Source organism: Protomyctophum parallelum, assembly GCF_964188405.1.
Source record: "Protomyctophum parallelum genome assembly, chromosome: 14".
NCBI lineage: Eukaryota > Metazoa > Chordata > Actinopteri > Myctophiformes > Myctophidae > Protomyctophum > Protomyctophum parallelum.
The window spans coordinates 20,200,914-20,272,334 of NC_139709.1; the positions used below are offsets into that span (position 1 = coordinate 20,200,914).

General features: G+C 43.4%; 5 protein-coding genes across 7 annotated transcripts in view; 3 read left to right on the forward strand and 2 right to left on the reverse strand.

The window, feature by feature from the left end:
* gpr158b (G protein-coupled receptor 158b) overlaps positions 1-4,369 on the forward strand; it is a gene marked incomplete at its 5' end in the record, with an annotated part of 87,475 nt that extends 83,106 nt beyond the window's left edge. The window contains 3 exons of the mRNA XM_083781747.1: positions 1,818-2,061; positions 2,459-3,009; positions 3,233-4,369. Coding sequence (XP_083637873.1) covers positions 1,818-2,061; positions 2,459-3,009; positions 3,233-4,195 — 1,758 coding nt within the window. The 3' untranslated portion in view covers positions 4,196-4,369. The remainder of the gene's footprint in view (positions 1-1,817; positions 2,062-2,458; positions 3,010-3,232) is intronic.
* Positions 4,370-7,885: 3,516 nt separating this feature from the next.
* On the forward strand, positions 7,886-17,077 carry LOC310870644 (annexin A13-like). Of its 2 annotated transcripts, none has more exons than XM_083781911.1 (11): positions 7,886-8,071; positions 8,686-8,761; positions 9,197-9,291; positions 10,124-10,291; positions 10,717-10,750; positions 11,268-11,347; positions 12,887-12,955; positions 13,808-13,909; positions 14,757-14,832; positions 15,071-15,183; positions 15,497-17,077. In XM_083781911.1, the coding sequence occupies exons 1-11, from the start codon at positions 8,057-8,059 to the stop codon at positions 15,614-15,616; spliced, it is 948 nt and encodes a 315-aa protein (XP_083638037.1). In that variant the 5' UTR covers positions 7,886-8,056; the 3' UTR covers positions 15,617-17,077. The 2 variants fall into 2 exon arrangements, with proteins under 2 accessions (XP_083638037.1, XP_083638036.1); XM_083781910.1 differs by having other exon boundaries at positions 7,887-8,071; positions 10,121-10,291.
* Positions 17,078-20,271: 3,194 nt separating this feature from the next.
* LOC310870234 (uncharacterized protein) lies at positions 20,272-28,709 on the reverse strand. Its single transcript, XM_083781334.1, has 6 exons — positions 27,665-28,709; positions 27,096-27,301; positions 26,398-26,568; positions 25,167-25,319; positions 22,848-22,914; positions 20,272-22,684 (listed from the first exon to the last, which is right to left on the reverse strand). Exons 1-6 carry the CDS (start codon positions 28,329-28,331, stop codon positions 21,111-21,113), a joined length of 2,838 nt encoding a protein of 945 aa, XP_083637460.1. The 5' UTR covers positions 28,332-28,709; the 3' UTR covers positions 20,272-21,110.
* A 1,354-nt stretch (positions 28,710-30,063) lies between these two features.
* LOC310870870 (amyloid beta A4 precursor protein-binding family B member 1-interacting protein-like) lies at positions 30,064-52,054 on the forward strand. Its single transcript, XM_083782218.1, has 13 exons — positions 30,064-30,156; positions 33,702-33,761; positions 41,443-41,521; positions 41,760-41,923; positions 42,359-42,430; positions 42,748-42,907; positions 45,376-45,497; positions 45,997-46,071; positions 46,197-46,340; positions 47,147-47,257; positions 49,542-49,640; positions 50,158-50,341; positions 51,450-52,054. The coding sequence occupies exons 1-13, from the start codon at positions 30,148-30,150 to the stop codon at positions 51,728-51,730; spliced, it is 1,560 nt and encodes a 519-aa protein (XP_083638344.1). The 5' UTR covers positions 30,064-30,147; the 3' UTR covers positions 51,731-52,054.
* A 3,680-nt stretch (positions 52,055-55,734) lies between these two features.
* LOC310870871 (abl interactor 1-like) overlaps positions 55,735-71,421 on the reverse strand; it is a 42,768-nt gene continuing 27,081 nt past the window's right edge. Inside the window, exons 4-10 of one of the 2 annotated variants that reach the window (XM_083782219.1) lie at positions 71,117-71,238; positions 69,906-70,046; positions 67,314-67,417; positions 66,898-67,128; positions 61,970-62,056; positions 58,804-58,992; positions 55,735-56,041 (exon numbers count right to left, since the gene is read on the reverse strand). In XM_083782219.1, the coding sequence (XP_083638345.1) occupies positions 55,866-56,041; positions 58,804-58,992; positions 61,970-62,056; positions 66,898-67,128; positions 67,314-67,417; positions 69,906-70,046; positions 71,117-71,238 (1,050 nt within the window). In that variant the 3' untranslated portion in view covers positions 55,735-55,865. The remainder of the gene's footprint in view (positions 56,042-58,803; positions 58,993-61,969; positions 62,057-66,897; positions 67,129-67,313; positions 67,418-69,905; positions 70,047-71,116; positions 71,239-71,421) is intronic. The other variant, XM_083782220.1, reaches the window with a different exon arrangement.

Genomic DNA, 71,421 nt, shown 5'->3' on the forward strand with positions numbered 1-71,421 from the left:
CCATGTGTTTTTTGACAAATTAATTTAATTCAAACAGAACCGTGCACGCACGACACATGCACATGCACGCGCGCATGTGTCCTCTTTTTGGTAATTCAGAATATGGTATGCCTATCTAATAGGCACACTGGTGTAAGGGTGATATACAACCAGCAAATACCCTTCTTACAACCATACAATTCTTTCAATGTGTTTGTCCCCGAAGTGCGATTTGGTGTACAGCAAAGCATAACAGTCAGATAAAATGAATCACATAAAACACAGTAAAAAGCACATGGTACACATAGAAACAATAGAGGGTATGCGTGTGACATCATCATCAAACCCGGAATTTGTGCGGGAACGCCTACTGAGTAATACATGGGGGCAATGCTTGTCATGTGCATTGCCCTTTTTACACTCAAGTCTTCCCAAGAGGTAGATCAAAAAATCAATCGCCGTCACTTCACAGTTCAAAAGTTGTTCCAGGAAAAGGTACAATTCATCACAATGATGGATCATGTACACGTACCAAAACAATAGAACAGCTCTGTGACTTGTTTTCGTTCGACAATGGTGTTCTAAAAGACCTCTGGATATGAGTTGGTGTTGGCTAGATGGAACATAATTGTGAGTAATTAATTGTACATGTTGGACTTTTTGTAAGCAATGTTTGAAAGTGTTGGAAAGTACAGCCCATTCTTGAAAAAGTGCTTCCTTTTCACTGCTTGGTTAGATACTAGTTTGTACAGCACAGCAGTGCCGTGGCTGTTACGACAGCACCCTGGCCTGCTCCATTATTAACAGTGTTCAGGGAACTAGTGACAGTTCATGGAGTTCTCTACAAGGTTGTTTTACTGTTATATTGCCATTTCTGGTTCTGCGCTCTGATTATTTTTAGAATTGGCTCAATCTGCATATTGCATTCGTATACATCCTCTGTTTCGAGCAGGCTTCTCTTGACTGACCATATGCCAGCGTATACTTAAGGATCATAGCAGTCTGGAAGTTCATTTTTGTATTTAGCTATTACTAAGGACAATTTGAATGCAACAGTCCGCATAAAATTCGGTTTATATAATGTAAACAAGATTTGTTTCATATTTTTGTTTAATTAATAGTTTTTAATTTCATCCTAACCCTAACGCTAACCCATTATACAGAGATATTTGGACCTACAGTTGACAGCACCTGGCCAAATCAAATCCATTGTGTCTGTCATTAATTTGTAATTGTGTGTAATTCATTGTACTTGGCCAATGAAACTGATATTGATTATCATTCCACGTAATGCTGGCAAACTCTTGTCTAATTTATTTCTTGTTGCACAACGGTGTCGCTTTAAAAAAATATTTCAACCTAACAATTCTCGAAAACCGGTTATTTTAAGCGAACGAATAGAACATCTATGTAACTTGTTTTCGTTCGACAATGGTGTTCTAAAGGTCTTCTGGATATGAGTTGGTGTTGGCTAGATGGAACATAATTATGAGTAATTAATTGTACATGTTGGACTTTTTGTAAGCAATGTTTGAAATGGAAATATAAAAAGTACGGCCCATTCTTGAAAAAGTGCTTCCTTTTCACTGCTTGGTTAGATATTAGTTAGTACAGTACAGCAGTGCCGTGGCTGTTACGACAGTCCCTGGCCTGCTCCATTATTAACAGTGTTTAGGGAACTAGTGACAGTTCATGGAGTTCTCTACAAGGTTGTTTTACTGTACAGAAAATATTTCAACCTAACAACGCAGCACAATTCTCGAAAACCGGTTATTTTCAACAAGCGACACAATAAACTAAGTTTAACAGTCGCCATTTTGTTTCCCCTGTTTTATCAGGATGAGCTGAAGAAATTATACGCCCAGCTGGAGGTCCACAAACGCAAGAAGATGCTGGCCAACAACCCACACCTGCAGAAGAAACGCAGCTCCAGGAAAGGGCTAGGCCGCACGTTGATGAAGCGCATCACAGAGATCCCAGAGTCCATGCACATGCACCGACAGTGCAGCCGCGAGGACGGCAGCGAACACGGCAGCAACCGCAGCACCCTACGGAGGAACCCATTTGACCCTGCGCACCACGGTAACGCCACCATGCTGATGCCATGAGAACCATTTTATCCAATTAATTTGTATTTATGTTTATTTTGTTTATTTTTTACAGCTTTTTTTAAGTCACAGTTGTATGATTTGGCATTGTGATTTACACATAGTAAGAGTAATAGAGTATAGGTCAGAGTGGCTTTTGGCGGTACTGGCTGAGAATGTGTGTGCTAGAGCCACGAGAGATGGCTCAAAAGTTTCACTAATAGTGAAACTTACGCTCCCCTTTTTCGGACCATTGGACTGTTTGAATAATTCGTATTTTAATCACCCATTTTCTTTTTTTTTAAACATATGTTTATTGATTTTCTTTACAAAGAAGTATTTTCAAAACAATTTACATATATTTCCCCCCCCCCCTTTAATCACCCATTTAGGTAAAACACGGGACGACTCCCTGAAGAACAAAGTAGTGGGCCTGAAGAAGTCACACAGCTACGACCATGTCTGTGACCAGGGTGATGAAACTGGGAGCCTTGACGCTTCCACCGTGGTGGACAAAATGACCCCCGTTGGAAACGGCGACGGTTCTCTCCTGGGATCCCTTATTGGCCGCAAACATAGCAAGAAGTCGGCGGAGCCGCCGCCGCCGCCAACTCCACCGAAAATGGAGTCGGCCGAGTCCACAGAGTCCGTTCCACTGTGCTGGAAGTCGGCAAGTGCGCACAACCTGACACATGACAAGAAGCCCGTCCAGCTACGCACATCCATTATGCAGAAGTCTCTGAGCGTGATTGCCAGTGCCAAGGAAAAGATGCCTGGACTCACCAGCAAGACACACAGCGTGGAGGATGCCAGCAAGAAAGGACTGAAGGGGCTCACGCTGTCCGAGGTGGACGAGACACCGGAACACTACCCCAAGATGATTATCAGCCAATCGGTGGAGTACTCCAAGACCCCCATGAAGATGGGCATCATGAAACAACAGGTAGCCTGTCATACTGCAGTCATTCAAAACTGTGGAAATCGTTTATTGAGTGATATTGATTGAATGATGATGGTAGAGATCTCGATCGAATGATCGAATCTGTGCGGCAGTTGGATGGTTATTGATTGATTGTTTAATTGGTGTGTTGGTCAGCTTTCTTTTATCTGATCGTTAAATGGCAGAGTTGAACACAGTTGATTTATTCACTGCTTTGTTAAAACAGGTGAGTGGCAGCCAGCCGTCCATTTGCTCTGAGCTGGGGAGGAACCTGTATGACCTGTCTGAAGTGTGTCCCTGGGACGTAGACGACCCGCCGACTCCCTCTGAAGGGAAAACGCAGAAACACGTCTCCATCGCTCCGGAAGAAACCATCTCAACACCCTGTGTGTCGAGATGCACCAAAAACGTCCGGTCTCAGCAGAAGCAGAGGGCAGGACAGTCCCCTGCAAACAGGCGGCGCTCCAGAGATAAGGGAGGTGAGGAGGGCAGAGAGAGCAGGAAACCTCGCTCTCCCAGGTCGCCTCTCCCTCTCAAGCCAGACGTCTGTCCGTGGGACTTTGACGAGCAGCCTATGCTGGCCGGTGATTGCGATTCCATCTCCCCAGAAAGAATCAGACGCAAGAAGAGTGTCACTCCCACCGATGGGAAGCCCAAGACTCTACACTCTGACCACTCCAAGTCCACAGGAAGCCTCCTGCAGCCTCCCTCCCTGATGTTAGAGATCTGCCCATGGGACTATGACGCACCACCCTCCCCCAAGCAGGAGAAGACGTGCAACAGCCCCACACCGCACTCCAAGAAGAAACGGAAAGGGTCCTGCTCCTCCAATCACAGAGTGGAGAAGGAGAAGGGGCGGGACAGGGAGAAAGGCAAGGAAAGGCGGAGTTCTACCAGCAAGCCCTCGTCAGAGAGGCGGCATGGCAGCCACTCCTCAGAGAGTGGCTGCCCAGTTTCAGGAAGACGAAGGAGCTCATCGAAGGATCCCGAGGTGACGGAGAGTAAGAGGCAGGATGTTTGTCCCTGGGACACCGAGCCCTCACATGACAGCCTTGATCAGACTAAAACAGAAAGAAAGAGACAGGACTCCCAGAGCTCTTGCGACATGCCCCCAGCGATCAGCAGTGCTAAAATGGCTGAGGTTTGTCCTTGGGATTTTGACGACCAAGACTCTGGGAATAAGGCATGATGCCAAGTGTAATCATGGACTTTGTATGTTTTGTATCCACAGATTTGCAACAAAGACGGAAACTAAGAACTCTGACTGTTGGAGTTATTTTACTAAATGTTTAAATTCCAACGTTTGTATTGGTGGGAGAGTATCTTTGTTCAATCATTTTATGAAGAAAGAAAACATGGTCCTATTGTCTAATGATGCATTCCAAACAAAGATATTTGTTTAGTGACAAGATTTGTGTTGTTGGTGCGCTGCAAATTTAAAGTCACTTTATTTGAGGAATATTAAGTCTGCACTTTTGCTTGCACAGTGGATCAATTTGAATTGTCTGTCACATCACAGTGAGAACATCAAATACATTTGATAATGTATTGTACTTGCCAGCATGCCAGGTAAGCCTTTGACCTCAAAGATTATGAACAAAGTCATGGCTAAACCTGATGGGGTACTTGAATTATTAACACGGTGGCCATTTTGTTCTTACGCCATACACCTGATGGTGGGGTTCCCTAGTTACAGTATGCTCTATGACGTCTAGTTGACATAGAGCAAAATGTCTAACGTGTGAACATGTTCAGTGGAATGTTGCTTACAGAATGTCAGGCGGTGTTGCCTCCATCTCCAAAGTATCTTGCCAAATATGTAGGATTGGTGAAGCAAGACTAATAAATGTTTTATTGATCTGTCTGTCATTTTTGAAAATCTAAACAGGATTGCATCAGGCCGCAGTTTGCCAATAAATGTAGGTAAATTGGCCTGTGGATATATTGTTTACAGCTGAAATACAGTGCACTGACTACATAGCTAACAAACTAAATACTTAAAAAAACTATATGGAAGGACATCCTGGTCTCTAAACTGCCTGATGGAGGGGAAAGGAACTGGTCGGAATAACGTGTTCCTTCCACACGCTACGTCACAGCTACTGTTCATTAAAACTGGCATCATTAATGTGGAAAATGACCAAAGCCCTGAGACACACTTATAAATGATAATGCCTTACACTTGATAATAGGTCATTTTTGTCTGTGAAACCTGTGAAAGGGGCCTTGCAACGAGATATAAACTAGCCTTTATCTTGAACCATGAATGGTAATGACAAGATCATTTTGAATAGAAACATGGAGAAGTGAGATGGGTTATAATTTGCTTTGCTAATTCGTTTGCTGTACTGTGGCCTACACTACAGTATATGTTCTGACAAAGGTTGGCCATATGTGTATACATTTCTCATAGGCCAGCATGTGGCAAAATGTCAGACATCCATGAACAATAGTGTATTAACGTAGTACATGATGGTGAAATGTTCAATGTTGTTGCTTATGGTTATCAGAGTTCCTATGTAAAACAATGCTTTTGAAATGGTGTGCATTGGTATCAATAATGTACATGGATTTTTCACAGTAGCTTGCTGTTATGGGAATAATCTAGTGCTGAAATATCTATGATGGTTTCCACCTCTGGTTGACACTCGTACTATATACAGCCTAGGTACTGTACAGCTGACACATCAAACACAAAATGAACGGCATCATGTTGTAGGGCCACAGTACACTTAAGGGCCATGAAAGCCAAATATGAGTTGGGCACAATTAAGGTGTGATAGTACGGTTCTTCCTTTCAGTTGCTCGCCTATTTTCGCCATTCGCTTGAATACACATTTTTTCTGAGAAATGCTAGGTCACCTACATTTTGCAAAGAAATAAATAACTGTCACTGTATTTGCATGTGTGTGTTTTAGCACATGCTAATTGTGTGTGTGTGTGTGTGTGTGTGGCATTGGCAGTGTTTCTTCAGTCTTCACACATGTAATGCATGACCTCATCACTCGCCTGCTGATGAATAAATCAAACAGTTCTCCATTGTCACCAAAAAACCATATGTGTGACCATGACCACAAGTTTAATACACACAAACATGGTGAGTTGAGTTCAGCTTCGTGCACGCTGCAAGTTTTCAACGTGGGTGTCGGCTCCCCAGGAAGTCACCAGAATGTGACCTAAATGATCTTATATCATTTGACATCTCTATCCAATACTTGTGGTCACTATCTGTATTGTATGATTGTTATATGATGTTTCTAGCTGTTGTAGCATCCACACAGGGGTATTTGTACTGTACATTTATATCGTGTTCAGTTGTAATCGCATGTACATACAGTAAATACCCTGTTCTCCAAACCTGCAATAAATATTTCTATAAAAACATGAGTCATGACGGAAGCCGAGTTTCTTAGGACAACGTTTCTGGTGATTACAGATTACTCAATTGTTTTACTTAAGTAGAAGTATCAATACTGCAATGTAGAACTACTCTGTTACATGTAAGTAACTGAAAGTCCAGAATTCAAAATATACTTGAGTAAGTACAAAAATTATTGGCATCAAAATGTACTTAAACTACCAAATGTAGAAAGTACACATTATGCAGAATGTCACAAATAGCATGAAGGAAATGCCAGCACTCAATATGTCCTTTTCACATGATTTATTTACCTCTGACGAGCAGACAAACGTAAAAAAGTTTTAAAATGTACACAAATATTTTGAAATACAGATCTACAAGCTCACAATGTGTCGCAATGTGACTACTGACTATGCTATTTAGTACTGTTTTGAATTGTTTATGTTTCAGTTTACCAGCACTGAAATTCACTTCATTGGGAGCTCGTTGATCTTTAAATAGTCCCTTTAAGGATGTATTATACTGGGAAAAACATGGATTCTTGTTTAAATTGTTTAGGCTACTTAAACCAACTAAAAACGTATCTTAACCAATTAAACCCTAAATTAGCCTACCTCTGTAGTTGCAAGCTTGTTGTGAGCTTGTAGTTATGCTATTAATTTAAGTATTTAACAATGTTGGTTAATAATCTGAAACGTTGAAATACTAGCAGTTCATTCATTGGCATGCTGACATTTCTGCCCATTCTACTTCAGTTCCGTACAACACCGCCATCATGTGGAAATTCTAGATATTACATCGAGACGTCCCAAACTTGACATCGAAGGTGCCTGGGCTGGATTGAATCCAAATCATTTGATTTTGAGTTACCGTATTCAGCTATTTAACTGACACTGACAGGGTAGCAGGATAGGTGGGCACAAGTCCACCACCCATGCCATGGCATCAACAGCAACTTTACATTACAAAGTAGATAATGAGAGGTGACAAATAAATCAGAACTGCTTCAACTGCGGCGTTTGTGAGTGGGCTGCAATGGCCCATGGGGCTCCGTATACATGAATGTTTTTGTTTGTTAAACTGTAAAAATCTCAAACTAAAATAAACTGTTAAATGATGGTGACGTCAGCGATGTCAGTGGACGAGTGGTCTCGTTTCCCCTCCATTGCTTCTCTTTTGGTCTAGCCTCGGTCCCAGGCTTCTGTTGGTCCTGATCAGAGCTCACTCCGTGCCGTCACTGCCGTGGCGCCCCGCCTTGTCTTGCGTGCCTGTCTCGACCACTAAATGTAAATATTGCACATTTGCACAAGGGTGTGGACTCGGAGTCCACATGAGTGTACAAATCCTGGTGGGCAGGCGTTGTAAAAGTATGCGCAGAGGACCCGGGGTCACGTGAGTGCGACCGACGGGAGCGCCACCGCCCACAGGGGCGTCCTCAGGGTAAAAACTAACCCCCCTCCCTCCTAGCCTGGCTAATAAGCCAGACCGAATCAGCCGTTACCTCCCTCCCTCCATCCTGGGGAAAAAAAGTAGTGAGTCTCATACAGAGGCAGAGGCAGACTTCACTGTACAGTCACTGTCCAGCCTGTCAGTGTCCGCACTTTGCTGCTCTCTGTCTGCATCATTCACCCACACCTACGGCGAGAGACATCATCTTTCATCATCACCTTATTCTGAGATTCAAACATAATGGGCAACGTTCAGGTAAAACTGTCTACATTTTAGCGAACTAAAGTGACGCCTTGTTTTCTTCTTTTCGTCATTTGGCAATAATTTAATTAATTAAATGGAACGAGAAATTACGTAACGTTAATTCGTGTAATTGGCAAATACATTATGTTATGTTTTGTTAACGTGAAAGCTCCAAATATTGTGATCAATCTAAATGAAATTGCGCAGTTCCAAGAGATTTTAGGCTACTGTAACTGCAAACCTCTAGGGATTGGCCCAATGTGGCTGCCTCATATCGGAGGAGGAGGCTGCACGCTGCAGTTATGTGGAATGTAGGTCCCTCTGGTCCAGAGCGTAAGTGGAATGTCACAGAAACGCCATCGTTTTACCGACCGTTATCAATAAGGCCGCATTGTATCAGATGCAGAGTGAGGAGGAGGCTCTATCAATGGCCCACGTATAGCTGCCTGTCCCATGATGACTCAGCGAGCCCACCACAGACTTCACTAGAGGCTACACCCCTACTGGAGGAAAATGGGCTGGACTGTTCCAGTGGATTTGGATGTTTTGTTTACTGGTCTACACTTCATAAATGTGTTTGCTTGATTCAGATATTTGACTGTTATCACTGTCATTCTCCTCTGTAGCCAACTATTGTTCCCTATGAGGACTTTGATGTTACTGCTGACATCAAGGAGATTAGAAAAGCTTGCAAAGGCTTTGGTAAGTGGTTTTAATTTTAATTTTAATTTTATTATACTCCTACAGTATATATTTTTAATTCCCAGGCAAAGTGCATTATTTGATCTGCAAGTGACAGGCAATGGTTTGTGTGCACATTTGGGATGAGTACATCTTTACTGTCTGTGTCTGTCTGATAAGACTGCATGCTATCAGTACCATGATACCATGATTTGATATTGACAGATTGATATCACTCTCTGCAACTATGCAGCCGATGTGTCCAGATTTAAACCACTTATTACCATGCATATATTTTGGCCATGCCAAGTTTTTCAAAATCTTTCATCTATAAACTTTTTTATAAATCAATAGATAACCCCCCACCCCCACAATGTATTGATCGGTGGTCTATAGACTGTCTGTATGTTGTCCTGCCTATAGAAACTTGATGGTGATGTTTTCTATTTTTTCCAGGGACCGACGAGAAGACCATTATTGACATCCTGGCCAATCGCTCTGCAGCTCAACGTGTGGAGATCAAACAGGCATACTTTGAAAAGTATGATGATGTAAGTTTCATCCTGATTGTAAACAAGGGTGCAAATCTCAGTACAACTATATTTACTATACTAGTATTTCCCGGAGGGGACATTGATAATATCTCCAACTTCTATCTCTACCAACTCGATGCTATACAGCCAGTGCTCTGTCTATAGTAATCACAAATGCAGCAGCAAATTCTGACAATAAGAGTTAAATTACTGTGTAGCTCCACATCCACTTTAACGATCTGAAATCGGAATTAATCTCCCTCCAATTATTTATTTTTGAATGACTATAACTACAGTACAGTACTACCTACTGTAGTTGTAGCTGTCTCAAATGTTGACCTGTCTATAGATAATAAAGGCTTATTGTGTGACTGATGATGCAGATCAAACAAATCCACAACCAGGCTATTATTGGATGTTTTATGGAGAGTCAATGATGAGAGGTAATTTGAGAATCTTGGAATGATGTAATGGGGGCAAGGGAAACAGGAAAGAATTAAGCCAACAATCCATTGTACCGTCGTACAATGGAGTATAAAGAACTACCGTAACCGTACGTGTCTCTGTCTCTATCTGCACAGCTTCTTTATCAACTAGGCCCAAATTGCTCGTCACTTCGGCTGCAGTATACTCCTGTAGCTAGCTACTGTATAGGGGCTGCAGCCGAAGTGAGGAGCGATTTGGCATACTAGATCGATATTAGCTAGCAAGCTCTAAAAATGGATAAAAAAGAGAGATACAAAGACACACACACACACACACACACACACACACATCTGTCTGTTTGTCTGTCTGTCTGTCTGTCTGTCATCCTCACACTCATCTCTCCCCCTGTCTGGCCCCTGAGGAGTTGGAGGAGGTCCTGAAGAAGGAGTTGACAGGTAGTTTCGAGAAGGCCACCCTGGCCATGTTGGACCCTCCCAATGTATACTTCGCCAAGGAGCTCCGGAGGGCCATGAAGGGCGCGGGCACGGATGAAGCGGTCTTAGTGGAGATCTTGTGCACGGCCACCAACCAGGTGCGTATGTATGTGTGTAATCGATAATCAACTGGATTGTTGTGTGTCTTTTAAGCCCAAACCACACCAAAGGGTCGGGTTGGGACAAGTAGACCATACCAATGCAACTCATTGAGTTGCAATGAGTTGCATTGGTGTAGTCTACCTTAAAAAAACGTTTTGTCCCAACGTAACCCTTTGGTGTGGTTTGGGCTTTAGCCAAGGAGGTCAGGTTATAACAAAATAGTGGGCGCTGTTGTAGCGTAAGTAATGTAATACATGAGTCAGCAGCATTTTAAATAACTATTGTTTACGGACACTGTTGTCCTTTCTTTGGCTTCAGCCTGTGGGTGCCTCTTTGATGCCAGCGTGTGTCTGTATCATTACATTCTGTGGCTGCACTGTGTTATAGGATTACTAAATGTCCTCTGTTGTCTGTTTTGTAGGACATTGTGAGCTACAAGGATACATACGCCCAGGGTAGGTGTTCTTTTACACTGTGATCCAGAGGAACTACCATGAATTAGATGTTCCGTTCACATTGGAAAATGTGGTTGCCCAGCCAGCACATGTAAAACACACTGTAAATAATCCAAAGGGAGTTACGGAATAAGAATGAATCACAGCAAAAATCTTTGAGGTTGAGTCACAAACATGGCTGACATGACTTTATTCTTCCATTAGACTCACAAGTCAGTCTCTAAACACTTCTGTCAACTAGAGACTGAAGACATTCTCCCTGCTTTTGTTGTAAAACTGTCCTATTAGAGATTGAGATTTCTGATATCACAAGACGATTCTTTCATATTCAAGTTTAACTCATTGGACAACTTTAATATATTTTTAAACCATGCATTTTGGTGTACAATGAAAAGATTAACACAATGCATTATATCTCCGTTGAAATGATATGCATAACGCTTAAAGATTTACGTTTTACATTTATGACCGGAGATCCTCATCACAGCTTACTGTATGTATTTACCTCATACTGTAGTCCATGAACGGGACCTCGAGGAAGACATTGAGGGTGACACCAGTGGAGACGTGAAGAACCTGTTGATTGCACTACTACAGGTAAACACAGACTAAAAGTAAATTTAACACCAACAGGTTCATACATGTACAGTATTCATGATTACGCCTGATTTTTAGTGACAAATTGTTGTGAGGCATATCCCTTGACAAAGAATTGTCCAACGGTTGGAGAATCTTAATTGGGTATTAATATAGCAAATTATCATAATATTGGCCTGTGTTACCATTTGGCTGTGACTCATCATCATGGGTTTTTCAACTGTGCTCTGGATCTCATTCAGTCCGTTCAGTGTTTTCCAACAGTGCTACTGGTTTATTTCCACCAATGTGGAGCTGCCATTATCTCAGCAAGAGGAGATTTGGAAAACAGTGTTGTACAGTAGTAGCATCGCTTGAGGGCACAGACATCAGTACGTGAAATCAAGATACAGATGCACACGAGGCGAGAGGCATGAATTAATTGATTAATTAATATGTCTATAGAACCTGTCAGTTTGGACTCCTTGGCAACCTGCCACTACCCTAGCCGTCCATTTTGAAATCCCTGTCTGGCTCTTTGCAGAGAGAGAAGTTTTTTCCAACACACATACAGTCTTCTCCTCACAAAAACATGAGTTTAGAAATGTTAATGGGTATTCTCCCTTTAAGTCCCGCCCGTGGTTGTGCCCCTCTCCGCACCCATTGGTTGCCGTTTCGTGGTTGGACAAAAATCCTTTCTCTCCATCCACTACCATTGAAATAACTTGTTTTCAGTTGCTTCGTAATGATATTCTGTGCATTCAATTCTTATTTTAAACTTTGTGTCAGTAAAAAGGAACATCACAGGTGCATGGTGAGGGCATATCATGTTTGTTTTTAGTTCTTTCCAAAAATTATGTTTTAGCTAATTCAACATAAACAAGGCGGAACCAGGGCGGAATTCATGACTTGACTTGGCTATTGTGAACAATAGCCATTGTGAACAATAGCCAAGTAATGATAATGTATCATTTGCCCAATCATATGGTTCACTGCAGCTCAACAGTCAGTGTGAGGGCTGGACAGGAGAAGTCTATGAACACTGTGTTTAAAGGCTTGAAGGCCATTTTCAGTGATGGAATCAACTACATGCTCTGGTAGGCTGTTCCACACCCTGAACTGAGTGTAGTGTTACACTGCTGCATCTCTACTCGACAGCACTGAGACCCTGTTCACCGGCAGCAATGCTGTGTTTATCACGCTTTGGCGTCCGTGCCCTCTCTAGATCTCTCATTCACTTCCACCCTCACCCATTTCCACTCCTTCCCTTCTCCTGGTCTACTCTGAAGGACAAATACAGTCAAACTCCCATGACTCATATCCTACAACAGTACTTAACCACAGAATGGTGAATATAATCATCCCCAGCTGTTTTACTGTACACTGTGCCAGAGGATTGTTTTTCCGTTTGTTTTTCTATAATCAAAACTCAATGACCCTACTCTCCTCCACTCTCTTACTCTCCCCTCCTCTTCCTGCCACCCCCAAATTCTATACCACCCCTATTATCCACCCCTCCCTCTACATTCCCTGCTCATTCTGTCCATCTCTCCTCCCCAGGCAAACAGGGATGAAGGCTATGAAGTGGATGAGGCTCTGGCAGAAGAAGATGCCACAGCTCTGTTTGAGGTCAGCATTGTCTAACAATGTAATGAAACGCCCTGTATGATCCACTGCAGTCTGAACCCTTCAGACTCCACCCAGAGTTGTGGGGCGGCCATAGCTGAACGGGTAGAGAAACTGCCTGGGAAAGAGAAAGTCCCAGGTTCAATTCCAGGACCTAAATCAATATATCATAGGTGTCCTGTTCTTCAAGAAATAAGAATAACTTTTATTTGGTGATATCATGATGATTAAGGCCTATTGTTCGGTTTCTGGTTCATGTTATGGCACTCGCTACAAGGGCCCGATTTTAGTTTTTATATTTTGTGCATAAGTTCAAGCTTACTTGTAAAACAATATATCCCATTTTGTTCATGTTAGAATGACAAATTAGTGCTGTATAATGTAGGAGGTTAACCAATTTTGACCTGAGATCAGATTCTAAAAATGTCTTCTACATCCTGACAGTTTTCTGAAAAAGCTATGTTTCTATGTCAGTCGTTCTTCGATTTTTCAAAAATAGCAGACCTACAAGCTCATAGCGTGCCACCGAGTGGCGCGCTACGAGCTTGTAGGTCTGCTACGCCAAAAGGGGTTCCCACCTAAAATGGGTTAATAGTGTCAATTAGTAGACTAATAACATCCTATCCTATAATCCTACCGATAACCCCTGAGGCTGGGGGGTTGTCAACACAGACGATTTGTTGACCAGCTCTGTCCCCGGCAGCTTTCACTGCCTAATATATACCTTATTGTTGATGATGTTATTATGTAGCCATTTGATGCATATTGGAGATTTGAGACCATGTTAGACACAGGGCTTTATAAACCTCATGTGAAGCTAAGCTGGGATATTGTTTCACTGTCATGTGTCACCAGGCAGGAGAAGGAAGGTTTGGGACGGACGAGTCAACCTTCAGCGATATCCTGAGTCACAGGAACTACATGCAACTCCAGGCCACCTTCAAGGTCTACGAGTCGGTATGTGACAGTCTCATCTTGTCCTAAAGCTGCTTCTGTGTGACCCTTAGCACAGCTGTCACTGACACTTTTCAACCACAATACTTGATGGTTGAAAAACTGTCAAGAGTCATATAAAGTGTCTGTCTACTCTGTAATGTGCTGTAAAATCCAGTGTGTTAATTTAATCACTTAATACTTCATTGTACTTAGAGATAACCTGACTACGCCAGATGGGGGCGCTATTGATTGACAAGTTCACAACACAGCCACCATCTGGGCTCACTCAGGGGCTTATGATGAACCGAACCGGACTGGGTCGGACCAATCAGTGGCAGCTATGGGCGGGATCTGCCAATTACCTGCCAATTAGCTTGAAAAAAAGGGCCCGCCTTCTTCAGCGATTGGGCTACAGTGATCCCATATGGAAGTAGTTTGTGAAGCGATGGAGTTTTGCAATCCCACTGCCTTCCCAGCATCCACCTGTAGGCTCTGTTTCTAGATCCCCCTTGGGGGTCCCTGTAATTCTATTTGGCATATAACTTAAATTATTGTTCACAGAGTATGAATAGAGACCGAGCCCTGATGCCAAACTATGCTTCATATATCTATGCTCAATAAAAACAAAACAAGACAAAAAAAAAGAAATCGAAATTCAATCAAAACAATTATTTATTTTATGTTCTTATATTAAAATTTTCTATCATTTTTACTACTTGTGTTTTATTGTATTTTATTTTTGTGTCCTGCCCTGTGAGGCACTTTGAGCTGCATTTATGTATGAAAGGTGCTATACAAATAAAGTTTATTATTATTATTATTATTAATCCAAAAGTTTTCTAACTGAAATGGTATTATTTTCCTTCAGCTTTCAGGGACAGATATCTTGGATACCATCGACGCTGAGGCCACAGGAACGCTTAAGGAGTGCTTCATTACTCTGGGTATGTTGGAAAGTGTCAATGATCGTGGTTACAATGAAATGTGTACTGATGCTGTTGCAGTTGCAGGGGAAGTGCTTAATTTGTGTGTGTGTGTGTGTGTGTGTGTGTGTGTGTGTGTGTGTGTGTGTGTGTGTGTGTGTGTGTGTGTGTGTGTGTGTGTGTGTGTGTGTGTGTGTGTGTGTGTGTGTGTGTGTGTGTGTGTGTGTGTGTGTGTGTGTGTGTGTGTGTGTGAACCAAGTGAGGTGTGCTAAGAACCCTCAGCTATACTTTGCTCGACGCCTCAATGCCGGCATGAAGGGATGTGGGACTGACGAGGACACTCTTATTCGCATCATCGTTGGCCGCTCTGAGGCAAGTGTGTGTGCGTGCATGTGTGTGCGAGAGAGGGAGAGGCCCCCCTGAGGGTGGAGGTCTGTTTCAATTGAAACTGGTGAAACATAGGCTATTTCCACTATTTTAAATGAATTTATTACTAATGCACATTAGCCAATGATTAGGTTGCTGAGACCTGTTAAACGGTGAAACGCATTTCTTTTGAGTGGACCCGAATTATTTTATTCATGCAGAGTCGATTACAGTACTTGCGCGTTCTGCTTGCGCAAGTAATAAATGTGAGTCATACAGTACAAAAACAGATTTTCATCTTGATCACTGCGTCCTCTAGATCGACCTGGAGACTGTGAAGGACATGTACCTGGAGAAGTATGACGTTACGCTGAAGGAGGCTCTGGATTGTGACTGTGGAGGAGACTTCAAACGCCTCCTAATGGAGATACTGCATTAGACAACAAAAATATTGTTACTCACACACACACACACACAAACACACACCCCAACCTCATGTAACCCTACCTCCATTCTTCCACTCACTTTTCCAATCATCTCACTCTCATGTCTGTATGGCATCAATTCACTTACCGGTTAAACCCTGATCATATTCTCACACTTAAACAAGTCTTAAACAAAATAGCAGTTCTGCAAGCTCACAACACGTAGTGAAGCGACGGGTTGTGACTTTGTCGATCGACTTTTAAGTACCAGGCTTAAGTGACAGACTGTAGGCCTAATCCCCACAACGCGGACCAAAATCTAATACATACAGTTTCACTGTACAGTGCACAGGGTCAGACCTACAGTCAACTCACAGTGGTAATCTTTAAACAGGCAGCTTTTGGCTGAGACCTGCTAATGCAACATTTTTTTCATGATGTGGCTGTTGCATCCACACACTTGACAGCTTTAAGAAAGCATTATGAAATGATAACAGTCGAGATAGTTATGGTACAGTAGATGGTTCTTAACAGATAACTGTCGGAAGTAGTGATCCGTTCACTATCAGCGACGCTATGCTTAAGCTCGAGCTGCTTCTCTGTTTGTCCCAGTATAACATTTAGCCGTTTAGCTCCAAGTTAATTAAGTATTACTTGAAGCTTACATCTTGAAATAACTAAGTTATGGTTCCAACAGTGGCATTTGAAGTATTATTAAGAATATATTAATGATTCCTTGCTGCTCTCTTTGTGTGTTATTGTTTTTACGTGTATCTTTGTCATGTGCAGAGTGCACTGCAGACAGAGGTGTGATCACTTCTTTCTCCACAGAGAGGCCTTGTATAAAATGCTAGCAATGCAATTTCCTTCATGCTGCGACACCCGCCACATAAGTGCTGACTCCTGAAGAATAGTCACATTTTGAGCTCTGATACCAGATTTTAACAGACATTTACCATAATCATAACGTAATATTAAGAAAAACCAAAAACCTCTTTGTATGGTTTTTATATTTATATTGGTGACCCCACTGTCACGTTTTAATCACAGCCACATAATTGCCTTCTACTGACACTTACACAGCATTGCCAGACAATTACAGTACATTGGTTTTCCTTTTTTCTAATGAAAGTCAATCAACATTTAGAGCCCTTGTGTTAAACTACCCATAACATCATCAGATCAGTGTTTGTTGAGAGACCTGTAGAACTGTAGAACTTGCACTATATAGAAGAGTAGGCTGATTAACTCCCTGAAGCTTTGTGTACAATCCTAGAGAATGGATCTATATATATACTGTAATACTTTCATGTATTCATTAAACTACGTATATTGTCTCCGCTTACTCTGTATTAGAACAAAATTAAGCTGTAGTGTTAAGTTGACACATTAAAACGCCATTTGAGTTTTTGTTAACCCCCTGTACTGACATCAATGTATTTGAGTATAATAAATTATATCTACATTAAAGTCTTGACACTGTACTGTCTATTTTCTTTTTGTCCACTAGATGGTGCTAGTGTAAAACTTAAGTGTTTGGCTTTTTTTTAAAGCATTAAATTAGTATGAATTATTGATTTGATATCCCATTGAATGGGATTTCTATCTAATTTAACTGAGTGTACAAATGGAACCAAATGGACCCTTAAGGGTCTGTAACTAATTCTGACGGGTCCATTTGGTTCCAAATGATCATTTAGCTGGGTCCCCCCTGGAACGAATACGAGACGGCTCGCCCCTTTGCCAACTCGCCCCAAGCGGCGAAAATCGGTCGCCCAAACGGAAATTTCCAGAACAATGGAGGGGGGTGAGCCATTCATTATCCATGCATCATTTTAATTTGACCAACAACAAACTGGTTCTAAATGTTCTCCTTTGACACAACATTGATTCTAAATGTTCTAATATTATGAGAAATAAGGTCAAATAAACATGGGGCGAGATATCAGTGCTTTGGGGCGAGATATCCACGCTGTGGGGCGAGATATCCACGCCCCAAGCCGTGGATATCCACGGATATCCCGAGAAACCTGTACTATATTTTTACCTGTACTTTTAAACAGAGAGAGAGGGGGGGGGGGGGGGGGGGGAGTGTCTAGTTAGTAGCACATAGGGTGGATCTGTTTTTTTTTCATAATATTTAGATGTTTAGTCTTTTGAATAATACGCAGACCAATTCGTCTATTGTCTTCTGGAAAAACCTTGTCTTTTAGTCTTAGTCAACACTGTGTTGAAAGCCCACAGTGATGTAGAGTAGACAGACATGAGAAGAAGAGGAGCTTGAATCCACTCAGGCACTCACAACTGTTTCCAGATGGACGCCTCCCAAAAAGCAACATAGCCTATGTTGTTAAGATTGATGTAAATTACTCTATCATTCCCTTCCATTGTAATTTCCTCTCCATCTCTCCTCTCTGTCCTTTTTGGCTTTGTGTTTTTGTTTTCACAGTATATATTGATTAAAATAGCTCTATGGTCAACCATTGTTTAAAATTTGCATTATAAACATTTGGATTGGATGTATGGTAGGCCTACATAATGTCTATCTCTCTGGAGGTTTGAGATGTAGCGTTTTGGGGGATACTGGGCCTGCCCTGTATGTACTGTATACTGTACTCTCTCTCTCTCTCTCTCTCTCTCTCTCTCTCTCTCTCTCTCTCTCTCTCTCTCTCTCTCTCTCTCTCTCTCTCTCTCTCTCTCTCTCTCTCTCTCTCTCTCTCTCTCTCTCTCTCTCGTCTGTACAGTCTGTGCACCATATGGAGACACACTTCACTTCACCGTACGCGTAGGCCTACGTCATGCTGGCCAGTGGCCACCCGTCTCTTTCTCTATCCATCTCTACAGCGTTTGGCTCCTGTGGGCGCGTCTGCATACAGTGCTGCAAGTCACAAATGAGGCACAGGGTCATTCAGATCGCAGTCACTCTGATGCGTGCAGTTGAATGTAAACTAATGTTAACAACTGAGAGTGTGAAAATGGACACTCGAGCAGTGGTGGAAGAAATACTCAGATTCTTTACTTAGTAGTAACAATGCATATAAAATACATGTTTACAGCACCAAAGTAAAAGTAGGCCTACTAAAATGTTTCAAAATTTCAAACATAATCTAACATTTATATTGTAATAATAATTAAATTATGAGTATATGTACCATTGGTGGAAGTACCATTGATGCAAGTTGGCACACAATCCATTGATCATCATTAAAATAAAAATGCTCTGAGAATGCACACAATTAACCATCTGACCACATGGGACCAGCGATCATTTGACCACTTAACTGCCATAAGTGGTCAGATGATCGGTGTGTGTGTGTGTGTGTGTGTGTGTGTGACTGTGACTGTGTGTGTGTGTGTGTGTGTGTGTGTGTGTGTGTGTGTGTGTGTGTGTGTGTGTGTGTGTGTGTGTGTGTGTGTGTGTGTGTGTGTGTGTGTGTGTGTGTGTGTGTGTGACGTGTGTGTGACGTGTGTGTGTGTGTGTGTGTGTGTGTGTGTGTGTGACTGGGGGAGAGACTTTCTCGTCGGGGAGAGACTCTCTCGTCTCTCCCCCATCTGTGTTCTATTATAGGGTGCTAATAGGTGCTAGGCCATCTAAAGGCTGATGTAAGTTCAGTTCTGGGTATCGGGAGACTCTGACCCTCCCAAGTACTCCCATTATGTTTATTATCCACAGGCCACCATAACTCACCCAGAATTGTGCATCAGTCTGGGAGTGATTTCAATTTGCACCATGACATGCACTCTCTCTGTGTATGTTGGCTTAAGTGAGTCTGTTTTAGTTCATTTGTCCTCTGTGTAGACACTAGAGTAGGTCAGTCACTGATTAGGATACCGGTACTGTATGTTACTATTCTGAGCATTCTGTATTGGTGACATTTGAGAATTTGAGCTTTTGAGAGCAGCCTTAATTTTCTTTAACCACATGAACCCTACAGTAGCGACTCTATTCTGTTGGATATTTTTATTTATTTATTTATTGTAGCCCATGGGAATAATTATGGTCAATCAATTATAGGGCCCATGGGAATATGATGAGTCTATAAGTGCACGGTTAAAAGTCACGATTTATGGAATGGCCTGTGGAGTACGGTACCTCTAGGCCGTCGCTTCAAAGACCTATGTGGCATGCACTCATCTACAGCCTTTTCAATATTCACCTATGCCCACTAACGTTTCCGCACTGTGTTTTAATCTTCTGCCAAGGCTGTTAAGCGATTACCACCAGTCTAATATAATGTTGACTGTCTGAATTCACGGTAAATGACCTCTGCCGTTTGATGTGTAATAGGAAACAGCAGAGTACTGCTGGTGGCACCTGTGTTTAATTTGAACCATGTAAATGTAGCTGACTTTGAGCCATAACGAATATGCCTACTGTAGCTGACCTCCACATTACAAAGAGTACAGTAGCCTGCTGCACGCAGATCACACGCCAACAAATGCTGGTCGGAAGGAAGCGGTTGGCAAGTTTTGATGACTGCCTTTTTTTACAATAATTTAGGGCTTTAAGTTTAATACAGAATGTTATTTCAGTTGCAAATGCTCCAGATCTTCCAGCAGACTGATAGCTGTAGCTTAATAGGCAGTTTAAATGACAGGGGCCAACTTGTTAAAATAACAAGCACTCTGTAATGCAGTGAAACTTTCCACAGCAGCAGTCAGTCACATCTGGCACAAAACAAACACAATTTTATTGGGTTCAGTATAAAACAAACGAAATATACACTTAATTACAGTTCAGTCAAAGTAAGAAGTAACACGCATCATGCTCATATTTTTGAATAACCAGCTTCTTTCGATGAAGGTTTTGTGTCAGTAACACTTTAGTAAAACATAGGGGGTCTTTACTGAAGTTCATAATTTGCAGAGCACATTAAAGAAGGCATGCTCGCTCGTATTTAGAAAATGGCGGATAACATGAAACACATGCTCCTGAAAAAAAACACATACTTAAGAGTAAAACCAGTACTGGAAAACCACTCATAGTGAAAGCTGAACATCCTAGAGTCACAACAATATTGTCTAAAAATCCTGTGGTGTCCACAGAGTAAACTCAATTACATAAATATAGGACAAAGAATGTACACACACAGCATTTCAAAATATGAATAAAGACAGGTTCAGGCACTAGTCTGAATAGAACCCTCACCAGAATTTAATATTTTTGTTGTTTGATGACAATATGATGTCACCTTAGACATACAGTACAATACTAAAATATCTAGACATTTCATTGTACATACTGTATACTGTATAATGCTGTTACTATATAATGCTGAAACAGTTAATATGTGAATGTAACAAGTATGAAAATATATAGTAGCTATAGTGTAACGAAAAGAAGCTGCTACAAATTTGAAATAGGCCTGTCAAGAAAATAACAAAACACGAAGAGCTGCACTTAATAATTCCAGAAAAACAACAACAGAATACTGTTAAATGTTTACCCAACACGCTAGCTTATTGAGGTATTGTTTCTATATGGTACTCTTTTCTTTGCTTAGGTTCCTATGCAGCTACCCAGAGTATTGACACTCCACTTCCTGCCTGGTGGCTGATTTGATTGACCCGTCCACGAACGCAGTCCAGAGTGAAGAACACTGCTGTTCCGTTATTCACCTGGAAGGATGCCCGCAGTGCCACACTGGCCCACTGGCTGCCCTCAGGCATCTGGCCTCCCACTTGCTGGGCCAGGGGGATTGGCCTACCGGCTTCCCTGTCCCCCTCCCCTGACCTCTCTGCGTCACTCCTCTTCTGGAGGGTCACCTTGACCAGGTTGCAGGAGTGGATGAGCTTGAGGTCCAGAGCCAGGCTGGCGGTCCCGCTCTCCCTGAAGACGAAGTCTCGCCTCTGGTCCGCGGGTCCCTTCCCGTGCAACGCCACCTGGGAGACGTGGGGGCTCGTTTGGCGGAAGAACAGCGGCTTGTTGCGGACGGCCCCTGAGGGGAGGCCAGTGTGTGCCACGGAGGCGGAGAGGGCGGAGGAGATTGCGGCTGGCACCCAGACCAGGCTGAGGGTGCTGATGCCCGTCTCGTCGCCAAAGTAGCGCACGTTGCACTGGGCAGGGGAGAGGATCTCGAAGGCCAGCGTGTCCCCAGGGCCCACTCTAGCTGCCCCAGACAGGGAGATGGACGTGTCCCGGTAGTGAACGCCTGGTTTGAAGGCGCGGGCCAGCTCCATGCCGGAGCCGTTGCGGTTGAGGTAGGCTAGCAGATTGAAGCCGTCGCTCACGCACGCCTGGCCCATGGAGTACAGGGCCTGTTGGAAGACAAAACGGACCGTGCCGCTCTCCGCAAAGCGCACCCCGCGACCGTCGTGGGTGAGCCCAACCACGTAGGGGTCCGAGGTGGAGGTGGTGCGGAACGTGGGACGGTAGTTGTTGTGGTATTGCGCGGACGCCACAGCCTGCGCCGTGGTGGCGACGGCGCCGGTATCGTGCGACAGCCAGAAGAGGCTGAGCGTGGCGGCCGACGTGTCGTACAGGTGCAGTCCGTCGCTGCTGTAGTTGCAGTGGTGGCTGGCGCTCCGCAGCATCACCGAGACGGCGTGGCCCGGGGCCACCTCGGCCACGCCGCTGATGCTCACGCTCTGCAGCGACTTGGACTCCCGCTGCTCCACCCGGACGCCGCTGAGGTCGCGGCCCTCCGAGGCCTCGGTGTTGTTCACGCGCAGGCAGACCTGGATGAAGCTGCGGCAGCCGTGGCTCAGGGAGAGGTTCTCGTCGAGCCACACCAGGCCGTGCTGCCGGAACACCAGGCGCCCGTCCTCCGCGCTCACCAGCCCTCCGTCGCCTCTGCCCTCCAGATGAAGCTGCACGCTGGGGAAGGCGTGACCTGGTGGGGCGTGGCCCTGCACCGAAGGTAGACTGGAGTCTCCAGCCCAGGAGAGAGAGAAGGCGCCGTCGCGGCCAGAAGGGACGGAGCAGACCGTGTCCGCTGTGAAGATGCAAGGTGAGGCCACGGGGTTGCCGTCACACTCCGAACACGCCTGGCACTCTGCCATCTCGGTGTTGTAGAAGTAGGCGTGACCGCACGAGCCTGAGTGACCGTCTCGCTCCGACATGCCTTGGCACCGGAAACCACCTGAGTGTGGCACAGAGAGGAGGGAGATTCAGTTACTTCTGACACAGAATAGAAATAATTATATTGATAGAAGAGATTATCTTTGTTTGGGGATGTAGACATCATTCAAGCCTTCTCAGCATACATTTACCTACTGTACAATTTTGGACATATCTCTCTTTACCTGGAGTGTTGAGACATTTCTTTTGATTTCCGCAAAGGTTTGGTATTTCAAGGCATTCATCTCTGTCCTGTGAAAAAACATTGGGAGAGATTCATCAATTGTTGGCACGTAACTTTGTCCACTGACCATGTAGCTGTCCCTGACATGGGTATTTTGTAATATCTTATTTAATTGCTAACCTTTTATGGGTATTATTGTATTTTTATTTGTATTTGTATGGTGTATAGTGCCATCTACAGTTCTGTGCTTTGTGGTCTGTTGTACGGGCAGTTGGATTTGGGCACGTTTGCTCAGAACAAACAGGGTACAGAGAGGAAAGGAGCTCTCAGCTCTTCATGTCTCTACAAAATAAAAAATACAAGTTGCACTACACACAGTATGTTACCTGTTATTTTGTTTGTGCAGTTTTTGTCATTTCATCATGAATTTGTTTGTGACATATGGACAATTCAAGGACAGCTTGACGGTCGACAAGGACTTTTATAAACAAAATGTGTTGTGTTAAACAAATATTTGTTTTGTGTTGCAGTTTTTTACCTCATGGGTATAAATAAATTAGCCCTCATGATATCAGTTGGAGCATATACTATGGTCTTATTCTGCCTCAGGTGAAGGTGGTTCAGGAGTGGTTAGTGTTACAGACTCATTATCATAACCACATGTTGTATCATTTTATACTTTAGCTATTCAAAAATAGCAGTTCTACAAGCTTGTATCACGTCACGAGATAAGCTATTATTTTAAAGCTGTCGCGCCCTAGCCTGGGTAAACCCACTCCCCCTGCTGGACAACATTTCATTCTGCCAGGAGGGGTGAGTCTGGCTAAATGGTAATACAAAGTCCTTAAGATTGTATCAGCTTTGGTACGAGCCAATCCGCGACCGAGCTCAGGGCTCTGTGATTGACAGCGCACGTTGGCCAATCAGGAACGATTTGAGCAGTTGATGACGTGTGAACTCCTCGGCTCATTCACAACAACAAACATGGGAATGAGGAAGTAGGAACGGAACGCGTTTAGATGACGCCTCTTGTTTTGATATACGCTGATTGGCTGAAGGGGTTGTCCGTCAACGCTACTCTCCCGCCCCACGGCTAAACAGCCACACAGGCGATTATGCCAGACTCACCCCTCCTGGCAGAATGAAATGTTGTCCAGCAGGGGGAGTGGGTTTACCCAGGCTAGTCGCGCCCCACTCCTCTGCTTTTGTATTTGAGCCGTGACTATGGCTCCAAACCCTGAACTCTAATTATGGCGTGACCATTTATGACTTGATCATTTTGTGTTTAGTTCATGTTCTGTAATGCCTTGAATGTATTGCCTTGAATGTTAAAGAAAGCATTTGTCATGACTCATGTGTGTCGCCTTTGAACACTTATGACAGTCCTAAATCCTAATTAGGTTTTGGACTTATTCTGTATGTTCTGTATTTTGCCTTGTGGTGTTTGGTTTTGGTTTACTGTTACTCTGTTGTTGTTGTTTTGGTTGTGTCTTGTTTTGTAGTTTTGTTCTGTGCTTTCCTGACTCCTCTTGTTGGTGTTTCCTGTTCTGTCTTACCTACCTGATTATTGTATCCTAGTCACCTGTGTTCTGTTTAGCCTGTTAGCCTATCCTGTGTTTGATTGTATTTTGAGTTCACCTGTGTCCTGTTACCCCTGTCTATTTAAGCCCTTGTTTGTCCGTAGACCTATGTTGAGTGAGTTTTGTGTCTGATGTTTACCTTTTGGATTACCCCTGATTTCTAGTCAATTAAACACTTTGAAGTTAATCTACTCTAAATGGTAAATGGTGCATTTATATAGCGCCTTTATCCAAGGTGCTTTACAGAGATCGTGCATTACATTCACCCATTCACACACACATTCATACACCAATGGCAGCGGAAACCACGCAAGGCACCAACTAGCACATCGGGAGCAATTAGGGGTTCAGTGTCTTGCTCAAGGACACTTCGACAGTAACTCTGGGGGAGCCCGGGTTCGAACTGGCAACCTTGCGGTTGCCATCCAGGCACTCTACCCCTGAGCCACCGCCTAATTCTACTCTGCATCTGGTTGCCTGCTTTTGGGTCCTACTCTGTAACTCATTCCAGACAAAAGCAAACATTTTTAACTCAAATATTTGCTTCTGGGGATCCCTGGAACAAGATATTTTGAGATGGGGGTCGATGGCCAAATACATGAAAAGGTTTGAGAACTTTTAGGATTTAGAAGACATTTGAGGCCTCAGGTCTTAATGGGTTCATAGTTTTTTACTAAAAGACCCTTTAATGCCAACCTGCTTGCTTGTTTTCAAGCTGCTCAAATGAAGAGCCTGCTCACCTGACAGATCCTGTCTGCGTGGACGGAACACTGAGACACCAGGAAGAAGCCAGCGGGACAGACGGTGCATCTCTCACAGCGAGGACGCCCCCCGCTGAAACCACAGTACTCCTCTGGACCACAGCTCCCACACGCCAACAGGGAGCTCCCCACCTGCAAACACAAGACACATGGATGTGTTTGTACTCAGTAAGTACATTAGGATCAGGGCATTGTGTTCGATGTAAATGCAGTGTGCCAAATGCCAATATGTCTTTAGGAATACAGGGTGATATTCCTAAAACTTTCATGTGGTTGAGTCAATCTCCCTCACACAGAATATATGGTATTTTCATTTCTATTGCTGGCTTTTAGGAAAATGTCTTACATGTTCATGTCAAATCAAATCATTGTGGTCAAAAAACAAATAATAATGATATCTTGCTCTAACCTTTTATCCCACGATTAATTTTTTCACCCAGTGTCAATTATCTAATGTAATCCTACTCTCCCTCTGCCAACGTGGGGAGAGCAACGTTCTAACCTCATAGTTCCTTCAATGCATGAGGAGTCCAAGCCGCTTCTTTTCACCTGACGGGGGGGAGTTTCAGACAAACAGCTCCTTTCCCATCCATCAGGCGCCCCGGGGAGGCATAATCAAAGATATCTGATAACCCGATCTCTCAAGACAAGATTCAGAGCTCCGCAACTGAGGGACATGTTGATGTATTTAATATTCTCTGTCTATCATTAACCACTTAAACCCACTATTCTTAGTGGAACGGATCTTTTCTATACATTTTATCAGATGATTTTGCCTACGCTGTAATCCTGGGCGCTACTCTCCCTCTGCCAAACTGGGGAGAGCCTCAAACTAGACTCATACTTCTTTCAATGCATGAGGAGTGAGAAGGCTGCTTCGTATCATCCGACAGGGGAGAGTTTTCCCCGGTAGGACGTAGCGTGTGGAAGGAACACATAATTCCAACAACCAGTTCCTTTCCCCTCCATCAGGCGCCCCGGCTGACCAGGGGGAGGCAGTATAGAGACCAGGATTACCGCATGTTTTTGTGAGGGTTCCTACCCTAGGGGACAACGCCACAGAAGTGGAACGGATCTGAGATACGACTGCAATTGGACCGCTCTTTTTTTTAATCTCTACTCCAATTGTCGTTCTGCAAATGGTCCCCTCAGAATATGGATGTCGGGGGTTCCGGTGGTTAAACCTGTTTTAGCCTTTTACTGCGGTCACCTCCATGACGCTGGCCTCCATGTCCACCTTGTGCACGGCGAAGGCCTGCTGCGTGTGGTGGGCCCTGACCTGGTCCCTCAGGGTCACCATGTGACTGCCCAGGTCCCCCTGGAGGTCCTGGAACGACATCTGCTTCACGCCCTCCAGCAGCGTGTTGTACTGCTCCTTCACCTGCAGCCAAACATCACACAATGTATCATCCAGTGACGTCGTTTTTCAGACGGCATACCATAATTATTCCCTGTGCGACATCCGCACCTATAGGCTATACGCTCGTGCGTGGCCAATGGATAAAATGATTAGCAGACGGTATGCATTTTTTCCCCCAAAAAATACTTTGGCACAGCATACTACATATATAGGCATAGCGTATAACGGTAGACTTCCTTACACCACTGGTATCATCATCATCATCATCATCATCCCTAATGGCCTATTATCATCATTGGGCTACATCAATTATGCAAGGAAAGAACAGCTAGTACTATTTCTGACTTTTGAAAGCCTGCAGTAGACAATTTGACAAAGGCCTACTGTATTTGTGACTTGAAGATGAATACAACCACAGAATGATAACAACAATAATCATACACCACTGTCTGAACCCCACACTCCTCTCCATCTCTGTGGTGAGTGACACTGATCCATTTCTTTATTAGTTATATCTGACCATGTGACCCTGTTGTTGTTCATCTTACCTGGTCCATCTGTTCAGACATCCTCCTCTGCTGCTCCAGTATTTCTTTCTGTTGGCTGACCAGCGCCCCCTGCTGTTGGCTGAGGAGCCGCTGCAGCTCCCTGACCTCTTCCTGTTGGCCCCTCAGAGCCTCCACCAGGCTCTCCTGGCCTTTGGACAACCTCAGCTGAAGCACGAGGGCGTCCTCTGAGGGCACCTCGTTGGAACCTGTGAGCAATAAGTTAAAGGTAGGTGAAGAAAGATACAGTACCCCCCACCCCCTCTCTATTCTGATGAATTATAAATGGAGGAGGCCTGATGTAAACAAGACAAGTCTTAATCAATCTCTCTCTCTCTCTGGCTTTTTCTCTCTCTCTCTCTCTCTCTCTCTCTCTCTCTCTCTCTCTCTCTCTCTGTCTTTCTCCCTACTTTCATCCCCACCCCCCCAACATTCAAAGCCTGCTGAGGGAAACCATTTGGCTTTTGGTTAGGCTACTGGTCTCCAGACCATGCAGTAGCCAGTTTGTGGGTCAGCTAGCCCCCAGACCATGCAGTAGCCTAACCAAACGTCACAGTACAGACAATACTTACCTGGTTTCATATCACATGTCAACTGTATCCCCAGCGGCGACGCGCCACGCTCTGACCCCAAATCCGAAAAATCTCCTAGAAATTGCGCGGCTCTGTCGGTCACATGAACGGGTGAGTTGGCCCTGCGGTCCTCTGCTGCTGCGGCGCAGCCGTCCCCGACGCACGGCTTCACGGGCTTCTGGCGCATCCGGAGAGGCAGCTTGCATTCGATCCCTTTGCAGTCGCGTGAAGCTGAAGCACCAGCAGCACCCTCGTTGTTGTTGGGATGTGACGAGGAAGCGACACCGATCTGACAGTTTCCTCCCGCACAGTCTGGATGAAACACCTCTGCGGTGACGGTTCTCGGATTAGAGCGCCGAGTGCTATCCGCACCGGTAGCCACCTGTGGCTGAGGACGGTGTAGTGGTTGGACGATAGTGTACGGTGCCTGGGGCGCGTTTTGAGGACGTTGGTAACCGGTGTAGACCTGCCCTTGCCTGGCTTGTGTCGAGGGATGAAACTGCCGTCGGGACCCCGTCGCCTCCGCGCGCCGCGCGCAATGGTCTCCGACGCACGGCTTGCCCCAGTCCTGGGCAGGGAAGCAGTGTGTTCCTTGGCAGATCTCAGATACACTCTCGGTTGTGCTCAGAAACAATGTGAATACAAATAGCGCGGTGATAATTGCCATATTGGTGTTCTTGAAATAAATAGGCCCCCTCCCAACGATTTATGCTGAATCCTATTCCTGCAGCCTCCCGTCACTGTTTGTTACTCATCCTTCAGTATGACCTCTTAGTTGTGCATGGATCTCAGTTTTGTATATCCTATATTTTAGGAATTTCCTTTGAGGAAAAGTCACAATTCACCTAAAAAATAATTTCCAATTAAAAAAATGTGCAGTTGAACTTGAATGAACAGTCAGTCTTTCCTCTCCATCGCGCAGCACGGTCTCCTGCGATCCCTTTAGCACCCCTAAACTTGTGTAGATTGCTGCTACGTCAAGCCCACATGTGGCGTTCCCGGCTCCTAATTGGCAACAGGTTTCTCCCGTAGTCTTAAATTAACCCATAGCTTTCCCGGACATACCACTCTGTCGAGTCACTCCACTTTCAACTGATGCTGTGCATGTGGTAGATATTTGGAATATTTTGATCTGTGTTATTTTTATGCTCAGTCTTCTTGAAAGTGGCAGGCCATTTAATACACATTGGCCCCCAGGGGGTGAGGGAGGAATTGCGGGATCTGGACTGTTAGAAACCTGATACTGATTTCTGGATGTGACCAGATCTGGCCCTTATTCATGGCAAATGACAAAGAGCAAAGCAATAAGCCATTGCCAGTCATTTGACCTTTCTTTCTTTCTTTCTTTCTTTCTTTCTTTCTTTCTTTCTTTCTTTCTTTCTTTTTTGTAGGCTAGAGCTCAGGCTTAATCTTATTTTCTATTCTCTTAACCTTTTAAGAACTACTTATATTGTATTCAAATGTCCTTTTTATAATGTGTTAATGCCCTTAATGTTTTCCGCAAAGCACTTTGAATTGTGCCGTGTTGAAGAAAGGAACTTTATAAAATAAACTTGCCTTGCCTTGTCAAATGACAGGTTCAGACATGTGGGGTTTTAATGAGCCAAAGTAAAAAATAAGCACTTGAATGTCTTTTTTTCCTATGGGTGGCATCTTTGATCCTATCTGGGGTTCAGAATTAGAGGGTGGGTACAGAACACTTTAAAACACAACGCTGAGGTATTGTAAAATAAGAGATAAAACCGTAAGCCCGGCCCTGTAAAATATACACTTTATTGGACTTTATTATTACTGCTCTTTTTCCCCTCTCACACCACGTGGCTTCCATTAAAGCGTTAGCACATTATTATAGAAATGTGACCGCTTCTTTCTTCTCCTTTACGTGAGAGAGACGTTTCTCACAATAATGGAACTTACTACTGTAATGCACACACACATGCGCAAACATATGCATCTATTACTCTAGTCTAGGGTCAAAGGAAGGCTGTACTCAATCTCAGGCCCAGTTACTGTATCCCCCCCTCCCTTTTCTTTCTTGTCCATTCGGGCAAATTGGACCACACACACAAGTCAGAGTTTATTGATGTAAAAAATGAAGAAAAAATAATCACACCCTGCATCTACTTTATATTCTCCTTTCTTTAAACATATTTCCACGTGTACAGCTACTCATCAGAATGTTGACTTTGACCTGCCCCTGCAATCAGTGACAGTCGCTCTGTGAAGAAGATTTATTGAAGCAGGGTGAGAACAAGGAGAATTAAAGAAATGGAAGGATTTGATACAGGTGTAGGGGGAGGAGATAAGTGGATGCAAGGAAGGAAGGAAGTTGACCGAGAGAGATGCAAGGTATGGTAGTTGAACCTACTTCCTCATTTACTTCCTCGTTTAACAGCTTGTGTGAAAGGTTGCCTCTATAAGGGCTTGTCATTGGCACCTATACATTTACTCTCCCCTCACGTTAAGGCAGTCAAACAGCAATCATGGACACGGTAAGGCCACAGAGGGTTTTCAGTTGAATTTACAAGTGCATATCAGTGCTTAGTATTCGTGTGTTGTATTGCTAGATTTCAGAAGATGCTAGAGATACCTGTATAATACCTATATAACTGTTTACCACAGCTTTAGTAATATCTAGACGCGTTGTACAGGGCTAAACGAAATATTCTAGCAACCATCATATAGGCCTACTGTATTTGACAGATACCCTTGCTACAATATGGTGTATGTTTATTTGTTTTATGTCATGCCAAATGCCACTTGATTTCACTAGTTATTTTTAAATACATGAATCAGTAACGTCAGCTTTATTTAGTACAAACACATGTCCTCAAACAACAGCCATTGCCAATGAATGATTTGGCTGCCAATCGATGGCTACTTAAGACAAAATAAAGCAGAGGAAACTGTTGACCACAAGACAAGTGAACACATATTTACTGTCAGTGTCAACAAGCATTTATCTCCTCTCTCCATAGAATAAAAGCCCACTGCATGGCTTCTTGTAATTAGCTGTTGGCTTATCTACCGGTCTGTCTGTCTGCCTGTCTGTCTCTTTCGGTGGTTCGTTGTTTGTCTTATGAGGCTTGCTGACAGACCACAGTGTAGACAGCAGCTCTGCAATATGACATGGCTGTTGATAGCACGGAACGCATAAATTAATGTGCCTTGGATGTGGTTTCGTACTGTAGGATGCTTTGATGGATAGGGATAACACGAACATGAACATAAATAACTGGGGGGAACAGGTCTAGAAAATAGCCTATGTGAAGATCAATCTGAAATGTGTTTGCACGACTTCAATGTGACACAGCAGACAAGATGTTGTTTTCGACTGTAATGCATGTGAGAGACAGGAGTTTTGTTGGGTGGCCAAATCTGCATTTTGGATGCAGCCTTTTCACTTTCATGTGGAAACGATACTTTCCTACAGCTTTCTCCACTGTCCACCTCCTCCCCTCTCCTCTCCCCTCCATGCCACGAGACGCCTTCCCTGCTCAAGATCAAGAGGGGGTTTAATTATCACTCATAAGTACAACAAGCAGTGTTTTGAGTGGAAGTACAGTATGTGAGAGCACGTGTGTAGGCCTGCCGAGTATATTTATGCACATGTGCCATCTGTTTGACTTATATCATAACCACATTAAACAATACACATACAAAAGTGTTAGCAGTAGTAGTACCCCATAAACGGCAGCCTTAAGGCATAATAAATTAGACTTTAAACTTAAACATGAACAAACAGATGTCCACTATGCTGTTAAAAAGTTTAGAATGACACATTTCTTTAGAGTTTAAATATGTCTAGGACAATTATATACAATGGCATAGCATGCCTTCTCTCACCTTTTTTTTACCCAGAATTGAGGATTTAATGTAAACACACTTTGTTTTATTATTTTGTATTGATACAACAACAATGGCTTCTATCTCAGACTCAGCATGCTAACTTTCCAGGAAGAAAATGCCGGTAGGCTGCTTTCCAACTTTCTATTAGCTTGGAATCCCGACTGATGATGTCATTGGTTAGGTTTGTGAACGGTCCACAGCACACCTACTGTATAAGACGCAGAGCGAGGAGACAGAAATGGAGCATTAAGATTAGTGATTAGTGAGGAGTAGATAAATAAACAATTTGAAAATGATCTAAACTTCTTACCTACAGTATAATGAATGACATGCCCAAAATAGGCATGCCAGGCTAAAAGTGGTTATGCTTTACATTCGAGACAGCCTTACAGTATACGAACGCGATGAACAGCCTCAAAGGGTTGGCAGGCCCAAGGGAGCTCATTCCTCAAGAGCTTGGTCTATAAACTGCACCACATGCGAAAGGTTTCTTTCTTTCTTTAACTTTCTTTTTTCACCATAAAGCTGGCATGAAGCCATATCCATATGGAGGGGTTCAGGCATTAACCTGAGCAGGCCAAGGGTGAATTTCCCCTGAATTTTGGCTACCATATGAAAAACAAAATATCATTACCGGTAATTAAGAAAATGTTGAAAAAAGAGAGGTCTTGTTTTCAGATTAACGGCCATATGTTTGGGAAATTGCACAGGACAAGAAGCAAAAGGTCTTTAGACTTTCTACAGTCTGTAAGGAATTAGAAATGCTGAAATATTGTTCGGGTCAGATTTCTCAACGCTATAAGATCATCTTTGGCCCTTCCTGTACATCAGCTTACAATGGGGATTCTCATGAGGATACTAAGATGTTTTGGATAAATCCAGGCCACACAAGTGTCCACCATGACTCGGGAGCATGGAATCAATTCGAGCCCATCACGTAACACTGACACTTTGCAGAGTCATGGCGATCGCATCAAACGATTAGCACATTTCTTTCTCACATTGTGACACTCACACATACAGTATATGGCAGCACACAGGCTGGAAGCATTTGGGAAGTGCAGGCTTTGTTGTTTTCCACCAAAATAACTTTGATTCTAGAACTGGTTCCATTCTAGAAGCTTGAAACATTGGTGCTTTCACGGAACCGGGGGCAATTGTTTTGGTTCCAGTTCCGAAACAACTATTATGGTTCTGAACCATTGTGTATTGTGGATTAGACGGAAAGAAAAAATAATTTCTGCGTTGTTTTTCAAATGGGCATTGCGTGGCCCTGACGTGTGTGTGTATGTGTGCGTGTGTGCGTGCATGTGTGCGTGGAGGTACTGTTTCCAACTGCAATGCATGAAACCACTGTTATGGATGGAATTCTTTACAAGCCTGCATGCTTGTTCAAGGCTGGTGATGTTCGCGTAAAACGTCCGCCAGCCAGAATGTGAACACCAGTGATGGAAGATGTAGTCACATGTTTTACATAAGTAAAAGTATCAATACTACAATGTAGATACAGTATACAAGTAAGACGTGCAAACGCGGGAAGCGAACGCAGCTCGTGTGTGTGTGGTTGTGTGTGTGTGTGTGTGTGTGTGTGTGTGTGTGTGTGTGTGTGTGCTACAGCTGCGCCCTGTGTGTGTGTGTGTGCTACAGCTGCGCCCTCTGGTGGCGGGCGGGTGGTGTCACAGCGGGACACACACACAGACATGATCAGCAGGGTCTCATAGTAAGTGGCTCACTGCATTCGCAACTATGTCTATGTTACAAGTAGAAGTCCCGTATACAAGATACCTCAAGTCCAAATTGTACCACTGGTACACCACTGGTGAACACTAGCCTGGGTTCCAGCCTGATTCGCTCAAAACCACGGAACGCAGCCAATCAGGCTGGAACCCAGGAGAGGTGAACACACAACACACAAAATGGCAACTAAGTGAGTGACCCCTACCTGTTCTGTTTATTACTGTAGTCCTACATGTGTCTCCACACTACACAGACAACTGAACTAAGTGACCCCTTCCTGTTCTGTTTATTACTGTAGTCCTACATGTGTCTCCACACTACACAGACAACTGAACTAAGTGACCCCTGCCTGTTCTGTTTATTACTGTAGTCCTACATGTGTCTCCACACTACACAGACAACTGAACTAAGTGACCCCTGCCCTATACCTGTCCTGTTCTACTGTTTCCAGATGGCAGACATAGATTCCATGTTCAGTGACCTGCTGGGAGAGATGGATCTCCTTACTCAGGTGAGTCATCGTTTATGAGTTGGATTGTGTTTATCAGTCGATCTTCAGAAAAAAGACTGGTAACTAACTATATAACTAACTGCTTTCAGACAGTTAGCGGTTATCTGGCTAACTGGCTTGAATATAATAGGGCATAGCAGTGGCTGCCATGATAGAAACGTCATATTCTTTTCCCATATTTAAATGAAATATTCAAATATCACGGAATCAAATGTTTTATGGTCATGATTCACCAGGAGCCTGGATGGCTTGGTTCCAGGCTTAACATCATTTATATAATATGAGTATGAGCTAAGCTGTGTGTAAGCGCCATTTTGAGTCTCCTAATTGTGGCCAATGATTAGCCTGGGTAAACCCACTCCCCCTGCTGGACAACATTTCATTCTGCCAGGAGGGGTGAGTCTGGCATAATCGCCTGTGTGGCTGTTTAGCCGTGGGGCGGGAGAGTAGCGTTGACGGACAACCCCTTCAGCCAATCAGCGTATATCAAAACAAGAGGCGTCATCTAAACGCGTTCCGTTCCTACTTCCTCATTCCCATGTTTGTTGTTGTGAATGAGTCGAGGAGTTTACACGTCATCAACTGCTCAAATCGTTCCTGATTGGCCAACGTGCGCTGTCAATCACAGAGCCCTGAGCTCGGTCGCGGATTGGCTCGTACCAAAGCTGATACAATCTTAAAGGGACACTTCACCCTTTTTGCAAAAAAATATATGTTAATGACGTTTAGAAGCTTTAGAACACTTTCTACCCAGGGGGCAAAGGGGGTTGACCTGCATTTGCCATGACCTCAAAGGTTGTCCACCAGAAATAGTATCTATGACCCCGTAGGATCACAACCTATATGGACAACCCGGTAAATTTTTTGCTGGAAGTCCAATATGGCCGCCGCAATATTGGCCCCTTTTAGTTATAATGGGGGGTGAATAGGGCAAATTTTTAAACCAAAACCAAAATCCACGAAACTTCTCAGGTTGATCAATGATATAAATATGAACATTTTTTGTATTGAAAGTTTCCATGAATTTCAATATGGCCGCCACAATATGGCCGCCACAATATTGGCACCCAGAAAATAGGTTTGGCTCTAACTTCTGAACCAGATGAGCTAGAAACGCAAACTCTGTGTCTATTTCATGTTTTCTGACCATGAGAGACTCAATGGAATACCCATTTTCATTATTGGGTGTGTCTGGACCCTTATTGTGCATATTTACAAGATGGTGGCTACCCGAAATAGTGCTTTACCATGATTTCTACCATGATTGTTGACTGTTTTAGCAAACACAAGCAATATTAATCCATTGGCTAAGATTTATTACACAGAAGGGACATATATATTTGACCTTGCATATTGTCATTTCCCCTCAGATCCTATGTAGAGTTGTAGGAATGATTTCAGATAAAATCAGAGACCAAAACAATGTATCTTAGAGATTACTTTACTATGGGACTGATACTATGGGATTGAATGGGACTGAATGGGAGTGACAGTCCCATAGTAACAGTACCTCCCATTCACTCCCTCACTCCCATTCAGTCCCATTCACTCTGAATGGGATTGAATGGGAGTGACAGTCCCATAGTAACAGTACCTACCATTCACTCCCTTTCACTCTGAATGGGAGTGACAGTCCCATAGTAACAGTACCTCCCATTCACTCCGATTCAGTCCCATTCACTCCCCCATTCACTCCCATTCACTTTTATTCAGTCACATAATAACAGTACACCCCATTCACTCCCATTCAGTCCCATTCACTCCCATCGTGTCAGTCCCATAGTAACAGTACCTCCCATTCAGTTACATTCCCTCCCATTCACTCCCATAGTATCAGTCTCATAGTAACAATACCTCCCATTCACTCCCATGCACTCCCATAGTATCAGTCCCATAGTAACAGTACCTCCCTTTCACTCCCATTCAGTCCCATTCAGTCCCATAGTATCAGTTACTCCCATTCACTCCCATAGTATCAGTCATATATTAACAGTACCTCCCTTTCACTCCCATTCAGTCCCATAGTATCAGTCCCATACAGTACCTCCCATTCACTCCCATTCAGTCCCATGCACTCCCATAGTATCAGTCCCATAACTAAAAAACGTTGCATGGATGCACCTGGGACGTATCCTCAGTGATGTATCCTGAGGTCAACGGGGTTCCGGGTCTCTCAACATCATACCCCTCACTCAGGCGACCCAGCCGGGGTTGATCAAGTCCCGACTTACGTCCCAGTAGCTATACCCTCAATCAGTCCCACTAGGGAAAAACCAGCGGCACACAATCCGTTGGAACTACTCCAGAACTACTCTGCCAGGGCTGGGAGGTACACTTCTGGCACATGGAGGGACTAGGCTCTGTGGGTTGTCTCCTGGTCGGGCCCCTCCTACGTCTCACCAGGTCCACTCCTGCTCTCACCAGGAGTAGAGCGAGGACCTGTGTGTTGCATCAGAGTCCCAGCACCAGACAGTTTATTCAGGAGTGGTGGGCATTGGGCAATGGTTCCGCAGGGTCATGGTGCTGCGGTTCCGCTTGCTGCTTGCATGGCCCTCCCAAAGGCCTCACCGAGGGTTGTTGGACTTCATCCTCACAGAGGACACAGGCTGGGGCACTAACCCATACTGCTCACCCGGGTGCCGTCTACATTCCGGCTGTCACCCGTCTCTCCGGTGTCACCAGACTATACCTGGTTGTCACATAGTCTATTCCTATGAGTCACTATATAAATAGAAGAACTATAACTAAAAAACATCGCATGGATGCACCTGGGACGTATCCTCAGTGATGTATCCTGAGGTCAACGGTGTTTCGGATCTCTCAACATCATACCCATCACTTAGGCGACCCAGCCGGGAGTGATCAAGTCCCGACTTACGTCCCAGTAGCTACCCTCAATCAGTCCCACTAGGGAAAAACCAGGGGCACACAATCTGTTGGAACTACTCCAGAACTACTCTGCCAAGGCTGGGAGGTACACTTCTGGCACATGGAGGGACTAGGCTCTGTGGGTTGTCTCCTGGCCGGGTACTGTTACCCATAGTAACAGTACCTCCCTTTCACTCCCATTCACTCTCATTCACTCCCATATTATCAGTCCCATAGTAACAGTACCTCCCATAGTATCAGTCCCATAGTAACAGTACCTCCCTTTCACTCCCATTCAGTCCCATTCACTCCCATTCTATCAGTCCCATAGTAACAGTACCTCCCATTCAGTCCCATTCACTCCCATTTTGAAAGGTGTGTTAAAATGGCCTAAGTCACATTTTATTATGACTTAGGCAAAATAATATGGCCCAAGTCTCCCTCTTGACATAGGCCATTGTTTTAATAGGGTGTAACAGGAAGGCCTTTTACATTAGGGCTCGGGTGATTTTACCAGAGGTGGCCAGCCTCACCAGGTGGTGATTTAGGCCAAAAAATAAATTTATCACTGAAACCAAGGTCTACTAAAAAGCTTATAAGTAAACGATGGAACAAGCTATAATCATAATTATTTTTTCATTGTAAAGTAGTGACTTGGAGCTATAAAATGAGACATTTCGTGACATTGTGGTCATATCTCACATTTTTCGATTGCCATTCAAAAAGTCGCCAAATCTGGCCAATGCTGGCCAATGCCCCATTTCTTAATTCGTCATTTTAATGCAATAAGAGGGATCAGCGATCTAAATACAATACATCACGTTTTACTTTCGATTTCAAAGTAATACCCAGAAGTTCCACTTGATGGCAGTAACGTTCCATTATTCTGATAGTGCACGATCGCGCGGGTTTCGGCCAGTTTTTGGTAGATTACATAAATATAATTAAAAGAATGTCAAACAATTGCAATATTTTGTTATAAAAACTACGCAGATAACGTCATTGGCTTGGAGGGATTTGTTGATTTACTACGTCAATTAACATGGCAGTCTATGGGCTTGACGTAGTCTTGGCATTCAGGGGGTTAATAAGGTGACGATATTCAAAACAGTCAACAATCATGGTAGAAATCATGGTAAAGCACTATTTCGGGTAGCCACCATCTTGTAAATATGCACAATAAGGGTCCAGACACACCCAATAATAAAAATAGGTATTCCATTGAGTCTCTCATGGTCAGAAAACATGAAATAGACACTGATTTTGCGTTTCTAGCTCATCTGGTTCAGAAGTTAGAGCCAAACCTATTTTCTGGGTGCTAATATTGTGGCGGCCATATTGTGGCGGCCATATTGAATTTCATGGAAACCTTCAATACAAAATATGTTCATATTTATATCATTGATCAACCTGAGAAGTTTCGTGGATTTTGGTTTTGGTTTAAAATTTTGCCCTATTCACCCCCCATTATAACTAATAGGAGCCAATATTGCGGCGGCCATATTGGACTTCCAGCTAAAAATTGACCGGGTTGTCCATATAGGTTGTGATCCTACGGGGTCATAGATACTATTTCTGGTGGACAACCTTTGAGGTCATGGCAAATGCAGGTTTCCTAAAAAAAGGGTGGTTTGCCCCCTGGGTATTCCTGGAGATCTGTATGTGTGTAATATGTGGTTTTAGATATTTTAGATTGTAGCAGTGAGCCTGTTGTCTCTGATGTCATGGACACTGGGCTCACTTCCTTCCTGGACTACATGTTGTCTCAGTAAGACAGCTCTCCCCCTATCCACAAGGAGGAGCAGTGCACCAAAGAATTATGGGAATTGTAGTCCAGGAAGGTAGTGAGACCAGTGTCCATGACATCAGAGACAACAGGCTCACTGCTACAATCTAAAATAACTAAAACCACATATTACACACATAAATACCCCCAGGAAAGTGATCTAAAGCTTCTAAACGTCATTAACATATATTTTTTTGCAAAAAGGGTGAAGTGTCCCTTTAAGGACTTTGTATTACCATTTAGCCAGACTCACCCCTCCTGGCAGAATGAAATGTTGTCCAGCAGGGGGAGTGGGTTTACCCAGGCTAGCCAATGATGTCCACTGAGGGGTGTGGTCAATGTGAAGGTTAGAAGGGTATCTAATCAGATCTCAATCAAGCAGCAGGTGTTGCTGACAAGAGGCAAACAGTTTTCAGACTGTGTTTAGGAGGCTGTTTGGATCATTTACGTTTATTGCATTTATTTATATGTATGCTGTAGTGACTAGGCCTGCAGAGACAGATAATAAATCCTCATTATACCAACTCTACACACATGTTTGGACATCACTTCCTGGAGCACACGTCTTAACTACAACCCGACTGTCGGCAACCAGTAGTGCCACAAATTTAGGATTTGGGCGCTACACTGTGATTGATCTAGAGGGGACAGAAATAGGGACAGAGATACAAATGAACCCAGTTCAGTTCTGGCCAGATATGTCTGACTGGCCCACACTCCCTCTGGACAGCAATGTGCCCTTTTGAATTATTATTATTATATATATTTTTTGTATAGTGTACAGTATGTGGACCATGGTGACATTGATCAATTCTTGATAAAAAGCTTCTAATATATTATTTAGGCCCCAAAATCTATAAATCTCACACTATTAAGGCAACCGGACGGTTCCACGCGCTGCACAAGGTGCCCTTTTTTCACATGAGCACCTGCCCCTCTAAATGTCTGTGCACGCCACTGCTGACACTCTGCATCACACTCCCAGTTACGCATATTCTAACCTGGAATCAGCCCAGCACAACCACAGTCCTCTGCTGCTGTGACCACCACTGGACCACCACTGGATCAATGACCATAGTAGTCCAGTCCAGATGGTGTCATACTGTATGAATATACGTTTCACGTTTCAACAATTTTGACAATTAAGTGTCTTTGTCTTGCAGTGACAGAGCAAAGCAATTTGCCTTGTTTCAACATCCTGTCACAACTTTCTTTGTAGAGATGAGACGAAAGCAAAAATACTGTCACCTTCATTTTTACTTTTATTTCTTAAACTTAAAGTATTTTGGTAAGTGTTGGTGTTTGGGGTGGAGGTTCCGGGTACTTGAAAAGAATATTACGCATACCCCAGGATACGCCAGTAATCTTCATCTGGAAGTGGACAATCCAAACAAGAGTTTAATATCAAACATCTTTGCTCAATTCATCACATTCTCCCTCAAAATGCATCCAGATGATCTTAGATTCCTGCCTTTTCATCACATGTTCCCATAGCAAATGGCTCTTGAGTGGGAAAACAAGCAAGCAAAGAGGTCGCGAGGAATGGATCAGATGAAACGAGTGGTCCTCTGAGGACACGATGATGAGATACAGTAGTCCTTTTGTTTGAGATGAACTGCTGTAGTTCAGAAAGCTTTGAGACAATAATGAGAAGTGAAGCCACCCCATCCTCACGTACAAATGCTGCTGATTTTGAGGCTGTAAATGGATTTTCCTCAAGCGTTTGTAGGCTCCTCATCATCCTGCGGCAGTTTGCCAAAATAAACTTTTGACACTAATGATACAGCCCTAGATTGTGTGCCGTATGATTGGTATGAATTTTAATTCTTTTTAAATATGTTAAATGAGCACAGCCCCGGGGATAGGATCAGCTAGCATGAATGGCTTTATGTCACTTTAACCAGACTTAATGGCCATCTGGGATCCTTCCTCTTGGAAAGAAAACCCCTCTTGGTGACACCACTCAGCAGCCTTACCCACATTTTTGATGAAAAACATTTAGATTAAAGAAAGAATTCTTTCTCAGTCCGTGGCAGTACGGTATTTGAAATAACTGCATTAAAGCCTTGAATGGTCCTGTCTAGTCTTGCACTGCCGCAAGGCAAGCATAATGCAGAGCTCCACCCACAACAACTTTCTATCCCAAGACTTAAAGGTTAAGGATGTGTCATTTAAGCATAGGGTACATCACACACATGTTTCCATGCAAAGTCAGCGAATTTCAGATGCATGCCAGGAGACATTCTATAGAGTAAAGGTCAGTGTACAGCCTGCCCAGTAATGTCTAGATTGTTTAAGTCTACGATTGAACTCTTGACATTTGCATTTTGCAACATTTTGAAAAATACACTAGGGTATCTGCACTGCAGGCTTAGGCAAGTCAGATTTAACTTAATACCTTTATATTTATTATTGTGAGCTTGTAGATCTGTTCAAGTTGTTACTTTGGGCTTGTTTATCTGTAAAGACAGACCGATTAATCAGACCGATAAATTAATTGGTCTGATTGATCAATCGAACCGATGCCGATTAATATAAAAACAACTAAAATCAGCCGATACCGATGTGTTTGCTGAAGACCACATGCTGAAGCACATGGAAGGTTCATTCTGAACCAGATCCCACCAGAGTCCAGACTGGAATCTTTGACCAGGCCTCTATTTTGTCATCTGTAGGACACATTGTTTTATAATAAACCGGGGCTTGACCGCTTGACCAGGAAAAGTCAATTTATTGTGAAATGCTTTAGTAAAATTAATTTCAAGTATGGATATCCCTGCAAATGAATGTATTGAAATTCTTTGTAGTGAGCAATCCAAAATACAAGTTGGTGTCGAGTAGACAATTAACCACGCTGGGTTTTTACCTCTACATTTTTAACAACATTAAAACCAAATCCAAATTATTTGAATCTGTTTTGAAAACCTGAGCCTTGTCTTTTGGCAGGTCAAATCAGGTATTACACATAAAAAAACACTTTAAAATTAGTAACCACCACTGACTGCACATGAACTCCCTTCTTTACAGAGTATAGGAGATGAGATTGAGCCCACAAAACACAAAGAACTGCAACAAAACTACTCCATCGGCTTTAAAGACATGAATGGTGAGCACAGATGTTTTTGCAATGTGGAATGAGTAAAATTATGGAATAAAAATATCAATATTCAAAAGCAAATGAGACATTTAAATGTATTATCCTTGAGCATTCTTGGACTTGGAAAAGGATTTTAAGTACACAATATGTTAATCCAGTTAATGTAACGGAACAAGGCCATTATAATAATAATAAAGAAAAGAGTATGTGTGATTATTTAATTGTTTGACTGTGTGGACATTTTTAGAGTCTCTTAATGAATTGGAGGACAATGACCTGGACACACTAATGGCCGACCTGGAAACAAAACAACAGGCCCTTTTCACAAGTCGGACCGTGTACAATGACCTTGTACAATCTACCATGGACCAGGAGCCCACACCACTGGAGGCCCCCCGCCCTCTGCAAACGGTAACTTTCTAGTTGTCAGCAGCCATCAAAAATTACTTCAATTTACAATATACAATTTAGGCATTTAACAGACGCTCTCAAACCAGAGCGATTTTCAGTAGGAAAGAACAAAACATGGTAATACATCAAATACATAAAAAATAGTCATCAAGAATCATACGTAAGCTAACCTAACAGTGGAATATATAACAAAACTATGCGTATATATACCGTATAGAGTGCTATGTCTACATATGCCTGTAAGGTTGTTGAGGCTAGGGCAAGTGCTACGGTCTAAGATGGAGTCTGAAGATGTGGGTTTTCAGACTACGGCGAAAGATTGGGAGTGAGTTGCAAATGGGAAATGCATTCCATAGTTTGGGAGCCAGAAGGGAGAAGAGTTTGGGATAATGAGAAGAGATAGAAGTTGATTATATGGTTATATAATGTTTTCAGAGTGAACCGCCAGTCAAAGCAGACAAAGTCAAATTAGCGCTGGAGAGGCTCAAAGAGGCTAAAGTAAAAAAGGTATGTCATGTCGTTACCATTATCCTTTTAAGTCTCATGATCGTTTTTCTTTCTTCAATCTTGTATCCATATATATACTGTAAAAGGTTTACGAGCTCCTACATAAATCTATTACGATTCCATATCTATTACCTACTTTCATGTCATTTATGGAAATAGCAGAAATAGACGATCTACTGTACAACACAAGCTCACAACGCATCACAATGTGATGAGCTTGAAAATGTCTATTTCTGCTATTCTGCGTACCACAAAGTATATGCAGTAGGTAGGTGGTTAATGAAATCACCAATCTGTGCTGTGTTTCCCCTCCGCAGCTAATAGTGAAGGTGTGGATGAGTGACGGCAGCTCTAAAACGTTGATGGTGGACGAGAGACAGACAGTTAGGGACGTTCTGGACAACCTGTTTGAGAAGACACACTGTGACAGGAGTGTAGACTGGAGTCTTTTTGAGACCAACCCTGAGCTACAGACTGGTAAAGCCTCAGTAAAGCACACAAATGTCTGTCAGACTCAGAGACATGTTTAGCTGTTTGTGACAGGCTCACAAAGAGCCATTAATTTCAAAACAACACACTTCTTGTTATTCCTTAGACTAGAGTCAAGATGGGTGTAATTGTCACTCACTCATACAGGTACAAGCAACAAAATGTCCACAAGACAGATCAGCAATATTACACATGACATGATAATAAGAATAGTAAGAATAGTAGGTTACTGTAGGCCTACTGTATAAAATAAAATAACAAATCAAGATAACAGCAACACAGTGCAATGTGCAGAATTATGGGGGTTCTAACTGTAGCATAGTTAGCCACATGGAAAAAAGATGATACATGACATAACAGATGCTCTGTCTCTTTCTGAATATGTGTGGGGATGGCTGATTCATCCTGTTTATCGATTAGCTCAGGTGTGTAGTCACAGCTCTGAGTCCAGTTGATTTGACTCAGTCCAAGGGAGGGTGTGTGACTGTTTACACTGTTTTTGCACATCATTTAGAAAATATGAAATCTATACTGAAAGAATTTAATCATCTTGAGTTCGGCCCATATTACTAAGTTTTGTATATTTCATTGGGATCCTGCACCTTATGTTGACTACAGAAAGCTTTTCGAGTGAGCATTTGTGTAATGTGCAACACACAGTCTATCTAACTCTTTATCTATGTACAGTATCCTGCAATGCATCTTGACAAATCGTGTGTACCAATGACTTACCCTTATTTCACAATGTCATGTCATGTCATCTTGTTCCCCTGTACCATACAGCAAACCTACCGTAGTTTGTTGTGCATGTATCTTCTGCAATATCCTCTTGTACTAACATGAGTCCTGTAAGTCATTTTACAGTAGCAGCTTGTCATTCATCTTGGGTCAGTTTAAAGGACCATACCGGCATCAATGGAGGTCATTGTCTATTCTGCACTGGTCCTGCATCGTACACAAACAGACCATTGTCCTGTTATACAGTACACTTTGCCTTTGTTTCCGAAGTCAAACTTAGCGTAATAATTGATTCAGTGTTGACATTGTGTTGTTCATAAGTCATGGACATGAATGAATTCCGCACATCAATCTTTTCTCCAGGGACACATTTTAGCTAGACTTTTCAGATCAATCCTAGAGTCCAAAGATTCAAGATTCAATACAATTCAAATACACAGCTCAGCATATATCCGAACAACATAGGAATTGTGTTCAAGCAATTGAGAAACGTAAACCGCAAACTGGTCAACACGTCATTTCCCAAAACACACATATACCGGTACACATTTTGTGTAACCGTAAACACCTGTTTTCAATATAATTAGCTCAAGTCATCACAACCTAAACTAAAACACCACACCTTTTTCCATCTGCAAACACTAAGCCTCACAAATTGTTAACACACCAATCAAAATGACAGGTTCAATAAATAGGTGCTTAGTCCCTCAGGGCATGTCCATTTGGAACAATGGATCAATGGATCCTAATCCTATTCCTAACAATACCCAAGCCATGTCAAAGTGGGCCCTTATGTAACAGTAGCGGTCGAGGTGCATGCCACATATAGGCTCTCTCTCCCTCTTTCCTGTCAATCTTCACTTGATACTATAAATAAAGCCAGAAAAGCAACAAAAAAAAACAAAAACATCTTGTCAAATCGTGTCAAAGTTATTGAGAAAACGTTAAAATGCAACAATAACATAATTTTGACAAATATAATATCATGCAGTCATATTTTACCTACTGCATCTCAAGCCTGTTTCAATTCTCTACGTTTATTTAGAAACTGTATTGAAATGAACTAAATCAAAATGGCTTCCTCAAAAATTAAACAGACCACGGTATGCTTTGAAAAAGGCTGGGCAGGAATGTCAAACATACCGTGAGTCATAGTCACTAAGATAAACATGGCAGACCACCAGTATGGTGGTCCTTTAAGTGCTTTCTGTTGTTTTCACCACATTTCTTTGCACGAGTCTCATTTCTCAACTCTAGCTCACACTGTGTTGTGATGTGGCGGCGTGATGTGGCGGCATTGTGAGCTTGTAGATCTGCTATTGTCAAAAATCATGAAAAGATTTGACGTATTTGGAATATTTTTTGGGAAACCTTTTAACAACTGTCACAAAACCGTTTCAGATGAGAGTCTGCAGAGTCATTGATGGAGTGCGCCATTGAGGGGGTAGAAAACGGCACAGGTCACGTGGTTCATGTAACTCAAAGTAGTGACAAATGCCCACCACGGTGTATTGTGTCAGGGCATTGTCACTATTCGCCAATAGGTGTGTGTGTGTAGAAGACATGGTCTGATGAAGTGAGCGGATTCAATTTGCTCTGGGAGTCTGCGACCAAATGCATATCAATTTGGGGGTCCTTGACATCAAACAGTTTAAGAACCACTGTTATATATCATTAACAAATATAGCCATTGTTCCTCTCATCTCTATTGTGTTCAGAGAGGGGCTTTGAGGACCATGAACATTTAGCGGAACCTCTGTCAGCATGGCCGCGGGACACACAAAACCGAATGTGTTTTGTGTCGAGACCCCAAAAATACGTCATCTTCAAAGAACCTCAGGTGAGTAGACATTACAGTTTGAGTTACACCTTTGAAGTACAACTGGTCCAGGGACCCCCAGGGCTCCTTGAGGTGTTTCCAGGGGGTCCCCGGCTAAATGATTGATAGTTAGGAAGGATTGAAAGTTCCATTCATACACTCTCACAGTTAAATTAGCAATGAGAGTTTTACAGTGTAGATTGGAGTCCCAGAGATAACAACTTTATGATATAGGGGTCCGTGGCCTATATGCATAAGTAAGTAAGCCTTGCCGAGCCATGAGGCCCATAGGAGCCTATCTCCTGTTACTGTAGCATGAGGCAGCCTGATGTACAAGTACAGTAGTACACCCCCTGGACATGACGCTATACAGCTATAGTATGTCGCAGAGATTTACCCCCAATCCAACCCTAGATGTAGAATGCAATTTCAATTGCCTTATGCATAGGGTCCTTGAAATTAAAAAGGTTTAAAAATCAAGTATGTGGCCCAGTCATTAATCAATCTTTTAACCTTATAGATATATTACATGTGGAAGCAAGACGACAAGTGTCTAAGTGAGATCAAAAATCGAGAGAAAGAACTTCTCCTGCAGGTCAGTGATCAATACAGCACATAAATGCCACAACATATGGAGTTGGTAATGAAACGTCAATCAATATACTGATTGATGTGTATCTGTGATTGATGGTGATTCACCGTGCCTCCCTGCTCTCTCAGGAGAACTTTGAGGGTCATTCTGTGAAGGTACCTGACCTGGAGGGCGTTCTGTATCTAAAGGAGGACGGGAAGAAGGCCTGGAAGCGACGTTACTTCCTGCTCAGAGCCTCAGGGATCTACTGTGTGCCCAAAGGAAAGAGCAAGGTATGGACAGTGTGTATGGACAGTGTGTATGGACAGTGTGTATGGACAGTCTGTCCATACACAATCAGATGTGCATCTCACAGAAAGACCTCGCCTCAACAGAATGTATTGAAAAGATTTAGTGTGATATTTTGCAGAGGTAATTAGTGACAGAATGGGGCTGAATATGCTATTGAGTATTGATAGCATCAAACTACTATTATAGCAGTGGATGGTGTAAAAAGTACTATTTTATTTACTTAAGTAAAAGTATCAATACCCATTTAGGCCCGACGTGGAAATTAAATAAATGTCTTTTAAATTCTGACAGTTTTCTGAAATAGTTTCTGTATCAGTGGTGCTCAATATTTCATGTCAAGGACCCCAAAAATGACATGTTCCCCATCTGAAAATATGTTGGACCTCCCCAGAAACAAAGATATGAGTTACAAACGTTCGCTCTGAAAGAATATATATTCAAAGATTTGCGCCACATTGTCACGATTTTTCAAAAATATCAGACCTACAAGCTCATAGTGCAGCACTGTGGTACCACGCTATGAGCACATCACAAAGCAGCAAACAGTAGGCTACCAGGCAATAATAGGCGCTCCTCCTATAACCTGTACAGCTAAGCAAGTCTACTAATAAATATATATACTGTAGATATAATAGCATTAGCTCTATATATATTTATCACTACTAATCAAACATAATAACCAAAAACAGCCACTGGCTGTTTACAGTGAGATCTGGAAAGAGTCAGGAGGTGCTAGTATCATGTGATGATGATGTCTGTTTGTGTGTTTGTCTTCTCTGCCTAGCAATCTTCCAGTGATCTCTCCTGCTTTATCCACTTTGACAATGTCAACATCTACACCACCAATGACTACAGACAAAAGTACAAAGCTCCCACTGACTTCTGCTTCATACTGAAGGTAAATCCATATAATAATAATGACATGGTCAATGTCAACAGTGTGGTGGTCAAAAGACATTAGCAGTGGTGTCCCTGTTACATTTGTACACACAGTCAGTATGACCTTTTATTTATTATGCACTCACATTGGTCATATATTATGCACTTATATGCTCCTCTCTTTTCTCTATCCTTTTTAACTGCACAACCACGTTTTTCACCTACTTTACTTGTAATGTGATGTGACAATAAAGATTGATTCTTATTCTGATTCTGAAAGGAATTATAGTCAAAATCTTCCCTCAAAGAATCTAAAAACGTTAAGTCTTCTTTTCAAATCATTTTCTACATTGACTGTTCACTTCCATGCACCTGTCCTAATAAGTAGGTGTGTACAAGGACTTTATTTAACCCAAAACTGCACAATTTATTTTTTCTTTTAAAGAAAGAAAAATAAATCATTGACATTTTCAAAACTAGCTGATCTGCAAGTTCACAATGTGTTGCATTGAAACGAGCTGTGAGCTTGTAGATTGGCTATTAAACACAATGAAGCATGTAGAACTAAAACAGGAAGTTACACATTTCCTAGCAGCAGCCTGGTGGTTTGTGTGACACTTTTGCAGTACACAACGTCGACTTTGTAAATTCTCTCTAGAGAGAGAGAGAGAGAGAGAGAGAGAGAGACACACATAAGGGCAGTGGCTCGCAAACCTTTTCATGAAGCCCCAAGTTATGGTATTTGGCCACAGATGCCCATTTGAATATATTGTGTGCCAGGGAGGGACCCCCATACAAGATATGTTTCAGAAATATTCAAAATTGTGCTGAATATTACTTTTACTATTTCTATTTTTAAATTGCCAAGGCAAATAGGGTGAAACTGATTTTGAAGGTTGCTGGGTGCCACCTGGAACCCCCTCAAGGACAGTGCTCCTGGCCCCCCTTTGAGAAACACTTAGGGAGACATTCTCGGCCTCCACAAACCTTACGATGTCTTCCGGTGGGCGGTTTCTAACGAACCAGTGAAGACATGGTATTCCCCCCCAGCAGGCCTCAGCTCTCAGAGAATGGAACCAGGTGTGGAGGGATGTCTGCTGGTTGGTCGGAGTGGGGGGCGCAGCCCCTTGTGACGTTTGTGGTTTGTCAGTGGAAAGGCCACCCAAGGTCATGAACCGACATCAACTGCTTGGGGGTGGGGGGGATGACTAGAGCAGTGGCTTTTAAGCGCTTTCAAGAACTTTGACAACCACAACGTTCATTTATATAGAATCAGGTGCGAGCATGAAGATTCAATAATTTATTGGCCATGCCAACAAGTTGATAGGAATTTGCCCAAAAGCTGAACCTCAGAGTCGCCTTTTACATCAAACCCTTGAGTTGCCACAGAAAGATGCATGACAATGCATGTCTCTCTCTCTGTTAAATGAACACTCAAGGCTCTTGAGTGTTCATTAACAGAGAGAGTCAAGAGCATGCATGAGTGCAGTCCAAAAGTTTTGAGGTCACAGGTTGGGGAAGTGAGAGACGTTAGGAGAAGTTGACGCTACTGTCATCTTTTCCCACCTACAGTAAACTGACCTGTTGTTTCTACAGATAGTAAAGTGACCTGTTGTTTTAACTGAACTGTTTCAACTGGTCAACTGACCTGTTGTTTGTATAATAAACTGACCAGATGTTTCTATAGTGAACGGTGTGGCTTTGTATAGGTCAGGATGCTAGCAAATCCAGAAGAGGATCCTTGCAAATCGCTAGACCGTTCAGGTTCTGCACCATAATTACTTGAGCACACTGCCAGTAGGCTATGGCAGATTGGCAGTACCATCCATCCATCTTCAACCGCTTTAGCTAGTTGAACTATTCAAAAATGTTTTCAAAATAGTAGGACAAAAAAAAAGTAGTTTAGGGATAAGGGGTTTAGCATGGACGAAAATAGAGCCCTATAGGCTTTTTCATGGTTGTATTGTTTGTCTGCAGTACAGTGCATTTATTGTTTTGCCATGTGTGTGTTGCCCTCTGCTGGCACTTTGAAGAACTGCAATAGAACAGTCCTGGAAAAAGAGCTGTTGTTTTTATTCTTCTGAGCCATTGTTTCAGAAATAAAAAATGTCTGGGTTTCCAAGGATATTGTTTCAGTGACCAATGATACTGCCCATGATACTGACATGATACTGTACATGATATTGATATGATACAGGATGATATTGACCATGACTCTGACATCATACTGACATGACACTGACCATGATACCATCATACTAACCATCATACTACTGACACTTTGACCTATGCTATTTTCCCAGCATCCCCGCATCCAGAAGGAGTCTGAGTACATCAAGTTCCTGTGTTGTGAAGACGAACACACACTGTCCTTGTGGGTGAACTCCATCAGAATAGCCAAGGTCAGAAACACCACTGAAACATACAGGAAAACGTATAGGCTACTAATATTATTTTCACGCACACAAACCATGAACCATTAAAGTAGATTGGGATTACAAAGTAGTATTAAACCCTATCCTTGAATAAATCCCCATCACTCACAGACCACTCACAGGCCTATAGTGTTATAGTTCGGAGTAGCTAATAACTTCAGCAATATTATATAGTAGATTAAAAAAAAATACCTGTCATCTCTCTCAAGTGATGGATAGCTTCTTTGGAATGGGTCAATGAGAATCTTCAGTTGTATCTCATTTGATGATAAGCACATACCTCAACTGAGCACAGGCAGCAAAATAACTCTAACTGTGTGTGTGTGTATAACTGTGTGTGTGTGTGTGTGTGTGTGTGTGTGTGTGTGTGTGTGTGTGTGTGTGTGTGTGTGTGTGTGTGTGTGTGTGTGTGTGTGTGTGTGTGGGGCATGTGTGTGGCATGTGTGTGCTTGCTTGCGTGCGTGTGTGCGTGTCTGTGTGATAGTATGGTTCTAGCCTGTATAAGAACTACCAGACTGCAGTGAAGACGACCTCAGCTGTGTTCTCCACGTTCAGCAGCCTGTCAGCGGCGAGGCAAACCACACCTTCCACAGTCCACAAAGCCTACAACCGCACCGAGCACACCCAGGAGAAGAAGGATGTACAGAGAGAGAGAGAGAGAGCACAAGGTTAACTTATTTTTCAATAAAATACACTTTTTGGGGAGTGAAAATATTTCATTCTTTATTTCATCTGGCAGTAACAGTTCACTGCTCACTGTGCTCCAGGGCCTTTCAAAAAGAGCACAGTGCTCCTCAGTTCCTAATTAATCAGGGCAGCTCTGCAAGGAGAGACGCACGCACACACACACGCACACACACGTGACACGCACACGCACACACACACACACACACACACACACACACACACACACACACACACACACACACACACACACACACACACACACACACACACACACACACACACACACCCACACCCACACACAGAGAGAGAAGTGAGTGTTGTTGTGATGTGTCCCTGACATTATAACAAATGTAGTTGTTCTTGTTGAGTAGCCTATTTCTCCTAATCTGTTAATCCTATAGAATTCAGTTCTGAGTGAAAGGAGGAGTGATCCTCAGGCATGCCTGAGGAAGGTCAGTAGACCAAAAGCTTGCTAAATAAATACATTGACTGTGCGCAGATCTGAGTGTGCGGAGCTTCCCTTTATTTTTCTCATGTTCCCTTTGTGGCTCCAGCACCTCTCTTAAGTTTTGGTTCTTTTTACATTTTTGTCTGATTGGAAATGTCATAAAACACTTTACATTCTTACAGAGAAAAGGGGAGGGTTATAGGTAGAGGGGGGAGTGGATGGGGACTATAGGCAAGGACTGTCTAAAGAGGACAAGAAGCGAAGACCGTAAGGGCGCCGCCATGTTGCTCCATGGTGCTCCATGGAAGGAAAGAAACATGCGCAGTGGGCTTTATGCAGCCAACACTTCCACGTTCAGCTTCCTTGGTCTGCAACTGCGCATGTTCCTTTCCTTCCATGGAGCACCATGTGATCAACATGGCGGCGCCCTTACGGTCTTCGCTTCTTGTCCTCTTTAGACAGTCCTTGACTATAGGTAGGTAGTCAGAGAGAAGGAGGAAAGGGAAGTGAGACAGAGAGAGAGGGGGGGGGGGGAGAAAAGCGAGAAAAGCAACGAATCCTAGAAATGTCTGGGAATTTTGGGAAATAAGAACAACCTCCTGAAAACTCATAATTTTATCATAATTCTGTTCTCTTCACAGTGAATACCAACAGTCAGGAAATGTTCCCTCCTCCCCCACCTGCTGTCAACGGTCAGGAAATGTTCCCTCCTCCCCCACCTGCCGTCAACGGTCAGGAAATGTTCCCTCCTCCCCCACCTGCCGTCAACGGTCAGGAAATGTTCCCTCCTCCCCCACCTGCCGTCAACGGTCAGGAAATGTTCCCTCCTCCCTCACCTGCCGTCAATATTGACGACCAATCAGAACCACAGCCAGACTTTCTCCCTCCACCTCCCTTGGACCTCCTCACCTCACCTGCCTAAACAGTAAATTGTAATAGCTGTAAGCAGAGGGATTCATAATGTGTTTATTTTATTTTATTCTTTTAACATTTATTTGTAGCTATTGGACAACAGGCATGCTCTGTTTCAATAGTAAACCATGAATAAGACATAAACATACAGTAGACTTGGCTTACACATAATGTCACTGACAGATTACAACTTGTCCAAAATGCGGAAGCCAGAGTTTTAACTAAAACTAAGATGAGAGAACATATTAGTCCAGTTTTAGATTCACTGCATTGGCTCCCGGTTGTTTTTAGGATTGAATTAAAATGACTTTGCTTGTGTATAAAGCTCTCAATGGTCTCGCACCTTCCTACCTTCCTACCCATTATTATTATTATTATTATTATTATTTTACTTGTGTATAAAGCTCTCAATGGTCTGGCACCTGCCTGATACGTATATCCCAAACCGCCACTTCAGGTCCTCCACTTCTGGACTACTCGATACGCCTAAAAAAATGGCAACTAAAAAACACGATGAAGCAGCTTTTTGCTTCTGCGGGCAGACAGCAACAAACTCCCACTATACCTTCGACAGGTAGCCTCTGTAGACATTTTTAAAGCACAGCTCAAGACAAACTTCTACACTCTTGCTTTTAGTTGAGCTTTTAAAATCCTTAGTTATTCATGTCCTCACTGTATTGCATTACTATTATTTCAATGTTGTTTTATGCCTTTGCTCTGTAAATCACTTTGAGCTGTATTTCATGTCATGAAAGCTGCTATACAAATAAAGTTTATTATTTATTATTATAGACTTGCTGCCACATGACGTCACGGAGGCACACACAAAGCCATACGTTGGAGAGGCTAGCACCCCTCAAAAAGTCCATACTGACATAATGCTGAGTGACATGATGATACTGATTGCCATGATACTGACATAATACTGACCATGGTACTGAATATGATACTGACCTTAGAACTCAATACTGACCATGATACTGACATAAGAAATGTTTAAAAAAGTATAGAACATTATGTGAACAAAAATGAATGGGATTCTACTTTAATGAGCAGCAAGATTTGGCAAGATTAGCTCAGATAGTCGATGCTTTAGGCTTTCATAGCCACACCGAAAACAAGACAGGCCGCTCAGCTGATAGTTTCAATGAGCTGTTTATTACAAAAGGACTGTACATACATTTCAATGAACACATATGTACAAATCAAGAGAAGACAGATATTGGATCCTGTTCCTGTGAACATTTAAGTTACAGTTTTGTTACAGTTTCATCATAAGAAAACACATAGAAGAAAGGCGCCTTGAGTCATGATGCCCTGAAATGCTAGACGTTAAGTGGTAAACATTACAAAGTTCTGCAAGTGAGTGGTCATCTCATGGTTTCTCTAGGAAAAATGTATAAATAAATCAAATCAAATACAACCGCTAGCAAACCGTTAACTAGAAATGCAACAGGTAGAAAAAGTCAGTTCTTCACCAAAATGACCTTCAGAGATGTGGGGGAAAAAATACAATCAATGATGGGATGTGATAGCAAGTCATTCCCAATAATACATGACATGTACTGTTCATATCGACACCAGCACTAGTGAGAACCTCAAATCCTGTAGCCACAAAAGGATTCTAAGAGGTTCCAAAGACATACCAAAAACTGCATGTGCCATTTCCTCAGGATTGCAATACTTCACTCAGAATACACAGTACTGTACTGTAGGAAGAGTTTAATTCCAAAATAGTATTGTATATACATCTGGATAATAAGTCATTGTTCTAGCCTATTTCTTAAAGTCCAAAACTGTATTAAACTGAAAAAACTATATTCTCAAAAATGTAGTTCTATATGAGCTAAGGTCTTAAGAAAATCAGTAAAAACAACAATAGTAACATATACTATTTCAGTTCAATAATAATATTTGAATAAGATTCAATAGTAACCAAAAGTGAGTTTTAACCGCCTGTCCAAAATCATTAAAAAGCATGTCTCACATTTAATATTGAAATTATTATGATCGCCTTTTATTCCACGTTTATTTTGCATTTGAGGTCTGCATTTCTTTGTTAGAAATCAAGACAATCTTCAGTATTATAAAAATGTTATAATACTTTTGTATTCAGTGATTCCCATGTGGCATAAACCTCTTATACCTTTTGTGTACAAACTAAAACAAATCTATAATTGTAGTACATTTGAGCATGTGTCGTGCCAGATCACGCGGTTGTCTACATTCACTATGATTAGAAAAAAAGCATGAATGAGTTTACATTCAAAACCGTTTGAATGTTTCTGTTACAAAAGTGGAGATAGAACACATTCAGTACAATATTGGGGGCGGCAGTGGCCAGCAGAGTGACTGGATGGGAACCGCAAGGTTCCTAGTTCGATCCCAGGCTCCGCCCCAGAGTCAGTGTCAAAGTGTCCTTGAGCAAGACTCCGAACCCCTAATTACTCCCGATGTACTGGTTGTTGCCTTGCCTTGCATGGTTTCCTCCGCCATTGGTGTATGAATGTGTGTGTGAATGGGTGAATGTAATGCACAATCAATGTAGAGCGCTTTGGATAAAAAGCGCTATACAAATGCACCATTTAGTTTAGGTACAGTAGACCAGCCTTGTACTGAGGTTGTTATGGTACAGTAGGTGATTACGGTTACTGAGCACCAAAGTAAAGCACCATACCAGTACTGGAAACACTAGAAGATAACTACTCTAATGCTGTTATGGTTAAGCCAGACTTATACTTCATCGTACGCTGAAAAAAGACGATGACGGCATAGTAATTAAGTATTAATAGAACTCTTACGAGGCTTAAATGCAATCTCGGATGAATGTTCAGTGCAGTTATTCCAAGACAACGGGAAGAAAAAATGAAACGTGAGACAATGAAAACACAAACTTCACTTCCTCTTCTTCACATTGTTTGAAGTGATACACATCCTCAGGGACCTTTTGCTACAGTGGCTGGACAGCATTTTAACTAAATAGAACAGCGACGATAAAGTGGTCAAAATCACACAGTCATGTTTCTTTGTAAAAAAAAAAGAGAAGAAAAAAAACAATAAATGCGTGTTAGATAAATAACAGAATAAAGATGTTGGTTTTGGAGCTCAAAAGTCAAAACCATCCAATCTTGGCATCTCCTCACTTAAGACTGACCCATCTCCATTGACACTGATGGAAACTCACAGGTGAAACACTCTACAAACAAACGTACTGGTAGCTTCTCACATTACAATATATACAATTTATAGACAAAAAGAACTTCACCAGGAACAAGCAACTAAAATGGGTCATATCTTCTGTTTGTGTTTTTTTTTGTAATGCATTCTATATAATCATTAGTAGACCCTTTTTTAAACATCAATGGATTCTTCAACCACGACCGGCCCCCATTTCTCTGACCGCTGACATCGACGCATAGCATAGTCAATAGATAGCTCAAAGTTGTTTTGTTTTTTTAAACATAAGCAACATAGACAATGACGATATCAAACATTCTGTCATGTCTATCTACAGTATTGTTGACGTTTGTTCCATTTTGTTGTAGATAAAGTCAGACCATTGTTTCATTTGTGATAGGACTGGGTGTAGGGTATTTTTTGGTCTACTGGTCTACAGTGGAAAATAAAATAATTTTGCAAGCTAACTCGCACAGTGTCATATGAATGTCATATTCATGTCCATCAAAGTTTTCCTTCAATCCCAAGCGAAACATGACCATTCAAAACTCGATATAGTGATATTTTGGCCTTGTTGTGCTACCCAAATATGAAGCATTTTAATCTTTCGCTTCTAAAAGACCTTAACCTGACACTCACTGGTAGAAATAGGCCATTAGTTTGTTTCTTTAAAAAGCAACAGACCTGTTGGACTGTTGGACTTCCCTAGACACACAAGCCCTCATTGTGGGATCTCATACGACTGTATATCTTTTGAAAAGAACAAAAGCTGTGGCAGAAGACCCTTCACCCACCCCCACCCCCCCCCCCTTCAAATACTACAACATGGCACTTGATTCAAAAGGGCTGCACAAACTCTTGTCACTGTTGGATTTTTTCTTTACGGAACGTCTTGACTCTTCACAGGTTTTAGTTGCGTTCATAAACGGAGGCTTGTGTTTTGTCTGTTTTTTCTTTCTTTTTTTGCTTTAGTCGGCATAGTGCATGATGGACTCCACATAGTTTCCGGGGAAGAGTCCTGTGACGCCGTTGGCGACGCCTTCGTACCAGCCGTCGTCGTTCTTCTTGATGATGTAGATGATGGCTCCTTCCATGAAGGACAGCTCGTCCTCCTTGTCCTTCGAGTAGTCGTAGATAGCCACCACTGGAGAGGGGGGGGGCGAGCACACACACATAGTCAAGGTCCGAAAACATTGAGATAAGTGAAGGATTTAAATGTTATGAATGTGTTTGTACAGCACTTTCCATACAGAGTTACAAACCGTTACATTAGCTTTTATGCCTGACAGCGAGCCCCCGGACATTTGCTGCATATCACTGCCAGACTAAACTGTGGCTATCAATAAAGGCAAGAAAGGCCCCCCAAAATAACCATCAAATCATGTGGATCTCGATCCACATGGGACCGGTGTGGCTGCAATGTGGATCTCTGACTTCATGAAGCCAGCCTGTGTCAGTTGTCTCTGACATCTCTGACTTCATGAAGCCAGCCTGTGTCAGTTGTCTCTGACATCTCTGACTTCATGAAGCCAGCCTGTGTCAGTTGTCTCTGACATCTCTGACATATGACTAGAGATTTTGGCATGGTTTCTTGCAACCACATCTAAGCCCTCTGACTTCGATAAAAAATAACAAGTTAGACATATAATCAATATATATAGATAGATATATTTCAAAAACAATAAAATGTTAGAAACATTTGTGGAGGTTTTGTGGAGGTTTATCCAGCGGCTTGCGATATTAGTTCTGCATGCATGCTCGCACACGCACGCACAGACACTGAGGAGTGTCGCTTAGGACCCCACTCACAGCACTCACAGCACACGCATAAGCACACGAATGCACACACACACACACACACACACACACACACACACACACACACACACACACACACACACACACACACACACACACACAGCCCAAGTGACGTCAATCATGCGACTCCCATGTCTCTCACTGTCACTCAACTGACTACTGGCCAATCACAGTGCGTCTTTTCCAGGACTTCCATTACACACACGATGCTTCCGCTTCGCAAGGAATCTCAGGAAAACTGCCTTCAATGTTGACATGCGCCCCAGTAGAATCCATATAATAGACCTTTATATGTCTATTATATGGTCTCACCATTCCTGTCATTAGCCAATGTTTTGCACATGTGTCCTTTTAGTTGTAGTCCAGGGTTCCCCAATTAGCGGCCCGCGGGCCGCTCTTGTGGCCCACGGAAGAATGTTTGGGGGGCGGTCCCAGATATAAATGGCATTAAATTGGGGTCAGTAGCCTCTGCATGTCAAACTGGGGGTCCTTTTCAAATGGGGTCTTGCCCTGAACATTAATTTCAGGGCAAGACCTCGACCTCGCGCGTGCCGACTCGGCCCCAGCCTGGTACCGTAGTCAAAATATGGCCCTTGAGGAAAATTAATTGGGGAACCCTGTCGTAGTCTATCCCTGTGTTGATTGCCTCTGGAGTTCTCCTGTGTCCTGTTAGTCCTTGTGCCTATTTAACTCCCCTGTATCTTTAGTCATTTTAAATCTAAAATGACACAGATGCTTGACAGCTCCTCTCTGAAGGATAATTTACTTTTCAGACTGACACCAAGCTATAAACAGCTTTAACCGACAGCAGGAAAGTACCAAATACGAGGTCCAAGCACTTCCACAATTTCCATAATCTCTCAGCTGAATCTGTCTGCCGTTAACATTATAATGATGCTGTTGCTGTCACGGTCCGCAACGTGTTATGTTTTCTTGTGTACCCTGTTCTTGGTTTTTGTTATTGTTTTACCTCTTGTTCCTGTGATTTTTGAAGTATTGTGTTTTCCCTGTGTCTTAGTTCCAGTTTGAGTTTCACCTTCAACTTGTGTACCTTTTATTTTGTAGTATTGTTTTGTGCCTTCCTGTCTGCCCCTGTAGTTCTGTACCTGCCTTGTCTAACCTGTATTGTGATTAGTCTTTGGTTTCCACCTTTACAATTTACAATTTAGGCATTTAGCAGACGCTCTTAATCCAGAGCGATTTACATTAAGCAAGAACAAAAGCATGGGAATACATCACATAAAAGCATTTATCATGAAACATGCGTAAGCTAAGAAAGTAACAGTGGAATATCTATATAATGAAACTATACGACCGGGAGCCAGTGGAGGGAGCGGAGCAGGGGGGAGACATGTGAGAAGTTTGGCTGGTTGAAGACCAAGCGAGCTGCGGCATTTTGGATCAGCTGGAGAGGCGTAAGTGCGCATGCTGGTAGGCCAGTAAGGAAGGAGTTACAATAGTCGAGTTTTGACCAGACTGTTGTCTGGATTAGGAGCTGGGCTGATTCCTGGGTGAGGAACGGTCTAATTTGTCGTATGTTATAGAGTGTGAACCTACAGGATCGAGTGACAGCTGTGATGTGAGTTTTGAACGAGAGCTGACTGTCCAGGACAACACCAAGATTCCTGGCTGTTGGGACAGACGTTACCACCTTTGTTCTCCACCTGTCTTGATTTTGAGTTTTGTTTCACCTGTGCCTAGTTAGTCTGTGTCTATTTATACTCTCCTGTTTGTTCAGTTCCCTTGCTAGTTCGTCACTTCATGTCAGTATAGTGTTCTCCTCGTGTATCCATGATTTAACTCCTAGTTTACTGTATACTTCAAGTTCCTTGTATTCCTTCCTTGTGGCAAGGTTTTTCTTTTTTAAATAAAAACCTTGCATTGAAGCTCATCTGCCTGTGCCTATCTGTCTGCTATTGGGTCCTAAAGCTCCTGCCTTTGCACTGTGACAGTTGCAAGGAATAAACACAAAATAACCTGGGAGGAAGTGGACTAACAAAAAAAATAAAAATAAAATAACAAATAGGTTCCCAGATTGCAATTTACCTAACAAATTCCAAATTCCTTAATTTCCCCCCAGACACTCACCTTTCTCTACGTAAGCCTTGGGGGCCCACTGGGGGTCCCCGTCGGCGTAGGGGTCGCTGTAGTGCACCACCGACGCGTCCTCTTCCTCTCCGTAGTCGACAGGCGGAGGCGGGGGAGGAGGCGAAGGCTCCTCGAACATGGCTACGTCCTCCGGGGGAGGTGGGGGAGGAGGCGCTGGACTGTCTGTAACTGAGGGGAGAGAGAAAGAAACGCCACAGACAGCGAGGTTACAGAGGGGACTCGTTGGTCCTTATTATCGTACCCTCTGAAACACCACAGACAGCAAGGTTACAGAGGGGACTCGTTACGCCACGGACAGCAAGGTTACAGAGGGGACTCGTTACGCCACAGACAGCAAGGTTACAGAGGGGACTCGTTACGCCACGGACAGCAAGGTCACAGAGGGGACTCGTTACGCCACGGACAGCAAGGTTACAGAGGGGACTCGTTACGCCACGGACAGCAAGGTCACAGAGGGGACTCGTTACGCCACGGACAGCAAGGTTACAGAGGGGACTCGTTACGCCACGGACAGCAAGGTCACAGAGGGGACTAGTTGGTCCTTATTATCGTACCCTCTGAAACGCCACAGACAGCAAGGTTACAGAGGGGACTCGTTCGTCCTTATTATCCTACCCTCTGCCAATAATGCACCCGCAGGTGCAACTTACCACGATGCTGTGTATGGGCATTCATGTCCCCATGATTGATCCCTGTCCTCCTGACCAAGATAAATGATTCTGCTAAACAGATTGCCTTTAAACACATGTAATAGTTTGACTGTCCACCAGAGGGCAGCTAAGCACCATAGGCAGATTAGGTCTTTATATGACTCATCATCAATATGACTTACAGAATGCTCAACGATACTGATACTGCTGCTATATTCATCGCAGCAGTATGGGTTAGCGCCCCAGCCTGTGTCTTCCGTGAGGAAGAAGCCCAACAAACCCACGGTGAGGCCTTTAGGAGGGCTATGCAAGCCTCAAGCGGAGCCTGCGGCACCACCAAGGGCAAGGTGGAGCCTGCGGAACCGTTGCGGCTTGAGAATCCACCATTCCTGAATGAAGTGCCTGGTGCTGGGAGTCTGGTGCAACACACAGGGCCTGACCTGGTGAGACGTAGGAGGGGCCCGGACAGTTGTCAACCCACAGAGCCTAGTCCTTCCATGTGCCAGAATGGTACCTCCCAGTCCCGGCAGAGTAGTTCAGGAGGAACGGATTGTGTGGCCCTGGTTTTTCCCTAATGGGACTTATCGAGGGTAGCTACTGGGACGTAAGTCGGGACTTGATCACTCCCGGCTGGGTCACCTGAGTGAGGGGTATGATGTTGCGAGACCCGAAACCCCGATGACCTTGGGATACATCACTGAGGATACGTCCCAGGTGCATCCATTTATGTATGTATTTTGTTATATCGTGTCTGGGTTATCAAAAACGTCTTCTGAAGAATACAGGATGTGATATTTTTAGACTGCCAAACATGCCCACCCAGATGTTTCTGGGTTTCAGTGGCTTCTGTAGCTGTCATTTTATATCTTTATCTATTGCTTTCATCTGCAACCCCCCCCCCCCCCAAAAAAAAAAAAAAAAATCTCTTCTCCACATTGAAAGACGGAGTTAACCGATTAAGCCTATACTTCATGGCGTATATCACATGTGCGTGCTGTGCACACGAGTTGGTGTGCTGGGTTTCAGCATGAGACCTGGCAGCGGTCGGTCAGTCAGGGAACAGGCTACTGTCGTACATTCTGCGCACGTGCTGTGCATGCCTGGCCATGTAACTAATTCATAGGCCAGTTGTTGAATTAACCACAGGGCCAGTGTTTTCAGCCGGGGGGGGGGCTGACTGATTCCCCTGGTTCCATGAAATATGCACAGGCAGTTTCCTGTGCATATGTGCATGCACAGGAAAGCTCAGGGGTTTTTTTTAAGCACTTGCAGCGGCTCAGGGTGTTTGACACGTGTTTTCTCATGCCGGAACATGAAGAAAACACAAACAACATTGTAATACTAGTTAGCATATCGTTGCTGTCCTGCCTCCACCATGCTTGAACTGTACTTTTTTGTGTGAATGAATGCCCCATTTCCTTTGATCATATAATACTACAGCTTCAAACAAAAGCATCAAAAGTAGCAGATCCACAAGCGACGGGTTTTGAGTATGTAGTTCTGCTACTTTAGCTATTCTTACATTTAAATCCTGAAAAGTAACAGTTTTGGACTTGAGGTTAACTTTCCAACCGACAGACGATATCCATCATCCTCTTTACTAGCCGTTATCTTAATCTGATTTGCAGTAAATCACTAATTTTGATCACTCAGGGGTAAAAAAAATCACACCTGTGTGAACTGAGTGGTGCAACTCCCCCCCCCCCCCTCTCTCATTAGCAGGCAACAGTGCAGCACTATCTCTCTCTCTCTGTTTCTGGCATAGTCACATACATGGGTTAACACGGACATTGCTGTTCCTTGGAGTGGTTGCACCAATCAAAAATAAAATCACATCATAATGTTGCATAACTCTCCACAGTGTTTTGTCCCAAATAGGCTGCCGTAAGGGGACTTTGGATGACATCACGGGTAAAATCTCATTTTGCAAGACTCCCGGAATCTAATAAAACATATCTTTTAAATTAAGCGATTCAAATTAAGCGATTCAAAATAAGCGATTTAGCACACTAGTTTTTGGATATAACAACATCAGATTAAGGTAAGAAAACGGCTATTGTCCTGAATTATAAAACATTTGGTTGGGTAGAGACACAGCAAGATACCTAGTTACATGGATAGAAACATCATTTAGCCAGGTACACATTCAACTCTGCTTGGATATACTTTCCAGGGTGAGGTGAGAGAAAGGGTGCGGGCGTGTACGCACGCCACACTCTGTTGCCATGGCAGCAGACAGAGGGAGATGTGTCCACACCACTCACGTGCGTACAGGAGCGTGCGTGAAACACGCATCGCACAGCCTCGGATAGTGGCGGCGGCACGAAGGCGTGGCACGTGGCGATTCGAGGCAGTGATCGGGAATGGCGAGGCGCTCGCAGAGTGACGATAAGAGATATGAGTGAATATGATGATGATTGTGTGTGTGTGTGTGTGTGTGTGTGTGTGTGTGTGTGTGTGTGTGTGTGTGTGTGTGTGTGTGTGTGTGGACTCACTGCTCTCCTGCATTCTTGCCACAAAGCCGGTCAGTGGTATCTGTGGGGTCAGCTGCACCATGGGAGGAGGAGGGGGCGCCACAGACACTGGAGCAGCAACATACACATACACAGAAACAGCAAGAGAGAGACAGAGACAGAGAGAGGGAGGGAGACAGAGAGATAGAGAGAGGGAGGCAGAGAGATAGAGAGAGACAGAGCAAAAGCGACAGAGAGAAAGACAGAAAGACAGAGTGAGAGAGAGAGAGAGAGAGAGAGAGAGAGAGTGAGGGAATGTGAGAGACAGAAACACAGACAGACAGACATACGGAGAGAGAGAAAGAGAGAGAGAAGACAGATGGAGAGCCAGACAGGGAGGGAGAAAATAGAAAAAACATCAAAGCTTGTAAGCGAGCAGCAAACGGGTGCAGTGAGCGTTGCTTAAGCAGCCAATTTACAGATTAAGACTGGAGGCCGCCCATTCTACAAATTCCTTCTAAACCATTAGTTCTCAAACTTTCTGGTGTCAAGGACCCCCAAAATGATATACATGTATTTGGCCGTGGACCCCATCTGAAAATGTTTTGTGCCAGGATCCGAGACACCCCACCAAAGAAGATTTGTGTTAGAAAAACATCACACCCTGTGATGTCTTCATGAATCATGATCAGTGTGACTTTCACCCTCACACACTAACTATACTGCTGTATGTAACATCTGGGCTCGTTTTTTAACCACAATACAGGATGAGATGTTTTTAGATGGAGACTGCCGACAGCAGATGCCACGCTGCGAGGTTGTGCAACTGCTTTTTGTTGAACTACTGTTCTAAAGCACAGATCTACTGTAAATCCTAAGAGTTTTCTGAAGGACATATGTTGCTAAATATAGCTCAAACCTAGAATGACACAGATCTTTCCCAGTTTTAATGGGTTAGACATGAGCCTGACTGCTGCTGGACCCAACGCCACCATTCTCCTTCTCTTTGCATCCATTCAGCTAAAGAGTAGTACGTAGGCCCACATTAGATCTCTCTGTCAGTGTTAATATGCCTCGGAGAGGGGCACGGTGGGACAGTTGGTATAGTGCTGTCGCCTCACAGCTAGAAGTTCCTGGGTTCGATTCCCGCTGGAAGCGCTGTGGGTGCTGGGGGCGTGCTCTCTCCTACGCGTCATCAGTGCCCATACCCGAGGCAGGGTTGGCGAAAGGGCCTTTCTGTGTGGAGTTTGCATGTTCTCCCCGTGTCCCCTAGGGTAGGTACCCCCCCCCCCCCCAGGTTGGCAGAGGAAGTGTAGCGCCCAGGATTACATTAGATAATTGACACTGGGTAAAGAAATGAGTTGCAAAATCGTCGGGTCAAAATTATAAGAAAAGAAAAAAACATTCAGGATTTCACAGTTTAATCATCTCTCAGGCTCAGTAAAACACCTCTCGTCAGCATCTGTTCTCTTAGTCACAGATGCCCAAATCTGGCAGACGACAATTGACTGCTGCTGCTGCCGGTAAACGACTTGCACTCACTGCGCTTCAAAGAAACCCAAAAATAATTAGTGCAGCGAGGCGACAGATCCACTGACGCAGCAGAGAGAGAGAGAGAGAGAGAGAGAGAGAGAGAAGCCTTGTCAGCACAGGGTACGTTTTGCACAGGTATAGCGTTGGCCACAATGCCAAATTGAGTTAAATAAATACTCTGCCTGACATGACATCTCTATGTAGTGGTACAGATTCATCTTAGTTCTGATTGTCGGTTAGTTCATTTTATAGTTTCAATGTACAGATTATTTATTTTTTGATATTATACAGGTTTAGCCTGAAGTTCTTATACCTTGCTTACGGAAAATCGCTCTGGATTAAGAGCATCTGCTAAATGCCTACATTGTTAACAATTAACATCACCTTGATATCCAACCAGTAATCGTTCCTTAAATCAGTGATTTACGATCCGATATCGCCGATGCGCTCATGAAGGCACGGACTGGATTGCAGCTGGCAACGCAGCTGCCAACAGACAAGGACACACGCGCATCTCTGCTTTGCATTATTTTTGTTTTACCCCCAGTTTGACCTTGTGTTACACGAGTGTTTTATGCTCTGGGCTAACCATCTAACTAATTTATAGTCTGGGTTGCTGAATTAATCAGAGGCCACTTGGGGGGAGGATTGGGGCCTTCACCGATTTCTCCAGTTCTATAAAAAAAAAAAAAAAATTGCCACACATGGTTACGCAGGTGAAAGCTGCTGACAGGAAAGCTCAAGTGGTTAAAGCTGAATGCTTCTAGTAAGACCACTTCACTTGCAGCATTCCAGTACGTCCACACCACAGTAGCTCATAAATCCACTGTAATGGAAGGTCTTCACGCCCACTGGACACTAATGTCTTATTATTCCACCCATGTCCATTCACAGCTACGCTGTGTATGAAGAAAGCAGGACTTGGAAATGAAAATAGTGAAAATAATTTATATAAAAAAAAATCTCCTTATAAATCTCTTATTTAATTGTGTTAAAGACTAGCTCAGAGGTATAAAACACATTGCATTGAGATGCATTGTGAGCTTGTTCATCACAAAAGTTGCATACATTTTGACAGATTTTGCCAATATGACATGCCCAAAAATAGGGACATCAGGTTGAAAGTGGTTAAGCATTATTGTACAGTATAGGTTAAAAAATATATCATTGAGATATGCCTAAATATGGTTAAGATGACATCATGGTATTTATTGATACTATTGTGCTGTGCTGACTCAAATCCCAGTTAAGTCCCAGTTCAGACATTGATATGTCTGTTCCCAGACTAAATCTCCTCCTCGGCTCCGCTGTCCATGCCAAGGAAGATGTTTGTGTCTGCAGTGCGAAGCTATTAGCGTCATGGATGCTGAGGTAAATCTCTGCTGCTGACTGCTACTTTACTTGTGTCCTTGTCTGCTGTGTGTGTGTGTGTGTGTGTGTGTGTGTGTGTGTGTGTCTGTGTTCAATTTGTTGTCTATAACATTTTTGACCCCCATCTATCACTGTGTTTTTTACTCTCTCTCTGTAAAGCATTACTAGTAATTGTGTTGTTTTCAATAGCACTTTATAAATGATTCATAGCTCTTGGGCCCCTTTCACAAGTGGCCTTGACGCTCCATGCCAGCTGATAAGAACAATTTGAACATAAGCATCCATGACCGCCTAGACATACTGTATTCACGTCTCTAAACTCTTGGCTCGACCAGAGACTGAGGACAATCTCCCAGCTTTCATCCAAAGTCTTCAGGGAATTAGGCTTCATATTGGGGTGGTGACATGAATGGTTTCCGAAGCAGTAGGGCAAATTAACGCCAGACTACTCAACCCGCAGGCTAGATCACTGTTTGCCAAACAGTGGGCCGGGACCCATTTCTGGGCCGCAGACCCATTTTTATAGTAAATAAATATATCTTTATTTTTCATGTCCTACATTTTGTTATAAATTATATATATATATATACAAAAAAAGGAAATAAACATTTTTCTAAACCATTTCATAAATGATTTAGCCCTTACAGGGCAAATTCACCCCTTTTGCAACCAGATCTTATTTTAATGATGTTTAGGACACAATAAACACTTTCCTGGGGGTTTTATATCTGTAATATGTGTTTTTAGATGACGCCATGTTCATGACCATCAATCATGAAATTGTGGTCTCACCTCCTTCCTGGATTCAAGTCACACCTCCATGCAGCCTCCCCCCTCATAAATATTTAGCCTCATTGGCTGCTGCAGTTTGTTGGAGCCATGTGTGTCGAGTCTGTCGACTGGAGGGCAGAACAATTTACACTCTGGGGCGGAAGTGCGCCCGAAGTGCGGAAGGCACTCAGGTGACTACTGGCCAATCACAGCACATCTTTTCCGGGACTTGTCAGACCCGAACATCCGCTCTGTGACCACGCAGAAGCTTCTGTAGAAGCACCAATGCGGAAGATTGAGCATCACTTGAGAGCATTCACCCCAGTTCAGGAAGAGGCGTCTATCTTTCTATGTCTATGTCCCCGCTCTCCACAAGGAGGGGCAGTGCACCAACGCATTATGGTCATTGTAGGAATTCAGCTATCCAGTCAAACCCTAGTCAACACACAGACTTCATTGTATTTCTGGCCATAGAGTGCAAATTTCAAATTGTGCTACTGTTATATCCAGCGTAAGCGATAGTTCATTGAGGAACGGAAGGCAGAAGGTTATAGTTCCCCTGATTCATTCCCCTTAGTAATTCGTTCTGCTTCTTTAAATCAGCTGCCTCTCCAGGTCATCTCCCTTCTCACTCATTCGGTACGAGCTATCTCATCCACACCCTCATTTCCACAGTGCATTCTGGCCTTCTTAAGCAGCCTCAGCTCACTACTCATTCTACATGCTGAGCTGTCAAAGCAGCTCGTTCAGCGTCTGTGTGAAAATGTCCCCCACCTCCCCAGCCTCCTCCCTGTAGTTCTTAGTCCAGGGCTTTTGGGATATTATTGGATTGTTTGCGATTGTGTTGATTAATTGTGTTGATGTGTTATTACTGTGTATTGTTGTGGGGGGTCGTTGATATTAGAGCTGTGTCTCGGTGCACAGATTATCTGATATCACACCACCATACTAACATGCAATAGCTTCGCAATAAATGGTTTATGGTCAATCTGAAGTGTATCAATGAACTACTACAAATACTATTAACATTGAGTGACTGCAGTTTCTTCCAGCGGTGAGTGTGAGAGTTTGGGAACCACTGAGCTAGATGCCAGCGTTTCATCATTGAATAAACCCGTTGGTACGCAGAGCAGTGGTTCTCAAGCAATTTTTTGTGCCAAGGACGCCCCAAATTGATATTTTTAATTGCAAACGTATAAATGGATAAAGTGGTTCAAATTATTGTGATGCTGTATTAACTACTTTTGCTGCTACTTTGAGAACCAAGCATGCAGTAGTAGAGCACACCTATATACCTGGGTTTTGGGGGGGGTAGGCGCCGGGGCCCCCGTTGAGGTGGGGCTGCTGGGAGACAGAGAACTGGGAGTTGACGGAGGGTGCGCGGCGGTAGGTGCCCGTGGCCGACACCATGGAGGCTGAGGACGAGGTGGTGGACGAGGAGTTGTGGCGCGAGATCTGGCGTGAGATGGTGCCGAACTGAGACATGGGGATGGGTCCCAGGCCAGGACCCTGGGGCACTGACGCTGCTGCAGACAGAGAGAGAGAGAGAGAGAGAGAGAGAGAGAGAGAGAAGTGAGTTGTCATCAAGTGGTCATCAAATTATTGGCTTAGGAATGTGACAAAAAAAAAAAAAGGAATTAAGTATTATGTCATATATTATCATTACAGTGGGTCTGTTCAGAGTTAGTTGGCAGATATTGGGGGACTTTACCTTGGCCCATACTGGGAGGAGAAGGGGTGGGGACAGCCAGAGGAACACCCACAACACTGCTGCCTCCGCTGTTCTCCCTACCGCCACTACCCCCACTGCTACCACTACAGAGAATGAGAGAGAGAGAGAAAGAGAGAGAGAGAGAGAGAGAGAGAGAGAGTGTGAGTCACATAGCCATGATAGCTGGATCATTGTATTTTCATGTGTTTCTTGGTTTTTAGTTATTTAGCGTTTTTACTTTACTGTTTTCCTGTGATTTTGTAGTTTTCCAGTTAGTTGAGCTTGCACTGTGTACCTTTATTTTGTAGTATTGTTTTTTGCCTTCCTGTCTGCCCCTGTATTCTGTACCTGCCTTGTCTCACCAGTACTGTGATTAGCCTATGTTTTGCACTTGTGTGCTTTTAGTCTTAGCCTATCCCTGTGTTGATTGTCAGTTAGTTGTCTCCACCAGGCCGAAGGCATGGGGAGAGAGTATGTTTTGCACTCCGTCCGTCCGTCCGTCCGTCCGTGTGTGTGTGTGTGTGTGTTTCCGTCCGTGACCAGCTAATCTCGGCCACCGTTAACCCGGTCGATGCCAAATTTTGCACACACACTCCCTGGATGCCAACGATGAACCTCTGCCCCACACTTTCCAGAACGGCCTGTTATAGCGCCACCAGGAGGCCGCTTTGTGCAAAACAAGTTTTTGCACAGCACACCTACAGATTTTGTCCAAACATCACGCAAATTGGTACAGTCTCTCTAGAGCCATTCAACGAAACCGGTCTTTCAGATTTCTCAGACTCCATCCTGATTGGTTAAGATTGGCTTCCAAATTTCACAGGAGTGCTCAGTTTCAAACAAAATGCTGCAAATCATGAACACATCGCGTGATTTCCGTGAAATTGTGCACCCACATTCCCACTAGGCCGAGGACGAAATGCCACATGAACAATTTCAACTCAGCCTCAAGGTGGCGCTATAACTGGCCGAAAAGTGTTTTTACCTCTAACTGCACGGATCTGTGGATAACCTGGTGGAGACCTGTGCCCAGAAGGGCACTTTTTCTAGTTTCACCTGTGTCATGTTACTCCCTGTGTCTATTATATACTCCCCCATTTGTTCATTTCCTTGTTGGATTATTAATTATAGTCACAGTTTTCTTGTTGCTCCTGTTTTTTCCTAGTGTTCCTTGTTCCTAGTGTTTGTTTATTCCCAGTGCTCCTCGTGTTCCCTGTTTTTGGTGTTAATAAACACTTTGAACCTTTCCTGACTGTCGTCCTGCATTTGGGTCCTACCCTCTCTGGTCTCGAACCATGACAGAACAAACTTCCAACATAATATTTACCTGTAAACCTTTGAAAATCCCAGACAGTTTAGCTCAATGTATGTTTATCCATATGATAGTGTCGCCGGAAATAGTAAAAGCTCACAGCTTGTAGATATGCTATTTTCGGCATGTGACACAGTCGTGTGGCTTAGTATAAATCGGGCTTTAGGCACTGATAGAGAGATCAATAACATTATTAAAGATATTTTTTTTTGCGGCTTACGCCTTTTATTGATTTTTGAAGGGACAGACAGTAGGCTGACAGGAAACGGGAGAGAGATGGGGGGATGACATGCAGTAAAGGCCGTGTCGGGTCCGGGAGTCGAACCCGCGGCACACTGCGACTGGATTACCAGTCCGGTGCCCAGACCGTTACGCTACGGCCTGGGCATCAATAACATTATTGAATCCATATTGCCCAGATGCCATCTGAACCAGGGAGCTGCATTAAGCCATTGTTTTGAAATAATGATCATAATAATTTTGCATGTGTCGGCGAAAGCTCAGCTACAAATGCCTTCCCGTGTCCATGATTGTCAGACTGAGGTTGCTTGAGACAGTGATGCACTTCCTCCTAATGAGTGATGAAATACAACCAGATAAGAGGGCAGCTACTGTGAACGAGTTCAATTCTCCTCAGAAGGTTTATAATCCTTCTACATTTTTGAATACTCCTAGGAGAAGGTGACAGCCAGGACAGATCTAGAAGCCAAATGTAAATTAGCATGCCTCAATTCGGTGTGTGTGTGTGTGTGTGTGCGTGCGTGCGTGCGTGGCGTGAGTGCGTGTCTGAACTGAGAGTGAAAGAGCGAGAGGGTGCTGATTAATGGATGGGTGAGGCCACTTTAAAGGTATATTCAGTGATTTCACTCAAAAAACCTTAGGTTTCGTTTTTGGCTGTGGGACCCAGCCTTTCGTCCAATCAGGATAGAGAGTCAAAAACGAAACCTAAGGTTTTTTGACCCCCAGGGGTTAACTGGGGACAGGGAGGAACTCCTTATATGGCCAGCACACTCTATAGTAGGGAGGATTATCACAACAAAACAAAACAATAAGTGATATTTGAATTAAGTGAAATCACTGAATATACCTTTAATTATGTGATAACTTTTTAAACAATCCCATTAGTCTTGAACATGTCTGATTAACATGCCTGTCAAAATCAGAACAAGATACTACTCCCTCCCTGTCAGAGTGACTGAACTGACTGGCAAACTGGCACCAGATAACAGATACATCTATAAATGACCACGCGTGCGCGCATCATTGTGTACGTGTTGTACCTGTGTGTCCTGGGCCTCTGGTTGAGTGAGGCTGTGCGTGCCGGGCTGTGCTGGTTGCCCAGTCGGGCTGGACTAGTCATGTAGTCATTGGGAACCACCGGAGGTTTGACTGGTTCCAGGGTCTTGTAGGGAGTGTTACGCCTAGAGACAGACAGAGACAGACAGACAGAAAGACAGGCAGACAAAAAGACAGAATAGAGCGACAGGAGGAAGGAGATAGCGTAGGACATTAGAGACTAGAGGCAGCTGAAGAGAGAATCTTGGTCGACCGACCCAATACACGACTGACAACAGCATGCCATACGTATGCCATATATGGTATTAGGAGTGCAATAGTTGTGAACTTGTGATGGCCCCCTGGGCCTTTAGTCTACTATGGGGTTCTGTGTGTGTGGCTGTGCCTTTAACCATTCTAATGCAGTGCTGGATTGGAGGGCGGAGCCAGAGATGATGAGTGGAAGGGGAGACACCTGGCCATTGTCTCCCCAAACACTATTTAAGAGACCTGCTCTCACAGCACTTCAGATCTGCATTTCTCCACAGGCTGCAGGGGCGGCCGCAGGATAGCACCCTTGTTCTTTTGTTTGGTTCTAGATTTTGGGCAGCATGTTTCTCTGCCAACCTAAGTTGGAAAATTTGATCTAATTGATTCAGTTCTTTAATAATTTTTTCAGTATGAAAAAAAAATACTTATTTTTGGATTGTCCTCCGGTGCTTCGTTATGGCCCCAGAGCCAGCCATAACATAGTTAATCAAACAAATGTATTCGGCCTGGGCCATGGCTCAGTGGTCCAGGCACCTTGGCTGGCAATCCAGTCTGGCAGTGTGCCGCGGGTTCGACTCCCGATCCCGACGGCCTTTACTGCATGTCTCCCCTGAGTCCCCCCCCCCCCATCTCTCTCCCCATTTCCTGTCAGCCTACTGTCTGTACATAAAAAATATAAAATAAAGGCGAAAGCCACCAAAAAAAAGCATAACTAATTTAAAAAAACTATTCCAAGAGATTTATAAAGGAAATACCAATGATCGATTAATAAGATCTGGCCATGTCAAAATGGGCAAAACGTTTCAAAGAAATCCCCCTAATTTGTGAAAATTGCCGATCTACAATTTCACAATGCCATACGGTGTGTAATACGTTCAAAAGCACTATAAATTTGAGATATTATCATTATTATTATTAAAAATAGAAAACAGGTTACGGTTCTCACCCCAGGGTTCCACGTCCGGCCATGGGTGGGCTAGGGGGCTTCTGTGTGGGGGGGTTGGTCCTCGATAATGTCCCTCCTCCTCCTCCTCCTCCTCCTCTCCCTGCTGCATTGTTCCCATGTTGCTGGAAGAGAACCAAGGTAAATGTCATTCAACAATAAAGTCCTACCATGGTCAGGGACTCAGGGTGCGTTAGACAGGCAAGCCTGAGGGCATTTATATCTTCAGTAGTAGTTTCAGAGGAGTTTCCATGAGGAAGGGCATTATTTGAAGGTCATTTTGGGTGGAAAACTATTTTCTGCAGGTG

What these genes read in the sequence shown, in the direction of transcription:
- LOC310870644 (XM_083781910.1), top strand. An exon ending in ACTTTGAAAAGTATGATGAT is followed by an intron (nt 9,292 to 10,120) that starts GTAAGTTTCATC and finishes CTGGCCCCTGAG; the next exon opens with GAGTTGGAGGAGGTCCTGAA. An exon ending in TGTGCACGGCCACCAACCAG is followed by an intron (nt 10,292 to 10,716) that starts GTGCGTATGTAT and finishes TCTGTTTTGTAG; the next exon opens with GACATTGTGAGCTACAAGGA.
- LOC310870234 (XM_083781334.1), bottom strand. Translation starts at nt 28,331, where the DNA reads ATGGCAATTATCACCGCGCTATTTGTATTCACATTGTTTCTGAGCACA. An exon ending in TGTCTGAACAGATGGACCAG is followed by an intron (nt 26,569 to 27,095) that starts GTAAGATGAACA and finishes GTTTGGCTGCAG; the next exon opens with GTGAAGGAGCAGTACAACAC. An exon ending in GAAATGTCTCAACACTCCAG is followed by an intron (nt 22,685 to 22,847) that starts GTAAAGAGAGAT and finishes TGCCACACTCAG; the next exon opens with GTGGTTTCCGGTGCCAAGGC.
- LOC310870870 (XM_083782218.1), top strand. An exon ending in TCATCTTCAAAGAACCTCAG is followed by an intron (nt 45,498 to 45,996) that starts GTGAGTAGACAT and finishes TTAACCTTATAG; the next exon opens with ATATATTACATGTGGAAGCA. An exon ending in AGAGAGAGAGAGAGCACAAG is followed by an intron (nt 50,342 to 51,449) that starts GTTAACTTATTT and finishes TTCTCTTCACAG; the next exon opens with TGAATACCAACAGTCAGGAA.